This window comes from Trifolium pratense, linkage group LG2, assembly GCF_020283565.1.
Source record: "Trifolium pratense cultivar HEN17-A07 linkage group LG2, ARS_RC_1.1, whole genome shotgun sequence".
NCBI classification, from domain to species: domain Eukaryota; kingdom Viridiplantae; phylum Streptophyta; class Magnoliopsida; order Fabales; family Fabaceae; genus Trifolium; species Trifolium pratense.
In genome coordinates this window covers 49,414,579-49,486,667 of record NC_060060.1, presented here as the reverse complement: position 1 = coordinate 49,486,667, position 72,089 = coordinate 49,414,579, and the positions used below count along the sequence as shown (strand labels likewise).

General features: G+C 32.5%; 5 protein-coding genes and 1 long non-coding RNA gene across 8 annotated transcripts; 1 reads left to right on the top strand and 5 right to left on the bottom strand.

Moving 5' to 3' along the window:
- Positions 1–9,276: 9,276 nt before the first annotated feature.
- Positions 9,277–17,576, bottom strand: LOC123911500 (damage-control phosphatase At2g17340-like). The gene is made up of 12 exons (XM_045962929.1): positions 17,224–17,576; positions 15,133–15,198; positions 14,973–15,039; positions 14,769–14,837; positions 14,108–14,248; positions 13,593–13,721; positions 13,385–13,471; positions 12,804–12,878; positions 12,653–12,730; positions 12,453–12,530; positions 9,770–9,832; positions 9,277–9,660 (listed from the first exon to the last, which is right to left on the bottom strand). The coding sequence occupies exons 1-12, from the start codon at positions 17,391–17,393 to the stop codon at positions 9,577–9,579; spliced, it is 1,107 nt and encodes a 368-aa protein (XP_045818885.1). The 5' UTR covers positions 17,394–17,576; the 3' UTR covers positions 9,277–9,576.
- Positions 17,577–20,201: 2,625 nt separating this feature from the next.
- LOC123911499 (enolase) lies at positions 20,202–25,291 on the bottom strand. 2 transcript variants are annotated; one of them, XM_045962928.1, is made up of 18 exons: positions 25,069–25,291; positions 24,776–24,839; positions 23,735–23,799; positions 23,404–23,451; positions 23,201–23,287; positions 23,012–23,092; positions 22,824–22,925; positions 22,662–22,742; positions 22,479–22,553; positions 22,124–22,186; positions 21,965–22,045; positions 21,660–21,854; positions 21,514–21,564; positions 21,307–21,395; positions 21,149–21,200; positions 20,929–20,985; positions 20,463–20,629; positions 20,202–20,398 (listed from the first exon to the last, which is right to left on the bottom strand). In XM_045962928.1, exons 1-17 carry the CDS (start codon positions 25,135–25,137, stop codon positions 20,549–20,551), a joined length of 1,341 nt encoding a protein of 446 aa, XP_045818884.1. In that variant the 5' UTR covers positions 25,138–25,291; the 3' UTR covers positions 20,202–20,398; positions 20,463–20,548. The 2 variants fall into 2 exon arrangements, with proteins under 2 accessions (XP_045818884.1, XP_045818883.1); XM_045962927.1 differs by having other exon boundaries at positions 20,202–20,392.
- Positions 25,292–38,292: 13,001 nt separating this feature from the next.
- On the top strand, positions 38,293–38,977 carry LOC123911498 (nuclear polyadenylated RNA-binding protein 3-like). The gene has a single exon (XM_045962926.1). It carries the CDS (start codon positions 38,401–38,403, stop codon positions 38,893–38,895), a length of 495 nt encoding a protein of 164 aa, XP_045818882.1. The 5' UTR covers positions 38,293–38,400; the 3' UTR covers positions 38,896–38,977.
- A 1,246-nt stretch (positions 38,978–40,223) lies between these two features.
- Positions 40,224–55,752, bottom strand: LOC123911497. Its single transcript, XR_006810547.1, has 8 exons — positions 55,508–55,752; positions 50,259–50,387; positions 49,935–50,093; positions 49,640–49,778; positions 44,006–44,073; positions 42,150–42,278; positions 41,073–41,231; positions 40,224–40,614 (listed from the first exon to the last, which is right to left on the bottom strand). It is a non-coding gene; the product is annotated as an uncharacterized LOC123911497 (long non-coding RNA).
- A 2,541-nt stretch (positions 55,753–58,293) lies between these two features.
- Positions 58,294–63,265, bottom strand: LOC123911496 (AT-hook motif nuclear-localized protein 6). Of its 2 annotated transcripts, none has more exons than XM_045962925.1 (5): positions 62,321–63,265; positions 61,065–61,129; positions 60,190–60,321; positions 59,260–59,421; positions 58,294–58,812 (listed from the first exon to the last, which is right to left on the bottom strand). In XM_045962925.1, the coding sequence occupies exons 1-5, from the start codon at positions 62,655–62,657 to the stop codon at positions 58,588–58,590; spliced, it is 921 nt and encodes a 306-aa protein (XP_045818881.1). In that variant the 5' UTR covers positions 62,658–63,265; the 3' UTR covers positions 58,294–58,587. The 2 variants fall into 2 exon arrangements, with proteins under 2 accessions (XP_045818881.1, XP_045818880.1); XM_045962924.1 differs by having other exon boundaries at positions 62,306–63,089.
- A 1,269-nt stretch (positions 63,266–64,534) lies between these two features.
- On the bottom strand, positions 64,535–70,478 carry LOC123911495 (65-kDa microtubule-associated protein 3). Its single transcript, XM_045962923.1, has 13 exons — positions 70,264–70,478; positions 69,275–69,368; positions 68,967–69,173; positions 68,370–68,615; positions 68,045–68,254; positions 67,808–67,963; positions 67,567–67,726; positions 67,331–67,482; positions 67,009–67,096; positions 66,715–66,788; positions 66,507–66,581; positions 65,939–66,185; positions 64,535–65,173 (listed from the first exon to the last, which is right to left on the bottom strand). Exons 2-13 carry the CDS (start codon positions 69,347–69,349, stop codon positions 64,716–64,718), a joined length of 2,148 nt encoding a protein of 715 aa, XP_045818879.1. The 5' UTR covers positions 69,350–69,368; positions 70,264–70,478; the 3' UTR covers positions 64,535–64,715.
- Positions 70,479–72,089: the final 1,611 nt, after the last annotated feature.

Here is a 72,089-nt window from a genome sequence, read left to right as displayed (position 1 = left end):
GTACACTTGGACACACTGACACGTGTATAGTTCAAATGATATTAATGACAAAATTAACGGAAAGGATTAAATTGAAACTTAATGGAAACGTAAAGGATCAAATTGATACTTTTTAAACGCAAGTGACCAAATTAAAACCTAAAATAAACGTAAGGATCAAATGTGTAGTTAAACACGTTAAAATATGATAAGAGAAGCATATGGGCCATCTGTTTTGGATTTCAACAATACCACCCTCTAATCTATTCTCAAGAAAATAACTATACCACACACACTCCTCTAAATCTAAGTTTAAATCAATTAAATCATTTGAACAATGCATATCAATATACATTTTTTAACCTCTAAGCTACAATCAATGATTTCCAAAATTATGTCTCAGTTCACATTCTAAAATTAGTAAACACAATAATTGAATGTAATCTTTCATAAAGCATGATTTGGTAATAATTAATCAATATTACACATGATTTAAGAAGGGGGTGGGGTAAGTAATAATTTATGGTTAGGATGAAAAGTCAAATAAATACGTACATACATACACTATTTTGGTGGTAAGGAGGTGATGATGAATAATTTCACCTAAAGCATGTGGTTGTTAAACATAGACTTTACATGTATTATCAGTTGTAGTGTCTCATTCACCTTTAAAAAGAGAAAATAAATAAAAGGTTGTAATTGATTCTTTTTAATTATGTGAACTTTTATAAACTTGGACAGTATTTTATATTGTCATATAATGAATGATGTTTTGCAAATTATGCAGTGATGTACTCAAACAAGAGAACAACAAAGTAGTTGGATACCTTTTCATTTTATTTTTTCCCTTCAATTTAGGCTGATGTTCTCTATTCCTTTTTTGGACACTTATTATTAATTTAGTGGAGTAGAGTTTAAGACACTGAAATTTTTATATTCATATATTTCTTGCAAAGCTTAAAAAAAAAAGATTTTTATAGAAAAAAAAAACTATTATTTTTTATAATAAAAAAATAAATTAACGAACTAAATGAGGGGTGATAATATTGTTATAATCCGACACCAAAAGTGCATGCAGAAAATTACAATAATGAGTAACTAAATTGGAGAGAAAGTAGCATAAAATCCTTTTAGTGCTAATAAATCCACACATGAGTTGACCTTTCTGAAACAATGATGAATACATAGTGGTAAATCAATCTTAAAAGTGTAGTAAATTAAGAACCTATTCTAAGAGAGGTTTGAGATAAAAGATGGTACTAGAACAATCTTGATGATGAATTTAATATCTTAAAAAAATTTAAAAGTAAAAAGTTTAAGTTAGAAAAAATTAAATTATTTTGTAAAACGAGGATTAAACTTTAAAGATAATTATTTTGTCAGAGAATTTTAATTAATGTCATATCAACCCTCTGAATTATAGGAGAAAGGAGTTCCGGTAATTTAGAGTTCGGTCGCGAGAAAATAAGGGTAGTAAAAAATTGTTCCCACTAAAAATGAAACTCAAATTCTCGCGAACGATTCATCCTAAGTGAAACTTATTATTCACTTGAACTTAATTACTTGGTAAACAACTTGTGGAGAGTTTGTCTTGTGGTTCGGTGGAGGACAAAAAGATCTTTGGCCTCCAGTTTTTTTTTTTTTATAAGCAAAAATTGAATTATAAGGAGTATAAGATGTACTCAACCCTTACAATTCGATGTACCTCCATTATATACTATGGAGACAAGCTAATGGATCATTACACCAATCAAAGAACACATAAGAAGAATTGTTCCCTATACGACCTACAAACCAAAACCACAAAATAAAAGTTATCTAATCCACTATGACAGACACATCGTAGTGAGAAAGAGCAATTAAAAATGAATACAAGCCACTTTCATCCACTTAAAGTGTTGAAGTGGCTCCAAACCTCCTCAAAATGAATACAAGCCACTTTCATCCACTTAAAAATATTCTTTCACACTCGTAGTGAGAAAGAGCAATTAAAAAACAATTGATTAATGTCTTTCTCTTCTCTATAACAAAATGCGCAACACCATTCACGATGATTAACAATAATCCCTTTCTTTGCCAAAGCCATACAGGTCGGTAATCTTTCTAATAATAACCTCCATCCAAAAACATTTACTTTTGATGGAACATCGTTCACCCATAACTGATTCAAAGCATGAACAACATTTCTATCTACTATAGTTGATTCGACACTATTTAGTAGGAATTGATATGTCGAATTCACAGAAAAATTACCGCTATGATCCGAAATCCCTCAAACAGTCAGGTCCATACCACTTGTCTTTCCAAAAATGAATTGCATTCCCTTGTCCCAGCACGTTACTTATATTTGATCGGAACCAGTCTCCATTGTCTTCTCTCCCTATCAGGCCTCCAGTTTGTTTAGTCTCAGAAACAGTTTTAAAATCAAACATAATATAGTTGCAAATGTCCTGTCCAATCCATTATTTTTTAACAGATCAAATAATAAACTAATATTCTCGGTAAAAGAGAGTCAATTAATATTTTAAAAATCTAATGTATAAGTAAAATAATATTCTCGGTAAAAATAAGTTTGGTCTATATTCACCAAAAAAAGTTTGGCATCTGATCCTTTTTGGACCTAAGATTTGGATGATAAGACTTTATTAGGTCATTGATTCCGAATCATTGTATAGTGAACTCCGTTTAGGAGGGGGTGATATTTACACACACTCTTAGGATTAAGTCACTAAGCACCGATTTTGAGAAGTATTGGAATTTAAATGTTGCATACCTAGCCTAGCCCATTGGTTAGGTTTTTATTAACAAAAAATTAGGGTTTCAAGGACCTACAACCTTCTGGTGGTTTGCGTATCCCAAATGGATATAATTTGGTGCGCTTCTTGTGCGTGTTCATGATATGGGTCACATAACTTTGCATAGTCTGGGTGACTTGGTCTAGTTTGTGAATGAGCTTGTGCCTCAGTTCAGAACATATCTATATTAGAGGAATCAGATTTTCTGAAGTAAAAAAATCATGCATTTACATGCAATAATAGATATCGGCCGTTAAATTAATATCAGGCGGTTCAAACTACACAACATAAAATCAACATAAAACGATGTCAACCATTAATTTAAAATTAGACAACTGAAATTAAAAATGACATCCTACTTTTACTGCGTAAAATCCTTTTCCCTATATTAGATGCTCTTTAAATGAATGGTAAATTTTATGATTTGTTAAAAAAAAAAAAAACATTTTATAACATGTTTACATTTACTATTTCAATTTCACATTGATTTATTATAGTTTTACTTTTATTCTGCTTTCTTTATGATGTATAAATAAATTTTAACTTTTAAATTCTTTATTATAAGTTGGGTGTGATTTCAAAAGAAGGAAAAAAATTATATATAACTGCTGAAATTATTTCAGTTTTTTCATGCCAAATATCACCAAATTATATCTCTTGAGTTATTTTAAATTAAGGCTTTGTTTGGGAATCACAATAAGCTAGCTTATAGCTTATAAGTTAAAAGTTCTGTTTAGTAACCGTTTTTTAATTACAGAGTTTATAGCTTATTTTACTAGCTTATATAGGCCTTATTTTTCAAATTTTATTTCAAGTAGCTTATAGCTTATGAGATTTTACAAGACTTTTTTACAATTAAGATTTTTAACACATGATTTGAAAAGTCTTTAAAATTTCACAAAATCAATATAGTCCAACAAAATCTCATAAAATCACCAAGATTTTTTTTTTGCAAAAATTGTCTTCTTAAATCTCAATTCAATACACCCCTAAAGATAGAGCACATAAGACTATAAAATTCATCGTAATTAATAATTTATAGAATTATATACGTAATAAATAGTCTGATTTACGAAGTTAATTGTGCTCAATAACTTCTTAACTTCCTAATCTAGTTAACTAATTAGTTTATCCTAACAATAGCATTTTGTTTTAAGAATCATATGGCTAAAACTCGAAAATCTGAAAATGAATAAAGCAGCTTAAAAGTGCAAACATTTTTTCATATTCATCATTACATGATAGGAAATTTTTTTGTCTTTTGCGAATTTTGTGCTAGGTTTAGAGTTAAATAAAAAAGTTTACCAAATATATATATATATATATGTGTAAAAATTACTACCAAATGTAAACCAAGGTTTGAAACTATCATATTTCAACTTTTTGTCTACTTACCGAAACAGATTAATTAACATATTAACACAAATTCATTATTCATCCATGTGACCACAAAGATATAACTATATGGAGCTAATGTTATCATTAATTATCATGATGATTAATCATTGCATAATACATATTACCACATGTGTCATTTAAATATTGGCCTTATATTTGTTATCAACAAGTAAGGTACTGAAAAAGTTCAAACACAATCTTCGTTTTCTTTCTTGTCAATATATTCGTCTTTGCAATGTAATAATAAGTGTCTTTAATTCTAAGATAGCTTTATCAACGGACAAAACTATACCTTTGCAACCAATTCTTAATTGGTCCAGTGGTGATTGGTACTTGACCTGATAGGAAGGATCACGGTGTGATCACCCACAACTATGATTGGAAGAAGGCTGAAATCACTTGATGTTATAAACTTATAATTGATCCTTTAAATCAGAATAAGTGATCTATTGGACCGGATACGGATGATGAAAAAATAAACTTTGCATATATACCAATAATGAATTTAAAGTTTAATTTGTAATGTATAGATTAAAAATAAAAAATGTCAGATAATTAATATCATTTCATATCTCCATATGCATTGTGGCTATCATCATATTTGTCATAATTAATTTTATAAAATATCTGACCCCATAATGTTTTTAGTGATACTCCTTTTTCTTAAATCAAGATATACCAATCATGTTAAATTTTGATTTAAATATGAATGTGATGTATATATAGCGTAAATTTCGATTTAATTTTACGAATCATTTTAGATTACTTAATTTAAGATTCTTTTAGGTTATTTTTTATATTTGGTTTTTTTGTTAGGGTTAGGTTCGACTCTCTTTTTAAAGCCAAAGTTTTTTTTTTTTTTGTATGGTAGCCCATCGAAATTGGCACCAGTGAGAATCGAACCTGAGACCTTGAGAGGAGCATACTCCAATGGCCCAAGCCAACACCACTCGACCAACCCCAAGTGGGTTTAAAATTAACATTAGTTTAGTTACCCATATCTCTCAATTAAGTAGTTGATACACATACATTAGTTTACTTATTCATAGCACTTGAATGAAATGTTAAGTGATTTCTTCCAATATAATGTTGTTTATGTGCATTCTATATGTGAGAATGAATTAGATTTTAGTTTTAGCTTTCCATAAGTGTGACTACACTTTTGAATTTGGTAATTAATTAAAAAGTTGTTGTTAATTTGTTTTAATATGTTGTTGGCGATCAAATTAAACAATTGGGCCTCAAATCTTACTTCCATTATATATGCAACACTTTATAAAAAGAAAATTAGCACGTTAAAAGATTCATTTAATATTCTACTAATCATATATATTCATTTATACGAAATCCGTCCCTTGTATAATACGTCTCCTTCTATTATAATTTATTGAATACATAATATATTATATATGCAGCACTAACTTATGGTGTCAATGGAAACAACTCCTTCTATTTTAAATACACATGGTTTTAGTCACATGTTCATATCAATGAATCTCAATCGTTCCTTCACTCTTTAAGTCAATAACGAATGACTTAGTTCTAATCCCATATATAAGAAAAATAATAGAGTAACATTTAACCACAAATTTTATGAAACTGGCATATGCATAATAAAACTATATATTATATATCAATTACACGTTTAATTTTTGTATACTATATATTAGGGGACAACTATTAAAATCCTATTATTCTAACAAATCTCAGATTTCTAAAAAGTTTATTTGTGTCAGTAAAAATTGTTTGAACTGAACTTCAAGAAGACAAAAATTTATCTCTAAAATTATCATTTAGAGAGGTGAGTGTGTAGGCAGAAATGAGAGGTCTTAATAGTTTGTTCCAAAAGGTTTTTGTTCTATATGTTTTCTTTCTTAAAAAATGCTACTTGCATGTCATGAAAGAATAGCTATCTTATGTGTGCCTATTATATGTCAAGACTATGTCTATATTTTTTGCTCATGCATAATTTAAATATGAATAAATCATCTTTAATTACTTTGTGAAAATATTTCTATTAATTTTTTAAAATTTGTGAAAATATCCAGAGTGAAAATCCGTAGAGGGACACATTCGGTGTGCCATCTATTTTTTGTCAACGATTATTTTCTTTTTTGTATGCTTAATATTTTGGAGGATAATCATTTGATGTCGTTACTTGACATTAAGGTTGGGAATAGGTCAGACGGCCTACAGGAGCCTTCGGCCAGGCCTGTAAAAGTCTGGCCTGGCCTGGTTATTAAAAATGTCAGGCTTAGGCTTTGAAAACGGCTTGTTTACATAAATAGGTCAGGCTTAGGCTTCTAAAAAGGCCTACGAAGCCTGATAGGCCGGCCTGTTTATAATAATTATTATTTATATAATATTATTATTTATATCTTATAAAAAAATATTATTTATATAAACATTATTAGCTTTTAATTGTTGCGACTTTTCGTAATCGTATTTGTTATTTTATTAGTTTTTAATTATTGTGTTAATCATATTATTAGCTTTTTCTTAGTGTTGTAGAAATTATAAAAATTTAAATGTGAACTTTTTAAGGTCTGTTTAGCCTATTTAAAAAAACTATAGGAAAATGCTAAACAGTGCCCCCAGGGCACTAGTTAAGCATGTTAAAATAGAAATTTTGTCTCGAAATAGAGTAGCTTTAATGTAACACAGGCTTTTAAACAGGCTACAAGACCAGGCCAGGCTTTTAAAAGGCTCAGGCCAGGCAAAAAAAAATAACATTTGATAGGCCACAGGCCAGGCTCAGGCCTGGAAAAAAATCGTAGGCCAGGCTCAGGCCTGTCAAGTAGAGCTGTCAAAATGGGCTAGCCCGAATGGGCCGGCCCGTCAAGCCCGATTTTTCCCGGGCTCGGGCCTTGAAAATCCTAGCCCGAATTATTTCCGGGCTTTTTAGCCCGGCCCGACAAAGCCCGATTAAAATATGGGCTAGCCCGAATGGGCCGCGGGCGGCCTGCAAGCCCGAAAAAATTAAAATTAAAAATAAAATAAAATATAAATAATTTGTTTCGGATGATTTGAAATTAGTTTGTAATATAAATTATAAAATACCGTCCGCTACTTAAGTAGCAGGAGTAAAAATAGGGCACCCAAGAAACTCGTAGGTAGCGGATGAGTAAAAATAGGACGCGCGAGAAACTCGTACGTAGGGGATGAATAAAAATAGGGCGCACGAGAAACTCGTACGTAGCGGATGAGTAAAAATAGGGCGCGCGAGAAAGTCGTAGGTAGCGGATGAGTAAAAATATGACGCGCGAGAAACTCGTAAGTAGCGGATGCGTAAAAATAGGGCGCAAGAAACTCGTAGGTAGTGGATGAGTAAAAATATGGCGCGAGAACCTCGTACATAGTGGATGAATAAAAATAGGGCGCGCGAGAAACTCGTAGTAGCGGATGAGTAAAAATAGGGCACGCGAGAAAGTCCTAGGTAGCGGATGAGTAAAAATATGACGCGGGAGAAACTCGTAAGTAGCTGATGCGTAAAAATAGGGCACGAGAAACTCGTAGGTAGTGGATGAGTAAAAATATGGCGCGCGAATTATATAATATTTATAGCGGATGAGTAAAAAATAGGACGCGCGAGAATTATTAATGCTATTTATATAGTTGAGTTTGAGCACTAAAAATATTATTAAAAAAAAAAAAAAAAAAAAAAAAAAAAAAGATAAACCGGGCCGCCCGAAAGCCCGACTACCCGTACCGGGCCGGGCTCGGGCACTAATTTTGGTAGCCCGTTTTTTATCCGGGCTTTTTAGCCCGGCCCGACGAAGCTCGAAGCCCGACCGGGCCGGGCCGAAATTGGTCGGGCCGCCCGTTTTGACAGCTCTACTGTCAAGGCCTGGCCTGTTCCCAACCCTACTTGACACATATGAGGCTGCAAGTGATCAAGAGATTAATTTGGCTAGAACTTTTCTCTCCCGACCCTGCCCACATTTCTTTTATACCCCTAAAAATCTCGTGGTTTGAAAAAATTTTGCCAAAAAACTTCGGTTTATATTCACCGAAGCCGAACGTCAGCTTGTTCGGTATCTGCGAACCGAAATGTCCTAGATTTCGGTATGTTGATACCGAAAATTTCATTGTTTCGCTGGAATTAGCCAAATTCCTTCGGTTCGTATAAACCGCAGTACCCCCAAGGGCAAAAACGGAAATTTAGGGAGTAGAAAAAGAAATGAGGAGGTAGGGAAAGAAAAGTTCATTTGGCAAAATCGAAGGTAGTTTTTAGTCGAAATATGAGTAGAAACCCAAGAGGACTTGTCTGGCCTCATGGGAGAGAGTCGTGTGTTGGGTACCGGCACATATCTTGGTACTTTCAATTAATTGGAGAATTTGTTCATTTTTATGTTGACAATAAATTCAAATTCAAATTGGTTCTTATTCAAAAAATAAATAAAAAGTTCAAATTGGTTTGACTCACGTGGTCAACAATATTCGGACAAGCCCTTATATAAGTTTTTTTTTTTTGTTTTGAACAATTAATTGAATAATTATGCAAAATTACATTTTTTTCAATTCATTTATGTATTTGAATTATAATACAGATCAAATACATTTATTATTCAATAAATCAAAAAATGCACTTTTGCTTAAATATGTGACCGAAGGAAGTATTTTCCTTAAAATAATATATAAAATATTCAAAAAGTGAATTTTTAATCACTAGACTACTTGAAGAAGAAAAAAAAAAAACAACAAGTGCATGAAAGAGATACTTAGATACCCAAATTTAGATTTTAAAATAACATGAAATGCATCCGCACCGGTCTTTACATTAAATATAATGTATATTTTTTTTTATCCCCTATACATCCGCATAGAGGATTACTGTGGCTATAGCCACACTAGAATAGGGATGGCAATTTGACTCATACCCAGAGGGTACCCGCAAAAATTACCCACAACGGGTAGGATAAAAGCCCGTATTTTGGGTACGGGCACGGGTATGGGTAATTACCCTCATCAAATCTATTTTTTAGATACATTGAGAATTTAATGTATCTAGCCTATAATATATACCAAATACATTAGATTTTCAATGAATACCGGAATGAGTAATACCATATGAAACACACAACACCAAACACGACACTAAAAGTGATTGAATATAACCACATGTCAGGTCGGTATCCGACACTGAAATATGTCATCCGACACTGAAATATGTCAGGCAATAGACATTCATTCAATCTAAAGTATCAATGCTACACAGAACAAACCGTATGTAGAAAAAATATATTGTTACAAGTAAAATATCTCAAATTCATTGCCTTTTTTTAATACTAAAAAGGCATTCGAGAAAGCATCAGCTTTAGGCATATATTGGGAGTATTAAGTTGAAAGATTAACACTGAAAAACTCCTTATATGCAGAATATTAGTAGATAAAAGAATGAGCCTTATAAACTTGAAACTTCATTGTATTTGAATACGCAATCATATAGACGCCCCCCGAGAAACTGTGCAACCTCAGGATGTTTGACCTGAAAAAAAATACCAAGAAAGAAATGAGAAGAAAAATATTACGACCATTCGAGCTCAAGTTTTCATTGTTACAAGAAAGAAGTAAAATAATATGGTAAAATGCATTACCATTCCGATCTTAAGGGAATCACATTTAAATTGAGCATAGAGATTTGTTTCTATTCCACGACCCTGTCAAAACAAATAGATCATTAGCATTTAAATTTGACTTTCTAACTTCTAGTATTATGTTATAAATATTAACAATATTTTTACACTTTTCCTTCGTAGGGTGTCTTACGAGTTCTGTATTTACAAGTAATCTTTCGGATAGGACGTGTCCCGGTGTCAGACATGCGTCGCTGTCCAACATCATCACGACATGGACACATGATATCATTAAATGATGTCATTTTCTCAAATTATTATCAATGTCAATGTGTCAGTGTCATGCCCTGGTGTCCATGTATGTGTCCATCCAACAAGCAATATATTCCATTTAAGCATAACTTTTTTGATGAAACTTAGAGACAATATTTTCGCCAGTTTTTGTAACATTTACTCTATGGTAAAAGGTTCTAAGTCCTTGAAGGAATGAAACTTTGCTTCTTCAGATTGTGCAGTACAAATTCCAAGATGTTAGATGATTTTCATAGTGACTAAGTTTTTATAAACATTGTATTTTTCATGTTACAAGATTCATTCCAAAATATCCAAACTCCATCTTTCTAAATGTTTCCTCAACTGTGTAAAATTTTAAAGGTCATCATTATATGGTGTTTTAAACTTTTAACCTTCCATTGCCAAATTTTTATCCCCAATAACCACTAACCCTTTACATTCTATAGTAAGTTGATAGTTAATTAACCCACATGGGTTGGCTTGGTGGTGAAAGTTTTGGACCTTGGAGTGTGCTCTCAAGGTCCTAGGTTAAAATCCTCTAGGTGTCACTTCCTATATTGGGCCAGTCCATATAGAGCAAAGTTCTAGCTTCAAATCGGCCCCTCGCTAGTGGAAGGTGGGATTGGTGTCCCTCACATTAGTCGGTTCTTGGGCCGGATACCAAGTCTTAAGAAAAAAAAGTTGATAGTTAATTTGGATTCTAAAATATTAATATAGCCATAAACCTTTCCACTAAAACTATTGTTGGGGAGTCTAAAGAGAACTGGGAGCAACAATGGGTAAGAACCAGACGAAGACACATCTCCACCCAAAAATTGAGGCACAAAATACATGGGTCACCTCTATTATACATCATTTCTTAGCAAATGTAGAACTAACCACTTACTTGAGTTTTCTTCAAAAAAACCACTTACTTGAGTTTTAATGATCTCTCCCCAAGTGATTAGGGTTTCTTGGTTCTCACTTCCTCAATGGTTGTGAGCCGCCACTCCCACTCTTGTAGGGATCTCTCCTCTGCCATCAGAGCTCCTCCTCTCCGAAATGGAGTTTGTCCCCTCCCCTGTGGAGGTTCTTCTCCCATGAATGTGGGTTTTTCTTCTTTCTTCTTTATCCCTGTTAACTCTACATCTCCATTGTTTCCTTTTCATGTTCCACCACCAATTTCCATCGTGGTTTCTCTTCTCTCTGTCAACAAGCACGCTGTTGTGCTCTCAAATATGAATCTAACTTTCCTAACCAACCATTTTGAGCTCTATGGCCATGGAAGAAGACCCCCACCAGAGCCACCACCACCAGAAGATGCAGAAGGTCTGAGATTATGGGTTTGTGGGTCATTTATTTTTGTAGTGTTGTACTGTTTTTATGTGTTTTGTATTGTGTGTTTAAGTTTAGTTTATTTTAAGTATGCTCTCAAGGTGTTTGATGTAAGGCCCCAAAGATGTCTGGATGTTAAGGCAATTGTTTTGAGTAAGGATCTAATAGTGGTTGTTGCAAACAAGTCTCTCTTCTTCTTCACTCAACAGTTGGATCATTCATGTGTGGTGAGTTTACCTGATTTCGAGAACCCGTATAGTCGATCTGCGCGTCCACAAGCCAAAGAAATGATCCGTAATTGGATAGATTTAAAGACTGTGGTTCCTCAACCCACTTATCACTTGTGGAAGAAATTTGCTTGGGTGATTGGATTAAGTTATTTGTTTGGTCATGCATTGTTGGTTTCTATTTTCTCAAAGCTTTTTGATGCTCAAGTCTTGGTTGACTTAATTGTTTGTGTTGTTTTTCAATTGTGGTTGGGGAATGTCCTAACACAATGTGTCTCTCTTTGTTTGTATTTGATTTATCTTATCTAATGCAAATGTTTTTTTCTTGTCAAAAAAAAAAATGATCTCTCCCCAAGTGTGAGTCTCCCTAATTTGAAAGATTCACCAGGATCTACTCCTGCTCTCCCATCAAGTCAGGTTGTCAAATATCAGCCATGGCATATTGCTGTACAGATTATTTGACAACTGCCACAGCCAATATTTGAAGGATGGCAGCGTCATTGAATTTTATATCGGATATGGCGGCTTAATATGGAAGTTTTTTGGCTTTCCGCCATGGTCCGCCATCGATAACACTGCATCAAGTCGATATGTGGCTCTGGTACCACTTGTCAGTGAGACCAGGTGCAACAAGGACCAAAACATCTTATCTCCACCCAAAATCTTAAGACATTGGATGTATGAATCAGATTTTTTTATAAATCGTTCAATTAGCTCAATCCTAGCCAATGAGACTAACTGATCTAATGATCCCTTTAATTCCAACGATTATATATTTTTTCTTATCCTTACAATCTACTTCACTCCAAGTATCAAAACCCAACATAACTGTAGTAAAAATTTCCAATGATACCCAATGAAGAACTCACCATCCCTTCTAAGACGACAAGATCTGCATCATTGGCAAGGTAAGCAAGCTCCTGTGACACTCTTGTAAGATCAATAACCTGCAATCCATTGAATAAAGCAAGAAAGATGAATTCATCATACAATTAATATTGATTTGATGTCATAGATTCAAATAACATAATTTACATAATTAATAAAAAAACATTATTCATTTTCTTACAGGTAAATCATTGCCAGAGTTGGCAATTAAAAGATTTGATGAACTGACACCGACAAGATTTCCTCCTTCATCCTTTAACTGGAAACCAACCTGATAGAGTTAGCAAAGAATATGGTAACAGCGAAAGTTTACAAAAACCGTTTTTCATTACCTTTGATATAATTTCAACTAGCTCAGGATATGTCACATCATTGATGGAAGGTAAGTCATTTGCAGCCAATACAACCTGCATCCAAACATAATCGTATAAAATGTACTGAAGATGACATCTGTAAGAACAGAACATCAAAAGCAGTTCCAGTTTCAAACATGTTTATAAGTCATTACGGATTCTGCTAAACCAAATAAATACCTACAACAAGACAGTCAAAATAATCTCACTTGTGAGACTGTTTAGGAGAGCTTATGAAAACAGCTTATGACATGTTCATAAGCAGTTTACAACTTACTTCCATAAACTCTCCACCATAGCTTTTGAAAATAGCTTATATAAAAACAGTTTAACTTTATTTTATCTTGTTATACAAATAGTTGATACATAAACATTTATAGATAAAAGGTCCTTATGTTACAAGCGCTTAATTAAGTTTTTTATCGAAACATAGTCTTTCTCTTCTTTCTTTGTTGTCTTGTGTTTTATTTTAGTGTTTCAATCCTCCCATCTATTTGTAATTCCTTGTTTTTGTCTAAATGAATTTTTCTGTAAAATAAATAAATGAATTCTCGACAAACCTGACTCCCACGTCGAAGAAGCTCCCTTGCAAATGGTAAAATACCCAAAATAATATCAGCACCAGAGTTGTCTACAAATATGATAACCTGCGATAATGAAGGGAACACATTACAACAGCATCACTGCAGAAAATAAACCGGTAGACAAAAAATTCAACAATTCATTTTTAACTTCTTGCTTAATCGATTTATGCACACAAAAACTTGCCTTCTTCCATAACTTCTTGCTCCATTTCACTTTGAAAGCGTCAAGATCATCAATAACCCAAGGTCGAGGGACAAGATTTTGACAACTAGCTAAAAAGGACATTCCATCCTTAGAGAAAACCTCTGCAAGCTTCAAGGAATTGTGAAAAGAATACGTTAATACAAAAACTACACATAAATATGATTCTCTAAAGTCCTGCATATGATTTGTAATTGTAACTAATAGCAAAAAACAGTATGCACATACATTAAGAAAGACCTATGTAAGGTTATCGTTTATCTGGTTTATATCAAACAAAACTTTGAACCTATTGTTGCCAATACAATTGAGTCTTCATTTAATCAGTTTTGTCAATGAAATTACCAACAAAAAAACACACTCAGATGTTTTTGTAGTTTCAATACATTCATTGATGGACTATAATTAAACCGCCTTACAAATTTGGAACTAAAATAATGATTTACTTTAGTTTAGTTGCAGAATATATCAAAAGAATGCATAGAAAATCATTCTACCTGTGCAGAACCAAGATCAAATATGTTTCCTGCGAAAATTCCCCTAACAAGATTATCAATTCGCTTGCCTTCATCTTCAATGGCATCATTAACACGAACAACATTCTCAAACAGGGAGATGGCTTTTGCATTTTCTTCATCCTATAGAATTCAATCAGAAAAGTGATTAATATCATAACAAAAAGAAAGCTACATGTTCCATTGATGATGTTATTTTATAAAACATAGCTCTCTCTTATTGAAATTGATAACACCATATGTTGAATATCGCGCTACTTTGGCCGGTAAACATAGACATTCTCAGTCAACAAAATCTAAAAACAATCGCATGATATTTTCCTTCATATTCACGGAAGATGTAACACGCCTCAACCACTACAATCAGGTAGCCACACACTTTTCTTCAACATCAGTCTTTGTCGATCGCAGATCACGAAAAATAGCAGTTTGTTCAGATTCCGCTATCATACAGTGCTATATCGTTGTTATAGCCACTATTAGATAACACATTTTACTAAATAGAGTATCGCAAACAAAAGTGATTTATTCAAATTTTACTACGCTATATCCCCACTTGACAACACTGTTCAACATTTTATTATATATGACTGCATAGCAGTAACAAATAACAAATAGTATCCCAAATTGCAGATAAATTTACCTTGACTTTTTTGAAGATATCACTGAATCCCAATTCTCTAAGTATTAGCTCACGAAGTCTGCATAGAAGCTAGTAAATCGCCCCACCCAAAATGTTTAAAAGAAAAACAAAGATAATTAGACGCATCATAAAAGTACAAAAAAAAATTGTTCTGTTTACGTTGTTCAAATTAGGGTATAGTGTCGTAAATAGTATAGAACATACAATGCAATCAGGTGGTCCACCATGACTTTCGGGATCTTTCTTGAAATCTTCTAGTATATCAGCATATCTTTTCCAGGGAATGCAAAAACCAAATATGTGATTAGGAAATCCCACACTACAAACTAAAAATATAGAAGAAATAAAATAAGAATCATATTACCTTTGAGCAAATTTTTCAGCTTTACTTGCAGCATCAGGAACAGAAGTATCGCTCTCAGCACGCTTCCTGCCAAGTAAAAGTTACAAAATACATGTAAACAAGAAAATAACAACCACCACCACCACATTCACACAAGAATCTGGTAATAATGTAAACAAGAATAAGATCACACAAATACTATAATTCAGGTAATAATATAGAAATCACATATTTCGGAAAAATCAGTAAATGTTAGTTTAATATTGCGAACGATTAGTTACTTCTACTTATCTCATTAGAAAAGAAAGAACAACTCTTAATGCTTGTAAGTTGTTAAAAGATGATATCAAGATCTAGGTTAAAAGAAACAAGAGTACAAAAGGAACAACTGTAATCGCTTGGAGTTTCTTTGTTTTAACTTAGGCATGAAAAACTACAAAAGTAACTAGAGTCATAGATGAATTATTGAAACATGTATTTGTTATAAGCTATACTTTTTCATTGGACAAATTGGCCATTGGTCAATATTGACGAATCTTATGCCTTATAGTACAATTTACCACATGAAGTAGAAGAAGGTTTTCATAGAAAGTAGCTAGCAACCTATAAATTCAAGAATACTCAACTCACCCCCAAAAAGAAAAATATTTGTGACAAAACTCACCACAATCCAATGCTAAAGAAATGCGAGGAAAGTTTTCAAAAGGCTGATATGAGTAAAATCATGATGATCATGCAATAGGAAGCCTTACTGTACAACTATGGAAGTTACTGAGTTAGGATCCTCGCCATTTTCTCTCACTAGTACTAAGGTTTTTAAATGTTTTGGGGTGTATAAAAAGATTTGGACTCATTTAATGTCACACTTTTGTTATATTTCCAAAACTATAGTAATGGAGGAAATAGAAAGAATAGAAAATGGAGAGGATCCTAAGTTGCAGTTACTTCTTCCGTAAAATATAAATCTTACAAATATGTCAAGGTGATATTGTGAAAGATAACATGTTAATGGTAATGGCGATACCACACCTGAATATGTTATTCATCCTTCGCCAACATAATGCCATTACAAACAAAAGCATTGATTAAAACAAAAAACATATTTTGAAAAATAGATTATAAAAAGGAAATGAATGAATGAAATTAAATGTAAATTGTACTTCTAATATAGTGTTATTAATTAACAATTCAGATTATTATAACAAATATGTCAAAAAAAAGATTATCATAACAAAAGAACTGTGTTATTTTGACGCACTGGGAAAAAATTTCAACAAGCAATTTAGATGGTTAATTCAGTTCAAATATATGGTTAGTTACATTCAGTGGGTGATTGATCGATATATCAAGATGTCCCAACTCATTCATCATCCACTAAATATAACTAACCGCAACTTCGAACGTCATTAACCAAAATTTCAAGTGTATATCTGAACATTAATCGTGATAACTGAATATCATGTATATATTTCAACACCTTAACTTCATGTATATTTCAACACAATTTAAATAATATTAATGTATCTATTTATATTTGAACACCTAAAAACCATGATTAGTAACCTTCAAAACCATGGTTAGTTAGTTACACTATGAAGCAGGGATACAAACACAAACATTGAACACGACACAGATACTAACAAGTCAGACACTAATAATAATTTGAGAAAATGACATAATTCAATGTAATCATATGAGTTGGTGCTAACACCAACACATGTCCGACACTAGGATACGCCTAATCCATGGGGCATCTGTGCTTCATCAGTTACATTCACGATGAATAGTTAATGAGTTGCAACACTTGTTATATTCATTATTCACTCACCAAACATAATTAACCACATATTTAAATTATGTTAATCATCCAAATTGTTTGCAAAATTTCTTGTCAAAATTCTTATTTAACCATCAAAAACCCACAAGGAAAAGGAAAATACAACAACCCATAAAGCAGCAAAACCAGATATAACATACAACAACTATGAAAACAAGAAGCAAAAAACCCCAAATTTTACTGCCAAAAAAAAAAAACATTACAAATCAAAATAAACAAAAGGGTATACTAAAATCAATCAAAAAATCGAATCAAATACCAAAAAAAATACATACTTGAAAGAGGGTATAGAGTTAAGGAAGAGATCAATCCAAGAAATTTCGGTGGGAGTAGGCTTTCTGGGATTATCAGAAGGGAATCTGTAAGGAATAGTGCAAGCTCGATAGTGAGAATCAATTGGTGTTAATAGCAATGGAAATTCAACAAGCTCTGATGCGCTTTCCATTGATTATTACAAACAAGTACTGTAATAATCAGGTGAAAAATGGAAAATTGATTATTTTGTGAATTCAGATTTTTCAAGATGAGGCAAAGGGTTTTTTTTTAATCACTTTTACTCACTTTTTACGTATAAAACTGGAAAACTATTTTTTTAGTCAAAGTTATTCTTTCAATTATTTTTTGGCTTATTTAAAAGGTTATGTAATAACTAGATTTTGCTTTTTTATTTGGTAACTCCAATAGACTAGCGTATAGTTTATTGGATAAATTAAGTTTGTTTGATAAAAATTAATGTGTTTGATAATAAACTTAAGGAAAATGCTAACTAGTGTCCTCGGGGCACTAGTTAAGGATACTAATTATAGTAAAATTATATTGAAATTTGTGTAGTCAATGTTTGTAAAGTATAAAAAATGTCATTTCCAATATAAAAATTGCTTTTTTTGTATCCTTAACTAGTGCCACACTAGTTAGCATGACCCTAAACTTAATTAATTAGTTTATAAAAAAATTTGAGAATTGAGATGTTATTATGAGGTTATAAATTATAGTTTTTTACATTTTATCTCATTTTTATCCTTATTATTTTCAATTATTTTTTCTAAATATAATAACTACTCACTAACCATGTATTTTATATCATTTTGTACTTACAACAACTAAATTTGTCAAACACTTTAATTTTATTATACTAGCTTTTCAGGTATAAGCTATCAGTTATAAGCTAGTTTTTCAGCTATCAGTTAGCTTATAGCTTATTTTTACCAAACAGAGCCGTCTTTATAAATATTACGCTTTTTTATGCAGGTCTTTTTAGTAAAAAATAGCATATAGCTGATAAACTGGCTTGTAACGGATGAACTTATAGAGAATAAGTTAACTAATTGAATTTGTATTGTTTGGTAAAATTAGCGGTCGAAATAACTTATAAGTATGAAATGACAAAAAAAAAAGATATTTTTAATTAATGTTTAATTTTTTCAAGTATGAAATAGCGTTAGAAAAATAAGGTAGAAGCTAGTAAAATAAGTTATAAGCTCTTTCTGAAAAATGTTTATTAAACAGGATTTTTTGTCATATAAACTTATAAGCTATAAACTCAAAATAAAGTTTTACCAAACAGAACCGTAGAATAAGTTTTTAACTTTACAATAATTTAATTCTTTTAGTCAAATTTCTTTTTAATTGTTTGCATACTAACAGAGTTGCATACGCGGACAACTTAGGAGGATGTCAGTGAAAACTTTAGACAAAATTAACTCAAATTTGACGAAAAGAACAAACTTATATTGACATCAATAACATGATAGACCAACTTAAAAAATTTAAACATAGAGGACAAACTTAAAACTTAAGATAAACGTAAAAGACCACAATTAAACTGATTATATATTTTTTTTATACCACAATTAAAATTATTAAACTTATTTGAAATTTAGACCGTCCGATCTAACATGTAATTAATTGTATGCATCTAAAATCCTTAATAATACCTCAACACCAAAACATACCACTACATAACCACCAAAAAATTGAACTCAATGTGCTCCCCTTAAAATAATCGTTTGGGAGAAAAAACATACACTACATCAAAATTCCAAATACAACAAAATAAGGCATATGCGATAATTGATTCCCATAATATGCTCCAAGCCAAATTATTGTCAATTCATGTTAACTCCAAATTGTCAAGCATCAATCCTCTTGATAGATTATGAACTTGAGAACTTCATCACCACCCAACAAAACAAAGGCACTCCAACCTCCACAAAGACAATCACCAACCTCTACTAATTACTCATGAAAACATGTAAGCCTTCATGAAGGGAGGATAAAATTTTAAGAATGTAAATATTTTTCACTTATTATTATGAATAAAATAAATTTACAGAGATTTGAAATAAGAGTTAGATTGATTAAAATGTGAATTTTTATTGAAATCGAGTGTTGTTAAAAATTAGCACTTTGATAGTGATAACATTCAGAAGATTGCTATTATGATTATGAAGAAAGCTTCTCAAATCAGATCTGATAAATTGGAGACTTAAGTTTAATCAGACTTAAAAGTTGGAGAATCTTGGTATAAATTTGGAGATCAATGTCCTAGTATTTAAAACCTTCTAATGCACTAATGATATGTATGATATTTAATTGCATAATTCAAATATTCGTGAGCCAAGAATCGAATATCTGACCACATGCTTAAAGAAACTACGATCCTTACCCCCAAAAAAGTCATATGACTCATAGTAGAATAACGGAAACTACGATCCTTACTACAATCCTTACCCCCTCAAAATACCATCAACTTCATATGACTCATAGTAGAATAACGGAAACTGAAGTAGATTATAGTCTCTAATTTTTTCTGAGCGATGACTAATCTCCATAAAAAACTTGTAGGACAAACAAGAAAGATTCTCCTGTTTCAATTTCAACTAACCGAATTTTCTACATACATAAAATCAAGCAAACCAAGCTTCTGGGGGAGGGCATTGCATCATTATTACACAGCAAACTTCCTCCACCCACCAATGACTTTGAATGTAACTGTACACAGAAAAAACACAAATTTTGTAACATCTAAATGAAGTTTTAAACAAATTATACGAGGAGATCCTCTCTAGTGTAAATTTTCTCCAGTTTCATCTCACTCATTTTATTTTTTCGGTTTACTGTTCAAAACATTAAAAAAAAAGTTGATTGGTGTTGATCTAAACTGGACAGCCTGCGGTGAATTTCACTGCAGAGGATCCTTTCTCAAATTATACAGTCCAAAATTACCTTTCCAAAACATCTGGAACAGAAAATGTGATATGAAAAGTAGCAAACATACTCTAAGCTTTAGTTTCACAATTCATGATTCACATCAAAATCAAGTCAAATTCTATATATTCAACCTAGCATTTTTGCTATTTAACCAAACCATTAGACACATAAAAGTTCACTTCCCTATTGCCCATGTTCCAAAATTACGCACTCAACAAAACTATATATATATATATATATATATATATATATATATATATATATATATATATATATATATATATATATATATATATATATATATTCTCTTATAAGAGAGTTTAATAAGCACAGAAATATGTGATTGTGCTGTCAACAGAAACTTATTTCAACATTGCTTGCGTTAAAATATCAATAGGGCTCCACCGGGGCTCTGAATTTGGAACCAGCATAGACTGCTGCAGCACCAAGTTCCTCTTCAATCCTAAGAAGCTGCAACACATCAAAGAAGTATAAGTGTAGTCATAATAATGATCCAACTTATATCAAGAAAAAGTTATCTACATCGCAAATTTATTTTACATTATTCAGGCGCAATATTGTGTTGACCATCTTCCGAACTTATCCATAATTTACTGAGAGAAAATAACATAATAAAATAGAAGCACAACTGATTTTATCAAATGGACATGCCATTACAATTTACAAAGTATAGTTTTCAAACTTTTAACAAACAGTTGAATTGACCTAATTCAGCTCAATTAAAAAAGATAAGAGTTTTGCGGATTTACCTGGTTGTACTTAGCAAGCCTTTCAGATCTGCAGGGAGCTCCGGTCTTGATCTGACCCTGCGAAACAATGACATAACATGCCCAAATATTATTACAAGCTTAAAGAGCGAAGGTAAAAATAAACCAATTCAAAATCTTGACATGAATTGTTTGGCAAATGCACTACTACTGAGACGAAGATAAATAACATGACATGATTGGAAAAATGCAATTAACTTACTGTTGCTAACCCAACTGAGAGATCAGCAATGAAGGTATCCTCAGTTTCACCACTACAATAAACAAGATGTAACACATTAGTGTGAACATACAGAAGATGACATAAAAAAAACAGATCAAAATGGGAACAGATTGGGAAAACAACGGGGGATTCAATACCTTCGGTGACTAGCCATGACGCCCCAGCCAGCTTGCTTTGACATTTTCACAGCTTCAATACTTTCAGTTACACTACCAATTTGATTCACCTATTAAATAGATTGTAAAAAATATTCACGTCAGATTTGAAAGAGAATTAAAAGAATAGTTAATTAAGATGGAACTGTTGATCCTCTCTAAATAAAAATAAGGCAAATGCTAATTTACCTTCAACAAAAGGGCATTGCAAGACTTCTCCTTAATTGCTTTTTCCACACGCTAAAGAGCCAATAATGGACAGAACAGAATAATGTTAAAAACACAAGATACATGTTTGTTGAACAAAAAAAACATATGAAGTTAATAAAGCATACCTTTGGGTTTGTAACAAGGAGATCATCACCAACGATCTGTACTTGCTGACCAATTTCAGCTGTTAATTTTGAATAGTGCTCCCAGTCATCCTGATCAAATGGATCCTCAATAGACACAATTGGGTAATCTGACACAAAGGACTTGTACACATTCTTTAAACTGTCTCCTGAGATTTTCTCTGATCCATCATTATTCTGCAGTAAGGTGGTCAATTATCGAGTTAAAGCATTTGACAAAGAAATATACTCAATAGAGGAATTTAAATAAAGAAACTTTGGGGAAAAGTTTATAAGCTGTCCACCACCTCTTCCTTAAAATTTAAGTCATATGTTTTGCCTTTGTTATCGTAAAATTCTGAAGCAGCAACATCCATCCCAATTACAACCTATGCAGGTAGAAATCAATCAGTCATATATGGATTAATATGCTAAGTCAGATTCAGCAGATGAATATTAATTCAAACCTTTCCAGTATAACCAGCTTTTGCAATGGCAGTCTTAAGAAGCTCAAGTCCTTCTTTGTTTTCCTATAAATTTAACAGGAAACATAAAAAAAAAATTAAAACCTGTATTTTGGCAACATGAAAATGTAACAAAACAGAAAGTAGAGTCGAGATAGTTAATGTTTGTTATAGAATAAAGTGTAACAACATAAATTGTTATTTCTTATTTTTTATGCACGTTTGCATTATCACTCAAGAAAATATCCTAATATGCAAACAAAATAAATGAGTTCACTAATTGTAAGAAACCAAATCACAAACTACTTTTAGGTAATAACACCTTAGATCACAAAAAACAAAAGAAGCACGCAAGGACCTGAATATTAGGAGCAAAGCCACCTTCATCACCCACATTAGTAGCATCTTGTCCATACTTCTTTTTAATCACAGACTGTAAAGAAAACACAATATCTTAATTGATAACACTATATAAAAAAGATTCCTGTCATCCATTTTTGTTTTATTTTGCTAAAGCATGTTAGGAAAAAAGGATATTTACCTTCAGGTGATGGTATACTTCTACACCCATCTTCATTGCTTCTTTGAAAGAAGATGCCCCAACAGGGAGAATCATAAATTCCTATATAAGAGGCAGAAGGATAAATATTTTGATAAAAAAGCGACCCTATTCCATTGACATACAATATTAGAAAGATTTTACCTGCATTGCAAGCTTGTTTCCAGCATGTGAGCCTCCATTGATAACATTGAATGAAGGCACCGGCAATACCAGAGTCTTGTTCCCAGCTAGATTGGCAATATGCTGAAATGTTTTGATAATACACCATAGCAATCCATGAGAACACAAGCTAATGAGATAGAAACTATTGTTACTGAAACCTCACATACCTTGTACAGAGGAATTCTCTTTGTTGAAGCACCAGCTTTACAGACTGCAAGTGACACTGCTAAAATAGCATTTGCTCCAAGCTGAAAATATCAAGATTATCGAAACTCAATCAGCATAAAATGAATGGTCATTACAGTCTACAAAAACAAAACAACAGGAAATAAACCAAAGAAATCATAGTGATATACCTTCTGCTTGCACCATCCCCACTCATTAACAGTTCCATCAAGCTGCTGTACCATAAAATTGTCAATTTCAGTCTGCTTGGTTGGGTCCTGTAAACACAAATAACAAATGTATGTTAGAACATAATCAGGCACCAACTAAAACCGTGATTTAAAAAACAATACGACATAGGTTCACATGACCCAATGTTATGGTTGAAAAATACCTTGCCAAGCAGAGCAGGTGCTATAATCGTATTCACATTATCAACAGCCTAAAACAAGACAAATTTGGAATCTCATTATCAGCTTCTATTAATTCAGAAAAGGAAAAAACAAATAACAGAAAGAAAAAAAAAACTCCCTAAAACAAAAGTTAATGCTAAAGAGAAATACAATAAAAAGGGGTTGTAACTATGTAAGATAGTGACGAAATAAAACAGAATATCAAACAGACCGGTAGCGCATCAATTTTAACAGGAAAACCATCATTCGTCCCAAAAATAGCAAAGAACTTCAAAAATACATCATTGTGAAGGAATATCAAATATCAAATACCTTTAGAACACCTTTCCCAAGGTAGTCTGAGCCTCCATCCCTCAATTCCAGAGCTTCATAGACACCTTTTTCAAAACAATATATACAAGTTATAACTCATAAAACACACGACTTTCTTAACTACCAACCCAAGCTATAACCAATGAATTTTTACAGCCAATAAACATCCATAAAACACAAAAGCCATGAAGCTCAAACACCAGACACAACCCTGACGCGTAAACATCAATAATAATAATAATAATAATAATAATAATTTTGAGAAAATAAAAGTGATTAAATGTAACCACAAATGTCAGTGTTGCATCAGACACACGTTTGACGCGCATTCAACCTGAAGGCAGAAGTGTTAATGCTACATAGTACATAGTACACAAGACACATCCATATCCATTAACTTTCGAATAAGCATAGTTAAAAACCACAAAATAAACCAAAGACATTTGACACAAGTGGTTAATGAGTTCCCTGTTAGAAATAATATAAAACCATTGATGTGGCTCTATCCTACCAGCTTAAGCTTCTGCGATAATCGCTTATTTGACATGGTACCAGAGCCTCTATGACTAAGTGGTCTAGAGTTCGATCCCCACTCCCCTCACTTTCTAATTAAAAAGTGGAATTTAAGCATATGGCTCTTGCGTGAGGGGGCGTGTTAGAAATAATATAAAACCATTGATATGGCTCTATCCTAATAGCTTAAGCTTTTGGGATAATCGATTATTTGACATTACCCTAGGACGAATCGTTCGGGAGAACTCGAGTTCGATTCCTAGTGGGAACAATTCTTGGCCAGACTTTTGTATTACCAGGCCAGTTCCCTAGAAACTAGAGAGTTAATACCAAAAAAAAGAAAACCACAAAACATCAAATTCAACATTCCATTCTATTTTCACACAGCACAAACAATAAATTACTACAAAACTATACCAAATCCAAATATTCCTCGAACCATGCAAACTAATCAATAAAACCAACACAAACACACAAAATTAAATTAAATTTTCTCTTCTATATCTCAAACAAACATCAATCGTTTACCTGTTGAAGCACCACTAGGAACAGCAGCTCTAGCGAACGTTCCATCGCTAAGAGTAACATCAACCTAAAAATAACAAAACCAAAATCAGAAACCATAGCTTCTCATAAACATGTTCCTAAAATAAAACAAATAAAAAAAACACACAAAAACATAATAGTAATAATAATAATAATAATAATAACAATGAAAATTATGAAATGAAACATCGATTTTATTTTCCATCATTTTCCCGCTCATTTTCTCAGCTTCGAACCACAAAACGAAAAAGGAGAGAAACACGCGAGAGACTCACTTCGACGGTTGGATTTCCACGGCTATCGAAGATCTGACGAGCTTTAACGAACTTGATCGTTACTGCCATTGTTAAGCGTCGAAACTCGAAATGTAAGAATCAAACTCTCGATCGTTGTTTTCCTTTTTTGAAAATTTTCTCGGTATTTCTGTGATTTTCTCAGCTTTTTTCTCGAGAAAGTGACAATGAGATGAAAATGAAAACGATCGAGTGTGAGCGAGTGAGTGGGACTAGGATATATATATAGGTAGTTGGCACGTGGCGGTTAGTGAGGAGTGTTGAATCTGGAGCGTTGGTAGTGGGAAAAAAGAGGGATGAATGAACGGTTAAGATGCGTTTGTCTGTGGCATCATGAAGCACATAGAGAGAAGAATATGCTTATTGATTTTCTGGGTGCTACAAGTTCAGAACCCGTGTGTTTTAATTTTTATTTTTAAAAATTATATTTTTCAAGAAATACTTTGGTTTGAAAAGAAGAACAAGAGGTTTGGAAGTCATACAGTACATGCTTTGAAAAGAAGAATATGAAGGGGAAGTTGGCACTTAAGATTCACATATGTAAGGCCTATCAAGGTTTTAAATAGCGGTCGTAGTCGCGTCAAGGTTTTCACGATTTCGACTATAACAGATGCTGCGTTATATATTGTGATCGTCGCGGTGTGAATTAATTACAAAATTGCACAGATCTTATAAAAAATTGCACAAATCTTATTTAAACAAAGTGCATGCCAAATTTGCTACATTAAGTTAGAAGTTACAACATAAGAAACTACTAATACATTTAAAAAAGTTTATTGAAAACTTATTGATTACATTACTAGTCACCACATGGTAGAACGACGTGCAGGATTCTTAACTAAATCAAAATCTGATTTAATCTTTATTATCTTAAGATTCTTAACTCTATTTATCTATTGTGTAAAAAAAAAAACTTTATTTATCTATTCACTAATCACTATCACAGTATCACTATTGTAACAAAAAAAATCATTATCACTATTCACTACTCTTAAGTCAGTGTCTCACAACTCAACTCTCAACATTTTCACCCCCACAAACACACGCAGGATGCAGCAAGAACAATGAACAAGTGAACAAGCATGAAAATCCCCAATTTGTTTTATTCTCATCTCAAATCTCACTCTATGATTTTCATTTACAAACACCACCACAACACAATAGTTTACAAAAATACCAAGATAGAACTCATTAGTTACTTGTTGGTGGGAGGAACGGAGGAAGATACAATTGTAATCTGGATCTGGAGATGGAAAAACAAAAATTCTTTGAAACTTGAAGCAAGGACGGAGGAAAGAAAGAAGCAAGCAGCAGCAGATCTGACTTTCTGATAAGAAATGAAAGAGAAGAGAAGAACGAAGTAGACAAGACAAGAGAAATTAGAGGTACTGATTCATCTCCAGGTAAAAGTAAAAGCTAAAAGGTACTAAGATCCTGATTCTGATTCTCTTCAACCATTTTTCTGCTTTTTCGCGTCGGTAACGGCGTTTCGCGGCCGTAACGGCATTTCGTATCGTTCGTAACGACTTTTCAGTTGTGATTTTTTTCTCACATTTGAAACCTTAAAAAACAGCATAGGTCACTTGAGATAGCGTTTTGTAACGTCCGTTTTCACGGTACAGGACCGTTTTTTAAAACCTTGAGGCCTATCATAAGGTTGATTGGGATTTTTTGAGGGGCATATTACTTTGACTGGGATTTTCGGACCAATGGACTAAGCTGTTTTCCCCCGGTTCGCTTGCAGGATGGTTTTAAGCACTATCCGGACTAGGGACGGATCCAGGAATATATAAAACGGGGGCCCGAACAATTAAATAATAAATACTAAATAAATCATGATTATAATAGTACATGATTAAATAATAAATTCTATATAAATCATGATTATAAAAATTATATTTTTCAAGAAATACTTTGGTTTGAAAAGAAGAACAAGAGCTTTGGAAGTCATACAGTACATGCTTTGAAAAGAAGAATATGAAGAGGAAGTTGGCACTTAAGATTGACATATGTAAGACCTATCATAAGGTTGATAGGGATTTTTTGAGGGGCATGTTACTTCGACTTGGATTTTCGGACCAATGGACTAAGCGGTTTACCCCCGGTTCGCTTGCAGGACGGTTTTAAGCACTATCCGGACCGGATGGAGGTCCGATTCCCGATTAGACCGGTCGACCCACTAGTCCGATCCGGTTTTGACAACCTTGATTAGCTCCATGGATTATTTGGTGTTAATGAACTTTCACAAGGTCGGACCCTATCCATCTTCTAAGAGGTCTCACACAAGGCAATTTGTTGTCTCCATATCTCTTCATTTTGGCAACTGAAGGCTTAATAGCTCATATAAAACATTCCTTAGAGACAGAGCCGTATTTGAGGGAGCCATATTTTTTATTTTTTTTTATATTATTAGTGTTTTATAAAAGAATAACTTTTTTTTTACTAAAGAATAACTTATTTTTCGACTTATATAAATAAATAAGTTTTTATGTATTATTATAAAGTTTTCAAAGTAGTTTGTGAAAAAATAGCTTATAAAAATAAAAATTTTGCTGGTGGGAACTTATAAATTAACATAAAAATTTATTTATTTGCATAAATTATTTTGTATGCTCATAAATTATTCCAACGAGCGCTATATACCAAAAAATTTAAGTGTTAAAAATAATATGTTGACTGTTGCATCTGCTGAAAGATGTTCTTCGAAGTTGAAATTATTAAAAATTAACTTAGCTTGTCAATGTCATAAGAAAGATTGAATGATCTAGCTATTTTATATATTGATTAAGATATGATAGAACCTATTTATATAGAAACAATTGTTATTGAATTTGCAACTAAAACTGCTCGTATGAAGTATTTTGTATGAATATTTATATATTAAATAAAAGATTCAATGTTCAATTTTTTTATACCTTTATGGTGGGAAGGAGTAAAAGGCTACATTTGGTTATATCAAAGATAAAATGTGGAGAAAAATTAACTAATGGTGTGGGAGAGCACTATTAAAAATGTTATGATAAAATCAGTTTTACGATATATCTCATCTTATATTATGAGTGTATTTTTTATCCCGGATTCTAAATCAATGATATTGTTGAATTCTTTTAGGTGGGGTGGGGGTACTGATAATAAAGGGATTTAGTGATTAGCATGAGATAAAGTGGCTAGGCCAAAATTTGATGGTGGTTTGGGTTTTCGAAATTTTCATGCTTTTAATATGACAATTGTTGCTAAATAAGCATGGAACTTCGTGTCAAAACCAAACACGTTGGTGTCTAGAATTTATAAGGCTGGGTACGTTCCTCGGTCCTCTTTATTTGATGCAAAGATTGGTGTTAATTCTAGCTTCGCTATGCGTAGTATTTGAAAATTTCGTGATGTTCTTATTAATGGATGTAAGTGGAAGATTGGAGATGAGAGTAAAATCAATATCATGTCCAAACCTTGGCTGCGGGGGGAGGATAATATTTGGATGCAAGCTCCTCAAATCCATAGTCTGTATGATTTATGTCAATGGTTTATTATTATAAGAAGTTAAAAGATGGGATACTCAGAAAATACATACAATCTCTTTTTTCAACATTAGTGGCGGAAAGTATAATTAGGATACCTTTATTTAAGGAGGTGAGGGAAGATTGTTTGGTGTGGCAACTTGAGAATAATGGAAATTATACAGTAAAATCCAATTACAGACATTATATCAAGATTGGAGCAATTGATCAAAACTACACACTAGAAAGAGAGTGGGATTTATTATGGCGCATCAAAGCAGACCCTAAAACTAAACATCTAATGTGGAGGGTGTGCCGTGGTGTTTTACCGTCTCGATCTCATTTACATAAGCGTCATGTGATGTAACCAGCTGAATGTCCTTTATGTGATGGTAGTGAGGAGGAGGATGATTGACATATTTTCTTTGCTTATAGGGAGGAGAGCAAGAGCATGTGGATCGAAGTCGGATTGAGCGGTGTCATTGAACCGAGAACGCACAAGATAATAACGTGAAAACTGTATTTTTTGATATTTGCAGGAATGAGAATTATAATGTTTCAGGCAGGGGCAAATATGTCGTCCGACACGTAGATTTTGATCATTTAGAATACGACACATGTGATTTAAAGAGCATTCATACAATTATTCATTTTCTTACTAATTAGTAGAATTGTCAAATTGGTATGTACCAAAAAAAAATCGTCAAATGGGTCGGTCCGACCCATCTCGGTTTGGTGGGCCACACTATATATATGGGCCAGACTAGTCCGACCCAATTATAATTATTAATGAGCCTAGCCTGACTTCATATAGGTCAAGTGGGCTAATGGGCCAACCCGACCCATTTCATTATATATATATTTTTCCGTTTACTCAATCTTTTTTATGTCACTTTGATGTATTAGTTCATCGTAATTATCAACTTTATTGAGATATGATTGTATGCAAGTGTAAATATTTTTTACATCAGCACTAAATACAATTAACTCTAGTTTGATTCCTATTAAAAAAATTAAATCAAATTAATAAATTATAAACTTTTTTTTTTAAGTTTTAGGTAAATATAACTTTTTTTATTAAGCTTACACATTTAACTATATATTTTTTATAATAATTTTTCAATTACAAGATAATTTTTTATGTTTTTATTGATATTATTTTTACAAAAATGAAATAATTTTTTATAATGGGTCGGTCCAATCCTAATGGGTTAGGCCGACCCAATCCAATTTTCATATGGGCCGCATGGGCTTGGGCCAAAAAGGACCGATTGCATTTGGACTAGGTTTTTAAGGCCTTGTGTGTCCAACACCGTGGACTAATGGGTCAGCCTATTAGTCTAGCCCAATTATGACAGCTCTACTAATCTATTATTACTAATATATTAAAATCGATTACCACCAAAGTTATTAATTTATCCTTATTACTTTTAATCACGTTGCAAATTTTATATACTTCATTGTAATTTCACTCAAAAGAAATATAGAAAGATGATATGCTTAAATATAGGAACAAAACAAATATAGGACAAAACAAACTATAGATAAAAACAAAAACAAAACAATGTATACATAAAAATAGAATGAAAAAAAACAATAAAAATAGTATTATAGAAAGTTTAGTCAATAAAAATATTATAGAAAGAATATAGAAAAATAAGAAGAAACCGTATAAAAATAGAAATATAAAAAAAAACAATACTCTATAAAAAAAGAAACATAAACAATATTTTCATAAAAAAAAAAACAAACAATTTTTTTATATTTTATAAACGAAACATAAACAATATATTTACTACAAAGTTTACTAAATTATAAAATTTCTAATTTTTGATTAAAAATATACACTGGACCATTATTTATCACTTAAACATAAAAATTGAATAAATACGTTTACAAGAAATAATTAACACAATAATTCCACTTATATTTTAACAATGTTATATAACAAATTTTTAAATATTTAATTTTAAATAAATTTTAACATTAATATACTGACAAACTCAAATATCGAATCACACGGGTCTTTAAACTAGTTAGTACAAAAATCTACTATCCAAGCACATGATAATGTCTAACATCAAAGAGTATGGTTCAAGTAGTGTATTGTGCACAAGTCATGAATAACATTATAACGAATATGAATTTTTCAAAATCCATCATTGGATTGAAAGTTTATATCATATAGATCATCTGTAATTTTTTTTCAAAGAAATTGAAATTTATTTGATATGTTATTGAGATCCATCAAAATTAACGGTATTCAATAAAAACTCATAAACCGTTAATTTTGATGGGTCTCAATAACGTATTAAATGATATTCAAAAAAATTATGGATGATCTAAGTCATTATAGTGGCTAGTGGGAATTTATAAGCATGTTAGTGGGAATTTTCTAAGTCCTATGGTGAATGTATGGTAGTGGACAATAAATCCTACTATGTAAGGATATGCTATAAATAGGACTATCATGTACTTTTCAAACAACTTGGAATATAATCTAATTTGAGAGAGTTTCTCTTGTGAGAACTTTTGTTTTGTTCTTGTGATAAGAACATTGTTCTTGAGATAAGAACTTTATAGTGTTGGTTCTGCCGGCAGGTCGCGGTTAGGGTCGCACTTTCTTTGATAACTTTGGTTCTACCGGCAGGTCGCGGTTAGGGTCAAGTTCCTCTATATCTTGATAACTTTGGTTCTACCGGCAGGTCGCGGTTAGGGTCAAGTTCCTCTTTTACCTGTTTTCAAGACGATCCTAAGCAGTCGCTTATCACTTCAACTCACCTTTACGCACTTGTTATTGACCTCATCAAGAGAAGGCAATAGTTGTCAAATTTATAAAAAATAAATTTATTCCCACGTTTTCTCTCTTGTCTTTCCATCATTCCTTGAGGGAAGGCAATAGTCGTGCAGACTGGTTAGCTAAACATGGATTAGGATTTGAGGGGGACATGATCTCTTGGAGGTAGTGCCCAACTTCTCTTTCTATTATCTATCTTCTTGCTGGTTCAATGGGGATTTCTTTCCCCCGAAGTTAATTTACTTGTTTTGTTGTTGTTTCTTTCTATTGCAAAAACAATGGACACTTCAATCGAAAGATAAGGGTGAAGATATAATTGTAGGTGTATTGGGTAAAATTTTCCCAATATTTATATGTTTGGGTCTATAAGTCCATCACAAAATACCCAAACTACCAGTAGCCAAGAGAGTTCTACTTCTGGCACCCTTGACATACATGCGCATCTCCTGGTATTCCTAATTTATCCTCCACACTACTTAGGAAGCAAGTGTATAAAATTGTAAGTGGAACACCACAGTTCGCATGCTAACCCACGAATGTGTATAACTGCAAAAATTGAAAATCCACAGTTCGCATTCTAGGATGCGAACTAGTTCACCATATAAAAATTAATTTTTTTGTCTCCTTCATCTTATAAGACAGTAATACCATGAATTAAACTGTATTAATATTGAGAGATTACATAGAATATTTATAATTAATATTTGTAAGTATATTTGTATCTTTTCCATTCATAGAAAATTCTATACCTTCCAAATCTATTTTAAACAAATCATTGATGTAAAGAGATTACACGTTTCTTTATCTCCCCACTGATCATGTTAATCTCAATAAAACTGATATACCAAATAAGGAAGTAAATTATACAAATAAAGACAAATATAAATTCACATTAAATAGCAAACTGTATTTTAGTTCGCATTCTAGGTAGCAAACTATATTTTAGTTCGCACTCTAAGTAGCGAGTCACAATATTCTATACTAAAACACAACGTATGCGTCCTCATAAATGAAAAAATTATGAAACAAAAAGTTCGCTTCCTAGAATGCAAACAGAGTTCGCATCCTAGAATGCAAACTCTTTTTTTTCATAATTTTTTCATTAATGAGGGTTGCAGACGTTGGATTTGAGTATAAAACATTGTCACTCGCTATTTAAAGTGCGAAAAGTGCCCGCATCCTAGAAAGCGATAGGGTTAGTTTGGTCATTTCATAGGGTGGCCGAGGAATGACAGGGGGTGCGAAAAGATGGATTCTAGCCAAGGTATGAGGCCCAACTTAGATTTCTCCCTAGTGGACCCAATACTTAGGAAACATTATATAAATTAGATTCAAACAAGATTAATTAATTACTAAATCATAAAATTAATCTAGGATGCTCTTAAATATGTCTTTAATAATATGAATATTTTTTTAAAAAGGCTAAATTGTAGTTTTGGTCCCCACGTTTCCTAATTGTGTGATTTTGGTCCTCTTAGTTTCAAACGAGCGATTTTTGTTCCACACGTTTCATAATTGTGTGATTTTGGTTCCCTTAGTTTCAAATGAGCGATTTTAGTCGCCCAAATTTGACCCCTTTTGCATTTTTTGGTCCATGTTAACTATTTTGACCAAAAACTGTTGACATGGAATTTTTTGACACGTGTCTAAATTATATTGGACAACAAAAAAAACCAAGAAAGGGCCATGTGAGTTTTTTTTTTTTTAAATGTCATCATCTTTGAGTGCTTGCTCTAATCTCTCAATTGCAGAAGCTTCAACGAAAGCTTCTTGCGCTGCACTGGGTTGAGATGCTGATGACAGTCAATTATATGATGTTTTTAGTACTATTTTAGAGTAGTTTTAGTAGCAATTGAAGACCAAATACAAGCAAATACCTAAAGTTACGAAGTTACTTGTCCAAGAATCAAGAAAAGTGGAAAATGCATAAAAAAGGGCAAAAAAGGAAGGAATTGAAGAATCCATCGTACCCACGATGGATGGCCATCGTAGAACGATGAATAAATACCACATCGTATCAAAAACGCCATAACTTGAGCTACGATTGGCGGATCGAGACCCGTGACCATGCGTTGCAAAGCTAAGACAAAGAGCTACAACTTTCGTGTTGAAGCAAAAATTTAATTATGGACTCTATAGTGGCTACGATGGATTACATCGTGGCCACGATGAGAAGAACAAACTTGATTCCATCGTACCACGATGAGATTGATCGCAACACGATGAAAGGCGATTTAACAATAAAGAATATCTGAAGCAAATCTTTCATCGTGCCATGATAAGATCCATCGTGGCCACGATGAGGCGAATTTGAACGCCATCGTGGCTACGATGGATACGATGGGTCGCAGGAAAAAGCTCAAACACAGCTGAAAAACTATAAATAGAGCTTTCATCCTTCACAATTATTCATTCAGAAGTTTAGAAAACTATAAGCTCTCTAAGGAGCAAAGGAGGAGGAGCAAGGAGGGCCAATGAGCTCTCAAGAGAGGGAGACTCTCCCCCACCATAGGGAGACGAAACTCCCTCCGCAAGGAATCGAGGTTATTTTTATGCATGTTTTCTTTATTGTTCAATATGCTTAATAATAGCTAAGTTCATTTAGGTTAAGCCAAATAGATGAACTCCCCTAGGAATGCTTGAGAACATGTAATCTGGTTTCCAAGACTATATACAAATTGCTATTTATTTATTTATTTATTTATTATTTGTCAGTATTTTTATTTATCGTTTTATACACTAGCATATATGAACGTACGCATATTCTGTTAGTAACTAGGGTCGAAGTGGATACCGTGAAACATCTAAGACTTCGGAAACAAAGAGATACTATAACCCACTTACATGAGACCATTAAATTTAGTATCTGCGATGAGGTTAGAGATTAAGAATTACACATAGCTAAATTCTGTATTGATATTAGGGAACCAGTTACGCTAGAGAACTTGTTAAATTAGGAACCTATAAAGGTAAGGATGCCCATTAAAGGCTGAACTCGTTAAGGTAAGGACAAGAAATAACGAAGGCTAAACCTAGTTTGATTGATTCACCCTAAATAGATTACAATAGAAGTAAGTATAGTTATACTAAGCTTACTTTAATAGAAATTAATCTTCAGATAATACGTCAGTAGTAAACACAATAAAGCGCCAGTTACCAAGCAGGAATAGGAGAGGAATTCGAAAAATTTGTTATGTACTTTTACCGTTTGAAAATCAGCCAACCATATCGATTAAGTATTGTAGCCTTGCAGTGAGGCAGGGCATTCATTACTCAATTTGCTATACAGTGTATCTCCTTTTCAAATCTCTTCACACCAACAATAATTAATTACGGATTTAATTGTATTTTGATCTCTTATTTTATTTTATTTTAAAATCTACGTTGCCTAAATACGAGTATGGTACCAATATTCGATATGGGTACTGATACGGAATACACCATTTCTAAAAAAACTAAAATGCGGGTATGTCTCTGTAATTTTTTTAAAATATAATTATATAAATAAAATTACATTATTAAAACAAATAATTTAACATAGAGGAAAAATCACCATTTTAGAGGAAAAAAATGAATTTAGACCAAAATTACAATAAATATGAAAATAGAGGATAAAAAATTTGATTTTAAAATAGAGGGACTGCTATCGTAAGTTTGATAAATAGAAAAACCAAAAAGTGTAATTAAGTTTTAATTGTAATAACCAACTCTTACAATGTATACATAATTATAAAATTATAAAGGACAAAACTTACATGCATTTCTTACTTTTCCACTCACAAAGATGTGGTTATTTGTGTTTTTTCATTTTGAAAAAATAAAAGAAAATTATTTTTAATAAAAAAAACTACCTCTTTGTGAGAGGAAAAGTAAGAAATGCATGTATGGAAATGCATGTATAAAATGATTCTAAGTCAAGGAGGAAGAAGAGAAAAATATTTTAATGAAACCATTGAAATTAAACGAACACTTATCATGTATTTAGGAAAACTATAAAAAAGAGTTAGTTAGTTAGTTAGTTAAGAAGTGTGAAAGCAATGAAAATTTGACACATAGATCACAATGCAACTGAAAGTCGACTAAGGTGGATATAGAAAATAATTGTTGGTGGGAACACTTCAATTGTCAATCTTAATTTTTTTTTAATGATTTAACCGATTATATGTTTGTAATAATCATGAAAATCACCAAGAACTTGCAGCATCTTTAATTTTTTATTTTAAGAAACTTCAATACATTGACTGTTCACACTGAATTTCGTAGCTGGTTCGTTCAAATACTAATTCTGGATACTTTATTACCTATCTATACATTAAAATTAATGAAACTTTGAGCCTGAATTAGCATTTTCTAAGTCTCCTTTTCTTGGTATATATCAAGTACAAGTCAGTCCACAAATGTTAATTTATTTATTGAGAAAATATAGAGAATGATACCAACAAGTCTCCTCTTACGTGTTTGGAATAAGTTTATTTAAATTTATCTTATGAGTAGGACATTAACACCATTGTTAGTATTTTAAATAATTTATAGAATTAATTATATTAAGTGTGACACAGTGGTAGATACTTTGACCCTTAACTATTTGGTCTTGCGTTCGAATTCAAGTGGTAGATACTAACTGAGATATACTCAAAAAGACAATATTTTTAACTTATTTTCATAAACTCTTCAAAATAGCATATACCTAAGTTATACATATTTCTTTTGACATGAAATTATACATATTGTTACCTCATACTCTTAGTAGAAAGGGTTTATATATACCAACAATGAAATGATTTAAGCAATTAGTCTATGATAAAGATTAATCACTCTTAAATAAACATAAATTTCGTACTTATACATAAATAAAAAACATGAAGAAAGAGTTTATATATGCAATTTTAACAACAAATAAATGCTTATTAAATAAACGCTTAACTAATTTGTTTTTTTGCGTAAAAAAAACTAATTTGTTTTTTCCTTTTTTGTTAAAAAGTTTAGTGACTAAAAATTCATCAAGATTAAACTTTAATCTCCGCATATATAATGTGATATCCCTACCTATTAAGTTATGTTTGGAGAAACAACTAATTTATTTTTCAATCCTTATAGTGCAACGTAACGTTAACAACCCTTGCAAAACTAAGAAAAGAAAATGGGTTGACATTATATAATTGCAATTATATGTATATGTATATTCTATTATCTATACAGAGTTTTTGAATTAAGTGAGATTATTCTATCAAAAAAGAAAAATTAAGTGAGTTTAGACCAAGTCTAATTGATTGAATTTCAGCATCATCAAAAGGAAAAGGAATAAGTGTACTCTATTTTTTATTTATTTTTTAACAAAAGGGTACTCTATTTGTACCCTGTAGATGGGACATTGAAAAATTCATTGATGATTTTCATCTAAAATAGACATAGACTTGGTCATCTTCACTACTTATCATTACATTCTATTAAGCACTTATTTTCTTCCCACTTTTGGGTCAATATCACATAAATATAAGTAGTTGAATACCGTGACATTTTCAAAGCAACATAAAAACAACACAACTATCTAACATGCAACAATGCTTGCCAACAAAATTAGGTCCTTGGTCCCTTTCAATGGACCATAGTTTAAAATCTCATGATCTTCAACCCCATCACAAAATCTCATTTATTCTATGTTTTTTTCCTTCTTCAAATTTCCTTTTTCTTAAACATCAAAATTTGAACAATATAAACAAGTACGTATGAGATTTTACACATACGTAGGCATGGCAATGGGGTGGGGCGAGGATGGGTTTTGCCCTCCCCAAACCCATAAAGTTCGGGTTTCCCCAAACCCATCCCAAATTCGAGCGGGGATAAAAATGATAACCCCAAACCCATACCCAACGGGGATCGGGTATCTTCATCGGGTTTCGGGTATCTCCATTACGCCTCTTTCCACATGAATTTAGATTATATTTTAGTATTTTTTTATTAAAAAAAAAGTTAAATGTGCAAAATTATATTCTCTCAACAATTTTTTTAAATAAAGAAAAAAAAATAGAGAAAATGGTTTGTTTAATACTCAAATTAAAATAAAAAATAAATATATGAACGTAATTTAAGAGATTGTTTAAACATTTCTAATTTAAAAGAGGTGAAATCTAATTTTTAGTATAAGCGGGGCGGGTTCGGGGACGGGTTCGGGGTGGGTATCAATGTACCCATTACCCGCCCCAAACCCATCTTTTGAAATCGGGGAAAACCCAAACCCGAACCCAAATCCAGTCAACTCGGGTTTTCTCCGTCAAAGCGGGTATGGTTTGGGTGGCTACTCGCTGGTATGAGTTTTATTGTCATGCCTACACATACGTGACACAAATATTGAAATGATCGTTCGATCTCAATCAAATCGATAATAAAATTATTTAAAAATAATTTGATAAAAATTATAAGTTGAACCAATTAATCCGATAAATATTAATTAATACGTGTAACTGTGCGGTTAATATATATTATTATACATGATGACATGGTTGATAGAATTGTGATTAGGAAAAGTAAAAAAGTTTGGTAGGTGATGTCAACTAATGACATAGAAGGTTGAGTCCGTGAATGGCCAAGAAAGCTCCATGTGATGTTCTATGCATAGTACAAATGGTCTTTTGATTAATTAACTAAATTAAAAAAATACCCCACATACAGTTGTAAGAAACTTCTCACATACATTATTCAATATATATATCAACAAAAAAAAACCAAGAAACTTCTCACATACATTATTCATATATGCATCAATATATTATTATTATCAGTTATATAATATTCTAATAGCTTTCACATTACACCTCACTAGCAACTCCTTAAATTTTCCACACAAAAATTTAAAGGTACTTTACACGTTTGCATCTATCTCTACAAGGCTTTAAATAGACCATAAAATCCTCAAATTGCATAAACAGTTATACTCTATAGTTCTAACTCATCCTTGATCTTTTTCCTCTCACTCTTTGGTACCTTTTTTTTTGTGTTTTGTTTTTCTTCTAATTGCTTACAAACATGTTGGATTCTATACTGGAGATGATTACTCAAGCTGCTTCTAGCTCAACATTCATTTTTTGCTTTTGCAATTTGATCATAGTAATTATTTTAATGGATTTGAAGCCAAGAATAAGTGTTCATCAAAGAAGTGAATTCCCTCTTTCAATATATGAAATTCAAAAGCAAGAAATCAACACCAAGTTTTCATTTGAAAAAAGTATAGAATCAATGACACAAGAGAAAGAAGTCTCGCATGTCATCGAAGCGGAAGCAAATGAAGATGAAGACGAAGAAAACAAGATTGAAATTGGAGCCAATGATGATATTGATTGTAACAATGAAGAGGGAAAAGAAGAAAATGAAAAGGAGCATGAGGAAGAGAAAGATGATGATGAGTTGAGGAAAAGAGTGGAAGAATTTATAGAGAAAGTTAACAAAAAATGGAAAGAAGAATTGTTAAGCACATCTAGCTTGGTATATGAAAGAAAAAATAATGAAATTTTGGCAATTTGAGACATGTTTTTAGATTTTGTTGTATTGAATCATATTTAAGAAATATCATAAAGTTAGTTAGTTGTTCATAAGTGCTAGATAATTTCTATGGTTTTGTTATTGACTAAAAATTAATCCCTCTTGATTAATTATGTATTTTTTGGAGGTAAATGTTTCCAATATTGCAAAACATAGTGCTTTAGTGAAATAAACTTAATTGGATGAATGAGTTTCTAAGAGAAAAGAAGATGAGAATTTTCAATTAAGAGCTTTATTCTTGCATACATCACATGGATAAGGAGAAAAGTAAAAAGGCATAAAGAGCATGCTTGGAATAAGAATATGTAGGGATTCCTTTCATCCTTTTATTTTTACTATTTCTTTTCGTGTAAAGAAATATTTTGTGGGATTTTCTTTATTCCAAAAACCTTCTTTTTCTTTATCCTTATATTGGATTGGATTGGATGCACTAGCTAAGAAAGGACATCCATTTTTCTTTTGGGGCATTTGGATGAAGATAAATACCAAGAGAATCTCTAGAGTATGCTCTCTCTCTCTTTTCATTATTACTCTTCATTGATTAGAATTATATTCTACCAAAATAAGTGTTTGTTGATTGAATCAATTTTGAGCCAAAAATTTTAAAAGGAAAAAGGTTTATTTAGTTTTGTAATTGTAATCAACAATGTTAAATGTGTCAAAAAAATCAACAATGTAAAAAGCTAACTATAAAAAATATATAAAAAAAAAAAATGATGCTGCATTTACTAATTATAAAAAAACAATGTTAAAAGCTTCATAGTCCAATTATGTCACCATGATGCTGCACTTACTATACTAAATCTAGGTTGTAATAAAGCAACTAAGATAATGTCTTCTTGAGAGAAAAAAAAAAAAAACCTTTGAGACAATTTAATAAGCTCTCGTAATATTTTTTTTAATACTAAATCAGTACTGTTATTCATTATGTTATAATAATGAAAACCCTTCGAGACATTTATATTTTATAATAACAATTATATTAGCTATTATATCTTAATTGTGATTTTTTCCTGGTTGGTTGTTGTAGTGACTATCAGTTTTTTAGGCTGATATTGGCAATCAAATTCACGACAAGAAAATAACAATGAACGATATGAAAGGAAGTGGATCTTATAATTGATTTTGGAGTGGCCACCAAAATTAATTAAATTGAGAAACTTGTATATTGGCCAAGTTAGATTTGTACTCCAATTATGTATAGAGAAGGACATAAGAGTACTTATATATTGGCCAAGTCTCAATAATTGTAAGTGAAGCCTAAACATCGGTGACTCAACACAATACCAAACACTAATAGAAGAAAGGAATAGAATAAGGCATTTACCTTGATTTGGAGGAACATTGAATGTTTAATATATAGTATAGTATGCAACAACCCCAGCTTCTAAATGATTGGGGTTAGACTGGCTCAACATTGAGTATTGATAAAAAAACCAATATCATTCATTCACTTGAAAACCAATGTCATGATAGGTTTCATTCCACAAAACATGATCATTAATATTGTTTTAAGTTTAAAGATATTATTGTTAAACTTTAAAACCAAACAACTCAAATCTATTTAATTCTCACATAACCCAACCTAAATGTTTATGCAGGGGGGACACTTGATGAAATATCATCTGCAATCTCCTCCTTGTCTTTCTTCTGCTCCCGCAGCTTACGAGGCATCTTTGGACGAAAACTGCATACCACAACCTGATGCATAAAACAGAAAGAGGAAAATGTTCACTCAAAAGTTCCTCATTCAGTAGTAATTGATATACAAGGAGTCCTAGGAACACACTAACACTCATTCTCTTATTGGATGAAATTTATGTGGGCACTACCATTTTATATGGGACCCATTCCCAAAGTTTGGGACCCACAAAGATTTCAACCAATAAGAGATTGCTGAAAAGATAATGTTTCTAGCACTCCGCATTGATATATAGCAATAAAATAGTGCATCATCCGGATTCTAATAAACAAGTAGTTGGACAATGAAATGATGATATGATTTATACAAAGGTGAATTAAACACTGCTACAAACGAATTTGCTGAAAAGTTGATGTTATTATCTATAACAAAGGTAAATTAAACACTACTACAAACGACGTGATTTGACAAGTTTTTGAATATTCTATCAGATATCCTATTAAACAACAAAAGTTACCTGCACAGGACCTGCAGCTACCAATGGACCAGCCAGTTGACCCCCAATAGTTCGACCATCTGGAAAAGCCAAAGAGACAGCCACCGTACCAGCTCTTCTATAGATGCCAGCATTACATGGCAAAAAGTTGCCTGTCAAAGAAAGCAGTTCAAAAATTCCCTGTAAAACCACAAAATACGTGTCAGCGTGTTCCTTTAAAGTGTTCATCTAGTGCCATCACTAAGTAAAAAAGAAGAGAGTATTGCCAAAGAGCCGTTATTTATTTGACACTTTTTTTAATGGCAAAATTATATTAAATTGGAACAGAGTACAAGAACCCCAAATATGGGACTGAGTACAAGTGGTACTTCATCCGCAACCAAAACAACATGCTTAAATATAGCTCCTACCTAATCATACAATCAATCGGGTCTACCACCCACTCATAACACCTGGGGCCACTCTCAATTAGTTTGGCCAGCATGAGATTTCATCCAATGATACAATGTGTTGGAAACAGAATGTAAGAGACGGTGTTAGTGTTTCTTAATGCGATTTGATCCAATGATACAGTGTTTCTTGATAGGAACATAACAGTAAATCAACTCATTGGAAAGTTATAGTGAATTAATGGCAAAGATATACATGGGAAATCACTAATACACCCAATTTTTCTAAGAAGTGATTCATGCGAGGAGAGTGGAGACATGACTTGAGAAGAACAAAAAAACAATGTCATAAGCCATATTTACAAGAGATAATCATAGGAAGTTTGGAAACTAGGGAAGTTTAGTTATGATGTTCAAAAATGAAAGGTATGGAGTGCTATTAAAACATAGAGCATTGTAGCACAACTTCAAAATAAACACATGATTTACACCCAAAACACACTGGAAAAAATAGAAATCACATGCATTGTTGTAGTCAAATACTAGGCAACCAGGTAAATGGTAAATGTTACAAAGAAATCAGCGGAGAGAGATATATAGGATTATGACTGAACTAACCGCATATATCACAGTACATATGAATCAGCTGAAAGAGATATATAGGACTGAACTTCTTTTATCTGTGCTAATGAAATAGGACTGCACTAACCTCATATTTAGAAGTCTCGCCAGAAGAACCCGACGGACGAAGTGTGCAGCTTGAAATAGTGCCATGTCCAGAGATAATGCATACCGCGCGGAATTGTAGCGCAAGAAAGACAATTTTGCTGGCAATATCCTAAAACAGGTCATAGAAAAATTACAAATACGATTAATAAATGAACACATTGTATTGCCATACAGAAAAGAAGAAAAAAGGAAGTGTGAGTGATAGATTATTTCCAATAATAATCATACTGTACGCAACTTGAAGTTAACATTCATGTAACAATACTGTAACACAAGTTGTACTATTTCATATTGCTACTATTAAATGCTATTTCTTCATTAGCATAAAAATACTAACTTGGCAATGCTATTTGTATATTATCTATTACACAATTATACTTATAGATCAATAAATATTTAAATATTTAAGATTGCCATTGCTACTTATTATATGCTAGAATTGGAAACCATGTCTTCACCTCTATGAAGATACATATTAATTTATTACAGTATGAAGACAGCAAATACTACGCCGCCAAATAAAGAAAAAATAACATTGTATGTGTTAAACCTAAAAAAGGTATTTACAGTTAAAAGGTGAGGTGACATTGCATTTAATAAAACAATGATGCTATATGGTACGACAAGTTTGTCGTGCATATTGGACGACTACCTTAAAAACACACGCTTGATGAGTTTTATTTGTTTAACTAGTGCATTTAACTAGTGTGTTTTTAAAATATAAGTTAAAAATCAAAATATCACACAAACTGAAAACTGGATATATCATATATATGTTTTTTTTTTAAGAAGCTAAATTAGACCACCCAAATTGGCGCCAAAGAGAATCGAACCTCAGACCTCAAGAGGAGCACACTCCTAGGTCCCAAGCCAATACCAATGCACCAACCCAAGTGGGTTTCATATATATGTTGTCAAAGCGGAAAATTGACGCGACGCGGACAACCCCAAATTGACGCGACGCGGTAACGCAGAGAATCGCGTACGCTATTTTAGTGACACGACAAGGACAATAAAAATAAATAAAATACCAATCATCCAAATCCAAATACTTACTACACACAGTGACCTCGATTTTTTGTCGCGTCGCGCCGCTATAGCGGTTGTAGCGGCCGCTATTGACAACAGAGTCATATTGTCCATAACAATCTGCCTATTTTGCTCACTATTAAGTTCACATTTGCAAGTTGCAACAATAAGTAATTTTTTTTAGGGAAAATGCATTTAGATATCTTTTAAGTTTTGGCGAACATTCCGGTACATATATTATGTGGATATGTACCGATACACGGTTTAGGTGGATATTTTGATTGGTCCAAAAATAATATTAATATAAAAAAATCAATAAATATTATTTGTAAACCAATCAGAATCATCTAACTCAACGAATACACAGGTACATATCGACATAATATGCGTTTCAAAAAATTCACGTTAAGTGGATATGTACCGGTACACATATTATCACTTCGGCTATGAAAGTAAAATATTAATAAAATTCATATTGGCAATGGCAACATAATCATGGCAAAATGAAATTCACCGTTTGTGTTAAAGTGATGGAGCAGTCTGTATTGGTAACTTTTGTCAAATGAAATTTATAAAAGATTGAAAATATATAAGTATTGAGTAATTAGCGAGTTCAGTTAATCGCGCGTTCAAGACGACAGAATTGTGTCGTACATGCTAGCATTTTCCTTAATAAAATGCATTAGTTTTCAATGAGTAAACTAAATGAAGCCTTTGCGTTTATTCTGAATAAGGCATTCAGAAAAAATTGGTGGGAAAATCTAACAATTTTCAGTATATAGGCCTAAAATGGAATGAGAAGAATACCTCGCCAGAATTCACTGTAAAGTTCCGATGTGTTAAAGGGGAACCACGGGAACTTGAAATTCCATCATCTGTAAAATAGGTATAGATAGGCAGATTATTATAAGTGATAGAATAAAATAACCATAAGGTCAGAGAGGAAGTTATTATCTAATTAACAAATAAACTGCAAATTTATTTCATCGTGTAAAAACATAGTTACCAGACCCTAATTCAATATGCATATATCATGAGGTCACAAATACCCACTGTGATATACAAAATACCATATTATCCTGATTCCAAATATATCAGTAAAATAGATTCACACAGCATATGCATATACAATCAACTATGTGCTCCTTTAGACAGCAATGGAAGTCTCGGAAAAAAGCATCAACTACTGGGATTATCTTTGGATATAGAAGTAAGAATGTCGATACAAAAAGAAATCTCAATGTGGCAAGAGGCCCTAAGACGGATTACACATTAGGCGGGGGGATGAATTTCTATACAACCACTTCATAATGGAGATAAGTATCCATAAAGTGAAGACCACAAAACTACTCCATAAACATGAAGAGCCATTGTACATTTGAATGACCATATAAAATTATAAATTAAAACTATCATTTCACGAAATCATTTTCTACAGTCTGCACTGAAGAATTGATTTAAAGATTTAACATGCTACCTACCTCATATAAGCAGAGGGAATCTAAGCAAAGTGTCCACTCATGCTACTACATATTAATCTCACATCTAAAGCATGAATCAAATAAAAACACAAACACCTAAATTCAAAAGATTAAATTAACTACAACCAAAAAAAATAATTCCTGCTTCACATCGAACATATTTTGGAAAAACGATGGTTATCTATATAACAAAGCAGTAACTAAAAAGATTAAAAAAATGCAAGAATCAAAAAACAATCTGTTAATTTCTACATGGTCTTGTACTTTTAAAATCATACAACCCTCGACCCCTTTTTGAGGCTGGAAAATCTTCAGTCAATAGAGTTCCTGACAAAATCGGCATAGACGACGGCATTGCCTTACTGCCTGATTCATACCGCCCAGCTCTATACCTCTTTTTCTGTCCCTCTGTACTATCACACGTCGCCGACGCAGAACTCACTGGAGATGGCATCAGCAACTCCTCTGCAGGCCCAATAAGGGGCACAGAATTATGAACCACATTGAAACTCTGTGGTGCCTCATTATCCTTAAAAATCCCTCTTCCATTTTTTTGTAAATCGAAGAACAAAGAAACCCTAAAACCTAAAATAACATTTTGGAACAAAATGAAACTAAGGCTAAATTAGGTATTTAGTCCCTTAACTTATTCATTAGTTTCATTTTGGACCAAAATGAAACTACTAAATAAGTTCAGGAACTAAATATCTAATTTAGCCTACAATTAAAGTTAACAACAAATAAGAGTTTCACAAGAATTCTTTTTTTAATTAAATTAAAGTTGATCATAAATTAGTGTTTCACGAAAAATATGAAAATGAATTGAAATCCCTGCCTGGTTTGGTAAATCTACTCTAAAATGCAAGCACTACCCTCCCTTTTTTTCTTTCACTGTATTCATTGTATTTGGGCTGATGTTTATGTTTTTTCCCCCTTTTTGGAAAATCAGGAAGATACCTATTTTATTTTAAATTGATATTTATTTTATTACAACTTTAAAAAGAAAATTACGAAACAGTAAAATCAGTCAATGAGCCATTGAATTTTGCCAACTACTGCCAAGTTCTTATTCTTTTTAATTAAAATTAAAGTTAGCCATAAATTGCAGGTTCACAAGAAAATAGAAAATGGGTTAAAATGCCCTTTTGGTTGTGAATCTACTCTAAAATGCCATTATTATACCCGATGCACCACCCTCCCTCTTTTTCTTCGTTATTTTAGGCCTGAAGTTCATTCTTTTTTTTTTTTCAGTTTGTGTTGACCAAAAAGGCCCTTTACTTAATTCCAATTTTTTTTTATAAGAGCAAAAGCAATATCCCCTGCATTTCAAAATGAGTGTCAATTTCAATTTTCAATGTAAAATTTTCCAATTGTACCCCTCTAATTATTACTGTATACATACACTATTCTCAAAACATTATATTTCACTTTTCATTTATGATGGTGAGAAACAAACCAATAATTATTAGGGTTAGTTTAGTAAAAGTGGTATATCTTTTGACAACATAAATGCATTTCTTTATCTCGTGTAAAAACCTTGAACGACACTTATTTTGAAACGGAAAGGGTAATAAGAAAGTAAAAGAAAAATGTAAAGAAAAGAAGCCATTGTGTGCTAAATATTTGATCCATGTATTTGCTTGGGACACAGGGGCGGGGCTATCTTTATATAGGGAAAAAGTGTATTTCCTTGTTTATAATCGAAATTTACAAAAATACCATCCCCTACTTCTGTTTCACAAAAATACCATCACCTATTTCTCTTTCACGCGACCTCTTACCATCATTTTTGTTTCATCTTTCACGCAACCCTTGGTCTCTTCTCCCTGTCAATCGCCCACCATTGTTCTCCCATCCAACGGCAACCACCGCTAGATTTGCACCGGCCCTCTCTCTCTCTCGAAGGTCTCTCCTCTCCCTCTTTTGATTTTTCATTTGATTTGCGGTTTTAATTTCTGAAATTCTCATTTAGGAGATGTGGTTTTGTTGGTTTTGATTTATGGTTTGAATTTGGTTTTCATTTATTGATTTATTGATTTTTTTGTTGATGTGTGGTTTTATTAACTTGTTACAAAAAAAATTGTTATGGATTTATGGTTTTGATTTATGAAATTCTCATTTGTGGTTCTGTTGGTTTTGATGATGGTTCTCATTTGTTGATTTATAATCTTGTTAACTTTTGACAAAAATAACTTGTTATTGATTGATGGTTTTGATTTTTAAATGTGTTGTTATTGATTTATGGTTCTCTCCCTCTTTTATTGTTGAATGAACAAGTATGTGTTTATTTGGTTAATAAGTTTTAATTTGTTTTGACGGCCCACCCAAATATTTTAGTCTAGCTCTACCACTATTGGGTCATGCGTGACCTGATTTGCAACTCAGTTCCATACGAACAAAAACATAACCTAATTTTATTATATTTTCTGATTCAGATCAAATTGTCTCCCTCAAAACAGGTCGTGGCTCCCGCGCTCCCTCTGTAAGTGATTCAACGTTTTCATCCTCTAGAGTCGTGTGGTGGTGCGACTGCTACCTGACCTTCCAAAGCAACTGCTCGGGCTCTCAATCTCGCACTCTCAGTCCCGCGTAGTAAGTCTCTCTGATTCTGTTGCTTTTTTAAATTTGCTCTATTTTTTGTTTTCTGAATCAATGTTGCCTTCTCTGGGCTTTTTTGCCTTTTTTTTTTGGGTATTTTGATTTTTTATCTCTATTTTTCACTTTTGCTTGTCTCTATTTTTCATTTTGGGATAGATGGCAGATATTGATCAAGTTAGAGATAAGAATAATGAAGGTGAAGCCATATCTAGTCAACATGGTGCACTGATGGTTTTGAGGGAGCACATGACGAAAACTAAGAAGAAAGGGAAAGGTAAGCTAGCATGTAAAGGAAAGGATGCACGAACTTATTTCGTATATCTGGGAAGAGTTGGTTAGAGATTGGATGCTCTTGGATATTCTTTTATATTAGTGCAGAGAGTAGATTTTCTGAGTTAGTGAGCATAGCTCTCAGGAGTAGAAGGAAGAGTTGCTTTCTCTACTCAGTTCTAATTTCCATCAATAAAATACAATTTGATTTGTTCATTTACATCTCTATTACACTCATATTTGTTGTTGTGATTATGGGTACTATCAGGTAGACATGATGTGGGATGGCAACACGGTATTGCTGTAGATGGTAAAGCAAGTAAAGTTAAATGCAACTATTGCAATGAGGAGTATTCCGGCGGTGTTTTTCGATTTAAGCACCATTTAGCGGGAACACATAAATATGTTGCACCGTGTAGAGCTGTTCCGAATGATGTTCGTCAACAAATGTTGGACGTTGTTAATAAATTGCAAAGCAATCGCATTGAGAAGAGGAAGAGGACTCCAAGTGAAGATGTACAAGACAATGAATCAAACAAGAAATTGATGAACTGTATACAAATCCTTGACGGACTTGAAGGCATTGGTGGTGGTCCTTTTACAAAAGCATTAAAGATATTGAAAGAAGACCCTCTATGGAGGGATGTGTTTTTGGCATTATCTGACGATAGGAAGAAAGATTTTGTGCTTAATCTTTAAATATTTATCTTTATGCGTGTTTGGATAAAGACATCAAGATGTACTTATGTTTGGATATTTCAATTTAGTATCAATATAAACTTGTAATTTGGAAACCTAATGGTATGAATTGTTTGGATTAAGACATGTTTATGATGAATACTTAGTTTTATGTTAATGTTTGAAACTGGTTTAGGATTTTGAAAATTTCAAAACTCAACTGACAATGGTTTCAGTTTTAAAAAATTATCAAAAACTCAAAACTGAAACTGGTTTTCGTTTTTATAAATTTCAAAACAGTAAACCACCCCAAACAGGACTTAAGTTGCTTGTGTCTATTTTTCATTTTGGGATATATGGCTAGTACTAGCAATATGACATTGTTCATAAATTGCAAGGACATCTCATCAAGAAGAGAACTCCAAGTGAGGATGCAGAGATTAATGTGAAAGATGAAAAAAGAAAAAAGATAGAACTTCTGAGTCCTACAAAGCATCATGATAGCAATCAAAGTTACAAAACTTGGACCAGTCGTCAACTAAGTCAAAGAGTCGGTGTTCAAATATGTGGGTCACTAGCAATATTGTCAATCACGTAAAATAGATGAGAACTCCAAGTGAGGATGTGGAGATTAATGTGAAAGATGAAAAAAAAAATGATAGAATTTCTGAGTCCTACATATATTTTCAAGAGGGGATAAAGTTCCAAGTCCTAGAAAAAGATAGAACTACCGACAGAGCATCATGGTAGCAATCAAAGTTACAAAACTTGGACCAGTCGTCAACTAAGTCAAAGAGTCGGTGTTCAAATATGTGGGTCACTAGCAATATTGTCAATCACGGAAAATAGATGCATGTTCAAATCCCGCTACCTTATAGTGGTATACCACAACAAATAGTATACTTTGTACTAAATAGTTCTTTTTTTTTTAAACTCGGTGTCTGGCCTAAGGACCAACTAATTTGAGGGGTTCAATCCGACTAAATAGTGTATAGCAGAACAAAATGATTTGCTCAAATTTCTCTACGCTATAGCCGCTATTTGACAACAATTGATCACTAATTAAACCACATGACCTAGACTTTATAAAAAAACAATCTACACGAAAATTTCACATTGAAAAATATAAGTTGCATTGCATCCAGCAAAGAAAATCACATAGGAAAGAAAATAATTAAAATTAAACAACCTCACATTACATTACATTAAATTACATTACATAAATTCATAACCTATTCAATTAAATTGATTGATTTATCTCTTCATATATATAGTAAGTTTCATTTAATTTTTAATATTCATAATAAATTGGTATTAGATCAGAAAGTTAAGAACAGCACATAGAAGAATGAATCTATGAATGGAAAGGGGAAAAAGCAAAAGCATGAGTTTTTGAATATGAAATATGGTGAACCTGAATTGAGATGCGGTGATGGTGTGAGAGAGCGGTGGTGCAGTGGTCGGGGAGCGACTCCGTGAGATGGCGGTGCGGCGATCGGCTATTGAAACGGAGGAGACATTTCTTGTGATTGATTGATTTCTGAGGTTCGTCTCTGTGATCATTATTTATATATTTAGAGACATATTGGAATTACGCTACGGTGTCGTTTATTTATAACAAAGGCAAATTAAACACTGCTACAAAACGAAATGATTTGACAATTTATTGAATAATCTATCAGATATCCTGTTTACACGATAGAAGTTACCTGCACAGGACCTGCAGCTACCAGTGGACCAGCCAGTTGACCCCAAATAGTACGACCATCTGGAAAAGCCAAAGAGACAGTCACCGCACCAGATCTTCTATAAATGCCAGCATTACTTGGCAAAAAGTAGCCCGTCAAAGAAAGCAGTTCGAAAATTGCCTGTAAAACCGGGTAAATGGTAAATGTTACACAGAAATCAGCAGAGAGAGATATAGGATTAGGACTGAACTAACCGCATATATCACAGTACATATGAATCAGCTGAAAGAGATATATAGGACTGGACTTCTTTTATCTGTGCTAATTAAATAGGACTGCACTAACCTCATGTTTAGAATTCTCGCCAGGAGAACCCGACCGACGAAGTGTGCAGCTTGAAATAGTGCCATGTCCAGAGATAATGCATACCGCGCAGAATTGTAGCGCAAGAAAGAAAATTTTGCTGGCAATATCCTAAAACAGGTCATAGAAAAATTACAAATACGATTAATAAATGAACACATTGTATTGCCATACAGAAAAGAAGAAAAAAGGAAGTGTGAGTGATAGATTATTTTCAATAATAATCATATTTTCATTAGCATAAAAATACTAACTTGGAAATGCTATTTGTATATTATCCATTACACAATTATACTTATAGATCAATAAATATTTAAATATTTAAGATTGCCATTGCTAGTTATTATATGCTAGAATTGGAAACCATGTTATCACCTCTATGAAGATACATATTAATTTATTACAGTATGAAGACAGCAAATACTACGCCGCCAAATAAAGAAAAAATAACATTGTATGTGTTAAACCTAAAAAAGGTATTTACAGTTTTTTTTGGGTTTATAACCCTCTGGTTCCTAGGGGAAAGGGGCCCTAGTAGTCCAGAGTTCGGCCGCGAGGTATGTAAAGCCTGGCCAAGAAATTGTTCCACCCAGGAATCGAACCCGGGTTCTCCCGAAATCCGTCCTTTTTGGTGAAGCTCATTAACCACTTGAGCTCAATGACTTGGTTAAAGGTATTTACAGTTAAAAGGTGAAATGACATTGCATTTAATAAAATGCATTAGTTTTCAATGAGTAATAATTTTTTTTACTCTATAATTTGATTACATTAAAATAATAATAGGGATATATTTGGAAAAACAAAATGCTTTTTTTAATATATATTATTATTATTTTTATTTAATTTCAACTATTAAAAAAATAAAAAATTGTAAGGTGGAGTGGAGCCAACGAGCATCCCCCTAATTTCTACAAAATAAGTTAAGGAACTAAATATCTAATTTAGCCTAAAATTAAACTTCACAAAAAATAAGAGTTTCACAAGAAAAATAATTTTTTTCAATTAGTAAATTAAAGTTGCCCATGAATTAGAGTTTCAAGAGAAATATGAAAATTAATTAAAATGCATGCACTACCCTCCCTTTTTATCTTTCATTGTATTTGGGCTAATGTTTATCTTTTTTTCCCCCTTTAGGAAAATAAGGAAAATACCTATTTTATTTTAAATTGATAAAATTTTATTTCAACTTTAAAAAGAAAATTTCAAAACAGTAAAGTGAGTCACTGAGCCATTGAATTTTGCTCACTACTGACAAGTTCTTATTCTTTTTAATTAAAATTAAAGTTAGCCATAAATTGCAGGTTCACAAGAAAATAAAAAATAGATTAAAATGCCCTTTAAAATGCCACTATTATAACCGATGCACCACCCTCCTCTTTTTCTTCGTTATTTTAGGCCTGAATTTCATTCTTTTATATTTTTTTTACAGTTTGTGTTGACCAAAAAGGCCCCTTACTTAATTCCAATTCGTTTTTATAAGAGGAAAAGCAATATTCCCTCCGTTTCAAAATGAGTGTCATTCTCACTTTTCAATGTAAAATTTTCCAATTGTGCCCCTCTAATTATTACTATATACACTATTCTCAAAACATTATATTTCACTTTTCATTTATGATGGTGAGAAACAAACCAATAATTAATAGGGTTAGTTTAGTAAAAGTGACATCTTTTGACAACATAATTGCATTTCTTAATCTCGTGTAAAAACCTTGAACGACACTTATTTTGAAACGGAAGGGGTAAAATAAGAAAGTAAAAGCATAACATAAAGAAAAGAAACTATTGAGTGCTAAATATTTGATCCATGTATTTGCTTGGGACACAGGGGCGGAGCTATCTTAGGGCCCAAAAAGGCCGAAGCCCTCCCCAGTAAAAAAAAAAAACCTTATTATATAGGGAAAAGGTGTATACCCTTGTTTATAATTGAAATTTACAAATATACCATCCCCTACTTCTCTTTCACAAAAATACCATCACCTATTTCTCTTTCACGCGACCTCTTACCATCATTTTTGTTTCATCTTTCACGCAACCCTAGCTCTCTTCTCCTTGTCAATCGCCCACCGTTGTTCTCCCATCCAACGACCACCACCGCTCAGTTTGCACCGGCCCACTCTCTCGAAGGTCTCTCCTCTCCCTCTTTTGATTTGTCATTTGATTTGTGGTTTTAATTTCTAAAATTCTCATTTAGGAGATGTGGTTTTGTTGGTTTAGATTTATGGTTTTGAATTTGTGATGTGTGGTTTTATTAACTTGTTACAAAAAAAAATTGTTATTGATTTATGGTTTTCATTTCTGAAATTCTCATTTGTGGTTCTGTTGGTTTTGATTATGGTTCTCATTTGTTGATTATGATATAGTTAACTTTTGACAAAAATAACGTGTTATTGATTTATGGTTTTGATTTTTGAATGTGTTGTTATTGATTTATGGTTCTCTCCCTCTGTAATTGTTGAATGATTTATGGTTTTCATTTCTGAAATTCTCATTTGTGGTTCTGTTGGTTTTGATTATGGTTCTCATTTGTTGATTATGATATAGTTAACTTTTGACAAAAATAACGTGTTATTGATTTATGGTTTTGATTTTTGAATGTGTTGTTATTGATTTATGGTTCTCTCCCACTGTAATTGTTGAATGAACAAGTATGTGCTTATTTGGTTAATAAATTTAAACTTGTTTTGACGGCCCACCCTAATATTTTAGTCTAGCTCTGCCACTGTTGGGTCATGTGTGACCTGATTTGCAACTCAGTTCCATACGAACAAAAACAGCACCTAATTTTTTTTTTATATTTTCTCATTCAGATCAAATTGTCACCCTCAAAACAGGCTGTGCCTCCTGCGCTCCCTCTGTAAGTGTTTCAACCTTCTCATCCTCTAGAGTCGTGTGGTGGTGTGACAGCTACCTGACCTTCCAAAGCAACCGCTTGGGCTCTCAATCTCGCACTCTCAGTCGCGCGCAGTAAGCCTCTCTGATTCTGTTGCCTTTTTATTTTTGCTCTATTTTTGGTTTTCTGAATCAATGTTGCCTTCTCTGGGCTTTTTTGCCTCTTTTTTGGGGTATTTTGATTTCTTATCTGTTTTTCGCTTTTGCTTGTCTCTATTTTTCATTTTGGGATAGATGGCAGATATTGATCAAGTCAGAGATAAGAATCATGAGGGTGACAACATGGCAAATCAACATGGTGCAATTATAGTTTTCACGGAGCACATGACTGAAACTAAGAAGAAAGGCAAAGGTAAGCTGGCATGTGAAGGAAAGAATGCATGAACTTAATCCGTATATCTGGGAAGAGTTGGCCAGAGATTGCATGCTCTCCGATATTCTTTTATATTAATGCAGAGAGTAGATTCTCTGAGAGTCTGAGTTAGTGAGCATAGCTCGCAGGAGTAGAAGGAAGAGTTGCTTTCTCTACTCAGTTTTAATTGCCATCAATAAAATACAATTTGATTTGTTCATTTACATTTCTATTACACTCATATTTGTTATGATTATGGGTACTATCAGGTAGACGTGACGTGGGATGGCAACATGGCGTTGCTATAGATGGTAAAGCAAGTAAAGTTAAATGCAATTATTGCCATGAGGAGTATTCCTCCGGCGGTGTTTTTCGATTTAAGCACCATTTAGCGGGAACACGCAAAAATGTTGCACCATGTAGAGCTGTTCCGAATGACGTTCGTCTACAAATGTTGGACAAAGTTAATAAATCGCAAAGCAATCTCATTGAGAAGAGGAAGAGGACTCCAAGTGAAGATGTACAAGATAACGAAGCCAAGAAGAAATTGATGCGTTGTGTACGGATCCTTGACGGACTTGAAGGCATTGGTGGTGGTCCTTTTACAAAAGCATTAAAAATATTGAAAGAAGACCCTCTATGGAGGGATGTGTTTTTGGCATTATCTGATGATAGGAAGAAAGATTTTGTGCTCAATCTTTAAATGTTTATGTTTACGCGTGTTTGGATAAAGACATCGAGATGTACTTATGTTTGGATAAGACATGTTTATGATGTATGTTTATGGCTATTTTTATGTTTGAATATTTCAATTTAGTATCAATATAAACTTGTACTTTGGAAACCTAATGGTATGAATTCTTTGGATTAAGACATGTTTATGATGAATATTTATTTTTATGTTAATGTCTGAAACTAGTTTAGGATTTTGAAAACTTCTAAACTCAATTGGCATTGGTTTCAGTTTTTAAAAATTATCAAAAACTCAAAACCGAAACTGGTTTTGGTTTTTTAAATTTTCAAAACAGTAAACCACCCCCAAACAGGACCTAAGTTGCTTGTCTCTATCTTTCATTTTGGGATATATGGCTAGTACTAGCAGTGTGCCTCCTTCTTCAGTAGGAGAATCAAACACAAGTGTGGGGACATTGTTCATTAATTTGCAAGGCAATCTCATCAAGAAGAGAACTCGAAGTGAGGATGTAGAGATTAATGTGAAAGATGAAAAATGAAAAACGACCTACATATATTTTCAAGAGGGGATAAAGTTCCAAGTCCTGGAAAAAGGTAGAACTACAGACAAAGCATCACGGTAGCAAGCAAAGTTACAAAACTTGGACCAGTCGTCGACTCAGTCATAGAGTCGGTGTCCAAATATTTGGGTCACAAGCAATATTGTCAATCACGGAAAATCAATGTATGTTCAAATCCTGCTACCCTATAGTGGTATACCACAACAATAGTCTCTATTTGACAACACTTTGTTGTACTAAATAGTTTTTATTTATTTTTAAAACATGGTATCAGGCCTAAAGACCTACTAAGCCGAGGGGTTGCATCCGACTAAATGGTGTATAGCACAACAAAATGATTTGCTCAAATTTCTCTACGGTATAGCCGCTATTTGACAACAAATTATCACTAATTAATCCACATGACCTAGTCTTTATAAAAAAAACAATCTACACGAAAATTTCACATTGAAAAATATAAATTGCATTGCATCCATCAAACAAAATCACATAGGAAACAACATAATTAAAATTAAATAACCTCACATTGCATTACATAAATTCATAACCTATTCGATTAAATTGATTGATTCTGCTATCTCTTCATATATATTAATATAGTAAATTTCATTTAATTTTAATATTAAACTAAATTAGCATTAGATAAGAAAGTTAAGAACAGCGCATAGAAAGAATGAATCTATGATGAAAGGGGAAAAAGCAAAAGCGTGAGTTTGTGAATATGAAATATGTTGAACCTGAATGGAGATGCCGTGATGGTCGGCGAGCGTGGTGGTGCTATTAAGGTCGGGGAGCGACTCCGTAAGGCGGCGGTGCGACGATCGGCGACTGAAGCGGGCGGAGACATTTCTGTGAGTATTTGATTGATATCTCAGGTTCCTCTCTGAAATCCTTATTTCTATATTTGGAGAAGAAGTATTGGAATTACCGAATTACGTTACGGCGTCGTTTTGCTGAAGTTTTTCCAAACAAAAGAATAACCGCTAAAACAAACACCATTTTGCTCTTTGTAACTTTATTTTTATATCATTGATTCTTTTTTTATCATGCGGTTCACCAATTGAAGTTATAGCATTAAGTAGTTTCAGTCTTCTTTCAATTGTAGTTATGAAAATTAAATTATGGACCTTCGTATTAAGTTCAGCGTCAATTATTATTGAATTAACTAAAGATTGATTTATGACATTGATCTTTAAATATTAGTTATTTTGGCATTTAAAATTCAGTTTTAGGCTGTCAAAATAAAATTTCAATTTTTAAGCCGTTATTTATATATGTTTTAAGTAATGTTTAGCTTAGCCCATAAATTATTATTTTTGGGTAATTTAGTGGTTAAAAAAATATTCCTTATAATAAATAAGTGGGATGTTCGAACCCCGACCCATGCATATACGAGCTTAGCCCATAAAATTTCTATTAAAAGAGATTAATGTATCAGCAAATTAGAAGTACATTTTGAATTAAAAAAAAAAAAAAACCAAATAAAATTACATGCATGTTGTCTTTACCAATTGTCAACCTTTTTTTTTTCTTTCCATCGAGCAATAATCATTTGTCTTATCAATGTGACTTATTTTGTTATTATATTCAAAATAGATGTGAATATTTCAAAAATGCAAGTAATTTTTCTCTTTTGTAGTTAAATCTATTTTACCTATTAATACAGTTCAATTGATATGAATATTACAATAATACACTATATAAAGGTTGAGGCTCAAAACCAAAATATTATTGGTTATTATTTTTTTTTTTTTTTATAATTTCAGTTATTCATTTTAAAGGATAAAATTTGATCACAAAATTACTTGACAAGAAAAATAGCTATCGTAACTTTTTGTTGTCTTGCATTTCACGTGTGAGCCTATAGTCGTAGACCACCAAGTTGTTAAACATTTCCCTCCCATGGTTTCAAGAGAAATACCTCAAATGGGCACCGCACAAACCCAAATAATACTCTTTAGGCACACTCACTAGAAATGAAAAAAAAAAAAAAAAAAGCAAAAATGATTAAAATAATATAAATTGATGTGACAATTTTATTTTTTCTTTAAATATTTTAATATGTGTGTGTGCATATCTTGTGCTTAAATGCTTGTGTCCAAGTAAGTGTTACTCTGGTTTCAAATGTGTCAACTTAACTTTATATAGATGACCATTTACATGAAATCTGAACCGAACCAAACCAAATCAAACCGATACATAACACGTCTAACACTCATGAGCTCTTCTAATGTTTGCCGACTTAAAAGCAAGACTATGTTTGGTACAACTGAAAATAAAATCAGGTCTCTAAACACAACTTCAAAGCCACTAAGGAAAGCTAAGTTTGTGTTTGGTTTGATGGCAACTAGAATTAACTTTGAGAGAATTGAGTTTGATATAATTGAGTTTAGTTAAAAGTAAGTTGAACATATTTGATTTAGGTTTCGGTAGACTCATATAAAAGTGGTTCTTATGAGTACAATATTGTTTGGATAGTTTGAATTAAAATTGGTTTTAAAAGTATAATGACCAAATTTTTTTTTTGAAGAAGCTAAAATGAGATATATTAACAAACAACCTTATCAGCACAAGGTGTGTCAAAGTAGACTACAAAAGTTTACAATAAGTCACAGAAAGAAAAGCCAATCACATCATACAAGGCCCAGACATAATAAAGGACTAGACCATCATCTATGGTAGTTTGAGACTAAAGTAAAACTCGTCGTCTTCAACCACCGATAAGAAAAAAGCTTGATCTTGTCCAACATCTGATGCAAGGTACTAGATGAGCCTCTGAACACTCTATGGTTTCTTTCTGTCCACACTACCGAAACACTAGTATCTCCTTGTGTAAAAAAAAAATAATAGTATTATTTTATAAGAGTAATTTTTAATTCAAGCATCATTTTAAAATAATGTCACCTTGTACCAAAAAAATAAAATAATATCTCCAATAGCTATTCCACCTAATGGAATGAGTCTCCTCCTACTAGCTAATGCTAGTGGGACTTTATTTTCTAGATAATTTGTTTATTGTGTTCTTTTCCCTTTTATTTCCCTCCTTGCACCAAAAATAAAAAATAAAATAATATGTCACCAACTACCCAAATATCTTTTTACTCAAAAAAAAAAAAACCCCAAATCTCTCATCACACAAAACCACCGTCAAACAGATCCAGGACACCCCCGTCATGCAAGCAACAATTTTTCACCGCAAACTCTTCCCTCCTTGTTCTCTTGTTTTGACTTCTTCCTCTTGAAATAACAACCAAAAATCATCGGAATCACGTTTGGAGATGTGAGACTCGCGTTTGGGGTTGTGAAACTCCAAACCAAACAGACGCTAAGCAATTAACATTCTTTGGTAAGCCAAAGTATCCTTTATATGCAACTATAGAGACCGATCTCTGGGCGTTGCCTTAAGTATCTACCTCAAGTATCTAAAAACCAATTAGTACTAACATTATGTTAAATTTGTCAAATAAAAAAACATTGTTATTAAAAAATAAATAAAACTATAAAAGTAAAGACCAACATCTAATTTCCTCTTTCAAAACAAAAAGTGATATAATAATGTTAGGTTACAATTTAGAAACATTCCACACACTCAAATTTCAAAATTCAAACATTCTTGTAAAATCTAAAGATGGACATAACATGTTATCCTAAATCTAATAGCTACAACAATATTAGATAGCTACATTTTTAACCAATACCTACAAGTCCCAAATATAACAATTTCTTATAGTAAAAACTTTAATCTCCTTCAATCAATAACTGTAAGAATCAATGAGTTAAACATGAGTATGCAACTCCAGCATTTGAACGGCTAGGGTTAGACATGCTCATCATCATCTGCGGATGATGATGAGTTGCCAGAGCCTTGGCCATTGCCGAAAGAAGCAAAGTTAAAGCCGGCCGGTGACATGATAGGTTTCAATTGTTCAGCAGAAACATGATTATTAATATGAGATGATGTAGGAGGGGCAGGTGGTGACGTATAATCGGTCCTTTGCTTCTTTGGTTTCTGCTGCTCTGGTTGAAAACTCGCAACCACAACCTGATGCATAAAACAGACAGAAAGAGCTCAGTCAAATGTAAAATTAAGAAGAGGTCGTTTACATCTGGTGTTTCCTTTTTTCATTTCCATTGATGAAAATAAACATTAGAAATTAATCTTTTTTGAAAATACATTTTAAAAAATAGATTGAATATTTTTGAAAGTTCTGAAAAATCTCAAAACATCGTTTTCTGTGTTAATGAAAATGCATTCTCTCTAATTATAACATAAAAATATTGCATCAACCAAATTCTAGTTTAGGAGCAGTGATCTTTAACCAACTAAATTTATAAACTAGTAATTTGACAGCCATTGTTGACACCAATAACAGTGTTATTTCCTTTCATAACAAAGGTTAATTAAAGTACCTCTCTAAGAGATTTTTCACGAGTTCTTTGAATATTCGATCATATATAATATAATATTCTAAAATAAAACAAAAGCTACCTGCACAGAACCAGCAGCTACAAGCAAACCAGCCAGTGCACCCCCAAAAACACGACCATTAGGACCTGCCAATGAGACACTCATTCTACCAGCTCTGCTCTTTGTCAGTCCATTCTCGGTTGGCACAAATGAGCCGCTCAAGGAAAGAATCTCAAACATTCCCTGTAAAAGCACAACATATGTTTCACCATATTCATTTAATGTTTTCATGATCTAGTGCTATAATCAAGAAAAAAAGACGAGTACAATACAATGTACAACTGGCACATTTCAGATCGAAGGCATGTCCGGCGTCCAGACAATACCGATACACGTGGTTACATTCAATTCAATCACTTTCATTTTCTTAGATTATACACGTGGTCATAAACCATATTTACAAGGGACAATCATAGAAAGTTACGAAACTAGGGAAATTCTTTCCATGAAATGGATGAAGCTATGTCAAAACAATACAGCATAAAAGACCACTTAGAACATCTTCAATGCAAGAAAATTAAGAATACTAAATAGGTGGGTCCCACCTTACCACATTGGATTAAAACACTCAACTCCAATGGTATAAAGTTAAGAACAACTTTTACAGCAAAATATGTGATAGTTGCGGAGGAGAGAGATAGACACAACAACATTAAGAACATGTTCTACTAACAGATACTGTTCTTACATGCGGCACATACTTTAACATAAAAACTCGGTATTATATCTAAGAACCTTATTTAGAACATGACAACAAACATCCAAATTAATGTTATGTTTTTTTTTTTTTACTAAAACATCCAAATTAATGTTAAATTCTAAACAGCAATAAGCTTCGTTATCTGTGCTAATAAAACGACTGAACAAACCTCATAGCAAACAATGCACATAAGTGATATATATAGGACTAAACTTGTTTTATCTATGCTAATGAAATATGACTGAACTAACCTCATACGTCGAAGTACCGCCACTAGCATCCGACTGGCGAAGTGTGACATTGGAAATTGTGCCAGTCGCAGATAGAATGGATATAGTATGATATTCTTGTTGAGAGAGAGACATGATTTTCATCGAGACATCCTAAAACAGACCATTGGAAAATCACAAATAAAATTAACTAATATGCATAGGTCATAGTATTGTTTTCAATAATTCATATTTTATGCATACATTATCTATTACACAATTATACTTGCTAATTTTTAAATAATTAAAAACTTAAGATTGCCTTTCCTACTTATCTTCATAAAAAATCGGAAACTATGTTTTCGCCTCAATGCAAGTACATGAAACCTTTCAATTTAGCTGTAAACTTTAAATTGAAAATTTTCACTGAAAGCCATTATATGTCGGCATATCTAACTCAAACCAATAAACAAATTTCAGGCTTTCTTTCAACAAGCATTGACTTCAAAAAGTGAACACTTATTCCATTCAGATAACCCTAGTTTTCCAACATGTGAAATTTTATAGAACCGAAAAAGAAAAATGACTATGTATTGTTCTTTGTTTTTAACGGAAATATCCCATCATAATCCTGACATTCGTAATTAAACAAATATGTTTAGCTATTGGATTGTACGCATTAATATTTATTCATTATAGTTTAAAGAAAGTGAATATAGCATCAAATAATGAAAGGGAAATCTCACATATGTTAAAAAGTGATTTATATTAGATAGTAAGATGACATCGCATTTAACAAATTGTAAACAGAAATGATTATTCGTCAAGTTTCTTCGGAATATGGCATTCAAACAAGTTTGTAAGATAGAATCTAACTATATTCAGAATATAGACCTAAAGGGAAATGAGAATAATACCTCTCCGGAATTTACTGTAAGCACGTGAGTTTTGAAATTGGAACCAGGGGAAGCTGTTCCATCATCTACAAAATAGGTAGGTACATAATTAGATAAACAAGCTATAAAATAAGATAACAAGTTATTATCTAATTTACGAATAAATTGCACATTGATTTCATTACGTAAAAGGAAGATTAACAGACCCGTAATTCCAAATGTATAAATCATTAGGTCGTGAATAGCCTTGTGTTACACTAAATCCAAATACATCAATAAAATAGATTTACACTACTTCACTAAATCATATGAATTAAACAAAAACCATAGAACTCAGCGATGAACTTGAAAAGTTTTCATGCATTTAATTGACCATATAAATCAAAACTGTCATTTTATAAAGCCATTATTACATTCTGCAATGAAGACTTCATTTAAAGATCTAAAATATAAAATTTCGAACAACTCTGATATAATTAAAACTACCAAATTTTAAAATAAGCATATTCAACCATCATTCTTTTCACATCACAGATTATACACTTTTGAGTCTTTATTTAGCAACATGCCATAATCCAAAGTCCAAACCACTATCCTGCAGGTCAATTATCACCAATGAAACACTAACACAAACACAGACACACGACACTAACACGTCGACACTTGTAAAAATTTGAAAAAGTGAAATAATTGAATGTAATTACATGTGTCATTTATCCTGGTGATCATGATAATGTGGTCCCTTCAATTTACTCGATTTCCGAGATCAAATAATGTCATTTAACCACTCATAAAGGGGAAAAAACAAGTATCAAATATACCATGTTTTATATGATTTGAAAAACGACCTCACATTACTATGACCACAAAACATCCTCTTCCAATACCACACATCTTCAATTTATGATCTGAAAGGGAATCTATATTAAGGGTCCATCATACCACCACATATAAATTCCACATCTAAAACATGAATCGAATCCAAAACGAAATCATGAACAAAAAAACAAAAACACATAAGTTCAAGATTAGATCAACATACAAACAAATATCAAAAAAAAAAAAAATTGCACATAGTAATTAACAATTAACAACCCTGCAAAATTTTAAAACAAAAACTGATCGTCATTTACAACAATTGTAACAGTAAAACTAAAAACATTACATAAAAAACATAATGCAAAGTAAACTAATCAGATCAAAGGCTAAAAATAGCAAGAGGATCAAAAGAATAATCATTTTCTTTTTACAATTTTTTGTACCTTGATCAAAATTACCTTCATCAAAATCATTTAACTTCAAAGGCTTTTTTATTGATTCAAAAGGCTTCCCTCCACCACTTTTCCAACCAGAGAAATCTCCAGTCAAAGGAATGGAGGCCGAAATCGGCATAGGCGACAACGCCGGTTTACTTCCAGATTCAGACTTCCTAGGCCTACCCCTCTTCTTCTTTACCTCCATACCGCCAACAGCCGCAGCCGGTGCACTCGCCGGAGTCGGCAACTCTCCTGTGGGCCCAGAAAAATTCAATGAATTTTGAGCTAAGTTGAAGCTCTGTGGGGCCTGATTAACATTAACAGCATGCCCAGAACCAAAAATCTCTCTTTCTTCCATTTTTTTGAGAATCAAAGAAAAACTAAGACACCCCAAAAGCTCAAAAGTTTGAAAAATTAAATCTTTGTTCAGAAACTATATACTTCAATGTAAAACTAAGATACCCAGAAACAGCACAATCAAATTTGAACTCAGTAAAATTTGTAACAACACAAAAACTACAACTCTAGCTTTAAAAACACAAACTTTTTCAGAAATGATGAAAACCCAGAAGCAGATTTTTCAATTTTGAAGATAAAATCCGAAAAAAACGTAACACTGTAGCTTAAACCTTCACCATTTCAGAGAAAGATAAAAAGCTTCAAAATTTAAACTTTTTTTTTTTCACAAACAAAAAATTCAACTATTACAGAGAAAAACTACAACTCTAGTTCACAGATTCTACAGACTGATTTATGAAAATTAGGGTTTGTAGGAAAAAAGGCGGAGTAAATAAATAAAGTAGAAAAACTATACATATAATAAAATTTATTATATTGAAAAGTTTTTGTTTAAATTTTTTTAATGAAAAAGTAATTAAAAAATGGGAATTTAATTATTAAATCATATATTTTAATTGTTAAATTAAAATATAAATTTTGGTTAAGAAATTGGTTCACGTCCGTCTTGAAAATTCAATAAAGGCATTTTATTTTAATTTAATAAATTAATGAATGTGAATATAGTCTATAGTAGTACTACTTGATTTGAATACATTATTAAAATAACAGGGATAGTTTTGTAAAAGAAAGAGAAATGCTTTTTTTAAATATAAATTGCTACTTGTTTATTTATTTTAATTTTAACTTTTTAAAAAAAAATTCAAAATTGTAAAGTGAAGTGGAGCCAATTAGCACAATATTCCAAATTCTGACAAGTTTTGTTTTTTCAACTAAATTAAAGATGACAATAAATGAGAGTTTGACAAGGAAAATAACTTTTTTAAATTAAATTAAAGTTGACCATAAATAGGTTTATTTTCTTTCTTTTTTTATTCTTTTCTAAGTTAGGATTTTCTCTACTTTTTATTTTATTTTAATTTATTTTTAAGTTTATAGAATAGAAAAGAATAATGAAATAAAATAAAAAAGAGTTTTACAAAAAGAAAATATTAAAAATGGATTGAAATGTCTTCCAAGTTTGGCAAATCTACTCAAAAATGCCACTATAATGCATGCCTCCCTTTTTGTTCTCCCATTGTTTTAGGCATGATGTTTTTCTTTTACCCTCTTTGCATTTTTTCTTTTCATTGTGTTGACCACAAGGCATCTTACTTAGTACCTACTCTTTCTTTTATGAGGAAAAAAAAAGATTATTTAAAAAATAAAGCAATATGATTTAAACAAAAGAAGTTATTATGGGTTGTTAAACTTATTTTAAACTGATTTAAATCATTAACCTATCCTTTGTTTTAGAGTTTGAAAACTTATTTATAAAAAGGTCTCGTTAACGTGTTTCCCGAGACATTCTTTAAGCATTCCATTAAAAAAAAAATTATTCAAAAAGTGAGACATTTCAATTTCCAATATTGACTTCAAACATTTTCACAAAAAATTCACAAAAATTTATTATTTAAAATGCTTAATGCCAACCTTCAATGTTGATTGAATTTAGATTTTAATCCTTCTATTTTAAGTGGATGTCAAATAAGACTTAAAAACCAACATTACATTAATTTGAGTATAAATACACTTGGATCCTTGAAGTAAGGTCTCATGTTCGAGGATAAATGATGGGAAAAGGTGGTGGTTGGGAGGGAAGATTCCACCAAAATTAAGTGATCAACCAAATTTTCCTGTGGAATTTAGAAATTGGCAAAAAAATCAACGGATACTTCGCACCAATAACATGATTACAAAAATAAAATAGAATGAGAGCTGTGAGAAAACAGTAATGACTCATGACAAAAAAATCTTTTTTCAGATGAAATTTCTATTTAGTTTGCAAAATTTAAAGGCTCTTCAAACACCCTAGTCCAAGTCTACTTCTGGTAAACTATGTATATACACAATCTGGAAGCTAATTACAATTAACTTGTGATTACCATCACTATAACAAACTGAAAACCAAATCAAAATGTCATACTAATACAAAACCAAGCCTTCTTTCCTCAAAGGAATATTCAATTTCTTGAACAAAATTACTTCCAAAAGGAGCTGGAGTAATGGCCATATTCATAGGTATTGACACTGTCCTTGGTGTAGTAGTGGAGGCAGGAATAGGCATTGCCTTTGGAGTTCTATTCTCTTCATCTACAACTTTCTCTGCTTTTGAGGTAGTAGTAGTAGTAGTAGTAGTATTAGTAGTAGTGGTGGTGGTGAATGGAAAATTGTTAATTGCTAATGTTTTCTGCAACTTTTGCTTCTGCAAATTCGATTCAGCTGTCACATTTTTCACATTCTCTTGTGATGATATTGTCGAAGAGATGATCGTAAAAGGTTGTCGTGTCAAAGGAGATTTGATATCCCGAACAACTCCAGCACCCAATGAGTATTTCCTCATAGGAATATCAGCAATATTATCAAGTCCTCTTCCAGCTGCATGAACACAAACATAAGAAAATGCTAGATCTAGATATACCAGAAAGAAATTATGGGAAAATCTACCAGCTGAGATGTGGCTTTGACCTCCACCTCCAACATCAAACAAAAAAAAATGCCTAAACCGATCCATGGTGCCACATACAGCCTTAGAACAAAACCACCATCAAGAGAACTTGGGAGAATCCGGTGGAGAATCGTCTTCTAAAACAAAAGAAAACATAAACATGTATCCAGAAATCTGAGGTTGTATTTAAATGACACAAGTTGAAGCATAACTGTGGGAGAATCTTCTAATCCAAGGAAATCATAAAACAGGTATTCAACAGTTAGAGGTTGTCGTTAGGTGGAAATTCAACACACATTGATGAAGGTTGCTTATGTCATTTATTTTGAGAGGAAAAAAATTTCAGAATCAAAATGCTATGCAATTGGAATCTGACAATAATGAAATAGCCTTTTCCCCAAACAAATTAAGAGATAGACATTGAAAAATACCACCGGAGGAGACAAGAAAAATACATGTACATTTTTTAATAAAAGATCTGTACCTAGATAAACCTATCACATCCAAAACCCCCTTTACCAATTGAGCCAAAACAACCCCCCTTTCCAATTATGCAAAACTAAAGGCAACATATTTTTAAGAGATTTGCCAGATCCCTACACTTTCTTTTAAACCCTTACCAAGTGAGATATCTGCAAGGAAGAGATGCAAATAGAAAACAGAACAAAATGGGAGTGAAGTATAAAGAAAACTACCTGATGATAAACATGAAATGCCATCGTCCTCAATTTGGTGCACTCTGTCAGTCTTCCTTGTGGAGCTTGAGCGAGTAAGCTTTGAATCAGGTTTTAGCATTGATCCTCCAAAGGCACCTCTTCTACTACCTGCGCTTCCACTTGGCGTCCTAGGTGCCTTTCTTGCACTCTGGGGCTTTGAAGGGCTTTTTGACCCATACAATACTTCCTGCTCTGCTACCAGTTGTCCCTGAAGTTTCTTCATGTCCTGAAATAGAGGTGAAATACTTTAACAAGTTGTGGAGAAAAAAATACTTACATTATTTTTTTGGAATCACGTATCAATGAAATGTTGCCGGCTGGACTTCAATACTTTCATATAAAACTCGAGGTTTTCTTTTAACTATAGGGAAACGTGGTGCCATTAAGGATATGCCATGGAAGTATAGGTGAATTTATTATAGGAAGCCTTTACATAGCAGCAAACCCCAAGTATTGTGCTAAGGGTCCCCTTTTTATGGTTTTCTTATATTTAGACAACTAACAACTAATTTTGGAGAAACATTTAAATGCAATGAGTGATTCCTACCCGCTGTCTACGGCGTTCTTGCTCCTTCTCTTGCCGTAATAAGTTGTAGTCTTCAAGCATAGAAAGCAGGCGGACCTAGAAAGCCACATAACAAAATTTAGTTTAACGCAGACTTACTTGAGCAAGCAATAGATGCTAAGGTGAAATCCAATAACTTCTAATGAGGCTAGCTCATTGCATGTATCTCATAGAGTTAGAGGGTACTTACACTATCATATATGAACTCAGTGCCATTATCCTTTTCCCATGCTACTGTTTTTGAAATCAAGTTTTCTGTCATTGCTATAAGCAAACAAAAGAAAATTATAAGACATTCTGAACTAATAAAGATAAAGGCTATCTAGAAACATAAAACCTGATGAAAAAGACATTCTACACTAAACAACCACTGAGACACACAGAAAAGCAAATTTTTGTTAATAATAATATCATTGAGCCATAATAATATTAACCAAGACAACAAAACAACAAATTGCAGGTAACAATTAAGTTCTAAAAGTACCTGGAATTTTATTCACCAAGACACGGGCTTTCTCAGCTCGTTTGAGATTAAGATGAGTACCTCTACCAGCATTGTATCGATTTTCATCCTAGAAGAAACAAGTGGGCAACAGCATTAATAAATTGTCAGATGATAACTACGGGAGTGGTGATCCACTCACATTGTACAATAACATAAACTGTTAAAAGTCGGTGTGTTTTTACTGTTCCTTGACTTTACAGCATCCTAGCCTATTTGTTAATAACGAGTGTTCAAGAATTGGCATAGGTTACTGAAAAAAAGATACAAAGGACATTATGAAGAAGAAAAAGAAAAAACTAACCCTGCTGTACTCCTCAAGCCAAGATTCTTCATCACACGCCGACAACCATTTATCAACCTTTTCAAGTATTTCTATTCTACTAAAAGCTTGCTCTTTGACTTGGGCAACCTGAAGTTCAATTTGTTCAAGTACAGAAGCAGGATCTACAGATCCTGCATGAGAAAGGAAGATGCAAGCTCAGTAGTTTAAAGAAGAAAGCATGACACTCATCCATCGGTATTTCGCTTAAAATTTACCAGCCTCTATAGCTTCAATAGTATATTCGACCGCACCATCAAATTCTGGAATCAAATGAGTCTTTCTACAAATCTCCTCTAGCTCTGATCTTTTCTTGAAAACAAGTTCTTTCATTTTGCTTGATTTTAAGTCCTCTAATCTTGATACTTCTTCCTCCACCTGCATGAAATTATTACTTGTACATGAATTTTGAGCTACATAAAGAAAACTACTCCTTTTCGCAACTAGCTTATAACTCACATTATTAATGAAGTCCTCAGACAAGGCGTTTGGTTCAGTTACTTCATCTTCTGAAGCTGCAATGTTACAAGTAACATTCTGAAATACCTGTTGCTCTTCAATAGGTGTATCCATCAAATTCCAGAGCTCCAACATTGACGTTGCTAGATCTTGAAGCTGCCAGACCATAATCAATTTGAGTTTCAACCAGAGGAAAAATCACAAAATGAAATTACAAAACAAAGTTATGTTCCATACCTTTTGCATTCTCTGCAATTTCACTCCTCGTAATTCTTGTATAGCTAAAGCCAATTGGCTGATGGTATCATTATTTACACTCCTAGATCCTTCTGAGTTTCCTAAACTAGGATGGACTTCACTGACTGTCTGCTTAAAGTCCAATCCAAGTACTGAACAGAGAGAACTTAAACTGTGCAGGTTATCTTGGACCTTCTTGAGACGATCACTCTGCATTAATTAAAAATAAAATAATAGCATTCAGTAATAGAGAGAGAGAGAGAGAGAGAGAGAGAAAGAGAGAGAGAGGGAGAGAGAGAGAGAGAGAGAAAAATAAGTCATTAACCTTCTCCTTTTGAAGTGTGTGAAGTTGCCTGTGCAATTCTTCAAGTTTCCTCAATGATAAATCAGTATCATCTACAATGAACGGGATAATTTCTCTTGGACAATGGATCTCATTTGAGATACTTTGAATCTGCTCTTGAACTTCTATGAATTGATTTCTACGATCATGCTTTCGTTTTTGCATTTCCTCCAGCTCCGGGACAATCATTTCTAGCTCTTCCTTCAAGCTTCTAGCTTTTTGACCAGACTATAAAAATGAGAGAGACATGAAAGAACCAATTTTTTTCTTAGTAGATCAACTGAATAACAAATGATCTTGACTACATAATTTGACAGTAACAACAAACAGAAACATAAATAAACTTTTATTAGGTACATAGTAATCACTGAGAACAATTTAGACGCAAGTTTGTATCTAACCTTTTATTAATGCTAAGAATATTATATAATCATTCAAAATTATTGTCACACAAATATGACATTAAACACTGTTTTATTAAACTTGACCTATTTTCTCAATCCTGCTGATTGAGCAATATCAATGCATGCATGCCCTAAAAGAGTAATCGGAAAACTAGTAATACATAACATATCCAACCTGTCTACTATGTACTGGTCGCTCTCCCATTGCTGAACAGATAGCTGTAAGTTCTGCCTCGGAATCAGCAATTTCCTGCCTTATTTGAGCTCTAGAGCAATTAGCTTTATCTATCTTTCTTCTGTATACTTCTAGAAACTCTTGTTCGATCTCAAACAACATCCTATCTTTATCAGACTCAGACTCCCCAACTTCATGCCATATTATCTTGTTTTGAAAAATAAACCAAGACAACAATAAGAGTTTATCAATAGTTTACAAATATTCATTAGGTATGAAATATGATTGCAGAAAAAGTTGATTTCTACCTGAAGTTCTTGAAGAAGTGATCCACATGTTGTTTCCGCTTGCGGAAGAGGATGATCACTCAGAGGTTTAGACATTTTGGAGCACCTTTATCAACTAAAAAAGAAAGTTCTCTTAGAACATTCCTAAAAAACTATCAAAGTAAGTGACTAGAAATTGATGTATCTCAAAAACCAACATTCCTAGAAAGTTCGCTGAGATGCATCAATTTCTAGTCACTTTCTTCGATAGTTTCTCATAAACCAACCTAAATGTTGATTAATCTTTGAAAGATTAACACCAGCAAAAGAAATTCATTCAACATTCCACATAACTCCTTGGTGATTAATCTTTCAATGTTTTACCTTTTTATTGAAATTTTGAATTTTTTTTTGTCAACGAAAAATTTAGGTTAGTTGGGTTCCGAGGGTTCACCGAGGTCAGGGAAAACTAAGCATACATATGTACTTACTTATATATTACCCACCAACAAGGTCCTCGCAATGGCAAACCCACGTCCTTGCTTGCGAGGTAAGGAATTAATATTTTCCAAAAAGACCAACCTTTGTTGGTTGGAATTTTGATTTTTAAGAATTCAATTGTGTAATTTGGTCCATGTAACAATAACCTAAGACCACCTCTATAACAAGTGCAATGTCATTTTTCCTAATCCAATAATAAAGATAACCAAACACAAACAAAATCAAAATTAAACCTCAAACAATTAAACACTAAGCATCATAATTGACAAGTTTCTAAACAATGTAAAAAAATGCACAATTGAATATAATAACGAGGAATAAACTCAAACACAAACAAGGCATTATCAATGTTGAAAAGAATGTGAAAAAAACAGAAACTACATTATGAAGATATATATGTTAAATTTACATTGATGTTTTTTTTATCTTTCTTGAAGAAATTTTGGAACCTGAATTAGAAACTTTTGTGTTACAGTTTTTTCCGTTATGTTCCTCAGAAAACGAAGAAGAATGAAAGATGAGAAATTTACCAATTTTTTCCTAGAAAATGAGAACGGGTTTTCCAGGAAAATGTAGTTTTGTGAATTTGGAAGATTTTGAAATGGAAATTGGTAGAGAGAGAGAGAGAGAGAGAGAGAGAGAGAGAGAGAATTTTTCTGGACGGAAGAGAAAGAGCGTTTTGAGAAATGAAACCGTCGAAAGAACTTTTGAAGAGAGCTTTGGAGAATTTTTATTTTTTGAATAAGTGGAATTTTGTTTTTTGGACAACCTCATATTTGGGGAATATTTGAAAGAATTTTTTATATATTTTTTTTTATCTTTTTCTAAAATAAATTATTCTCTTTTTTTTTACACAAAATAAATAAAGATATATTTACTTCCTTTTAAGATTACTAGCATGACTCGAATCTAGAATCTCCAAATTCAAAATCTGTCGTAATTTTTTTTTTTTGTGTGTGGTCAAAAAGCCTAGTGGTTAATAAATGGAGTATCGGGATTCAAATTCAGCTCCTGTACATATAGTATAATGTCCATACCAACTGAGCTCTCATGCAACATAAAAACATCAAATTTATCATTTTGAAATTCCACCTAAAAATCTGTCGTATATTGTGCCATCTAAAGTTTATTTTGGATAGCTTGGATCTAAAGTTTTCGTATCAAAATAATGAGTTATACTAACAAGTGATCTAAAGACAATGTTGTAAAATTGACTTAACCCGAAACCAAAATTCTAAAACTTCACTAATTAATAGCTATCATATACATAGATGCAAATTGTTTTGTAAAAATAAGAGAAGCAAATTTTTTTCTTCTTCAACTAGTCTAGTGACTAGTGTTGATTTAAATCAGTTGCAAGTGAAATCTTTCTTCTCCTTTTCTTCATAGCCGCCGCCCCCACCTTAACCTAGTTTTTTTTCTTGATCTACCAAGGAGGGGTGGTTTTAGGGTCAATTTTTGACCCAAAATCACCCCTCATAATTGTTTTTCCTTTTCTTTTTTATTTAAATAAGTGATCTTCACATTGATCAAGTTTTTCTTTTGTGTTTTCTTTTTTGTGATTTCGTCGTCTGAGTGCGGTGTTGTGTTGTTCGTCGTCTTGTGCGACGTTTTTGTTGTCCCGTATTGTTGCGGTGTTCATTTGATTTCTATTGAAAAGATCGGCTTCAGTTAATTACAGATTCAACCAATGATTTGGGCTTCAACGCTGCAGATTTGAAGGCATGGATACTTCGGTAACTTTAACTTTATCATATTATTTGTTGTAGGCATTTTGCCGTTGTATGCTATTAACTCGGATGCTGTGAGTTTTGTTCGCAGATTCATCCTTTATGTTTTTAGCGATGTTGATTATGTGGTTGTATTTGATGTAATCTATCAATTTGAATGAATAAATATCATTTTGTTATTGTAAAAGAAAAAACTAATCTAGTGACTAGACTCACACATCAAGTGGGAAAAAGTGAGAAATTCAATCTTTCAATATCGACCCCTTTAATAATATCTCAAGTAGCTACCAATCGAGCTACTTACAAGCTGGACATCAATAATGAATATCTATCGATCAATATACAAAAGCAACAACAAATTATTAGATCCATAATTAATAGCTAGCATATATAGAACCAAAAATTATTATCACAAGGCTTGTTCACACCATACACATATGTTAAAGTTTTGACATCTATTATCATTTGTTTCTGTCCATATCTGCATGGATGAATGCCAAAATCCACTTAGTTAAAGAGTGACACTTATTATATACAGCTCAGTTACTCCATTCAATCACTTCTAGTACACATTAAATTTCATCAATCTAACCATCAATTTAAAAAAATAATAATAATAATTATTG

Coding starts and splice junctions, on each gene's coding strand:
- LOC123911499 (XM_045962928.1), bottom strand. CDS start 25,137: ATGGCAGTAACGATCAAGTTCGTTAAAGCTCGTCAGATCTTCGATAGC. Junction 23,288..23,403: donor CACCTGCTCTGCTTGGCAAG/GTATTTTTCAAC, acceptor TTGTGTTTACAG/GACCCAACCAAGCAGACTGA. Junction 21,201..21,306: donor GTCATGGCTAGTCACCGAAG/GTATTGAATCCC, acceptor TGTTTATTGTAG/TGGTGAAACTGAGGATACCT.
- LOC123911498 (XM_045962926.1), top strand. CDS start 38,401: ATGTTGGATTCTATACTGGAGATGATTACTCAAGCTGCTTCTAGCTCA.
- LOC123911496 (XM_045962924.1), bottom strand. CDS start 62,657: ATGGAAGAAAGAGAGATTTTTGGTTCTGGGCATGCTGTTAATGTTAAT. Junction 61,130..62,305: donor TGAAGGTAATTTTGATCAAG/GTACAAAAAATT, acceptor CCTATTTTGTAG/ATGATGGAACAGCTTCCCCT. Junction 58,813..59,259: donor TAGCTGCTGGTTCTGTGCAG/GTAGCTTTTGTT, acceptor TTTATGCATCAG/GTTGTGGTTGCGAGTTTTCA.
- LOC123911500 (XM_045962929.1), bottom strand. CDS start 17,393: ATGGAAAGCGCATCAGAGCTTGTTGAATTTCCATTGCTATTAACACCA. Junction 15,040..15,132: donor GCTGAAAAATTTGCTCAAAG/GTAATATGATTC, acceptor TCCCTGGAAAAG/ATATGCTGATATACTAGAAG. Junction 12,731..12,803: donor TAGTTGAAATTATATCAAAG/GTAATGAAAAAC, acceptor GTTGGTTTCCAG/TTAAAGGATGAAGGAGGAAA.
- LOC123911495 (XM_045962923.1), bottom strand. CDS start 69,349: ATGTCTAAACCTCTGAGTGATCATCCTCTTCCGCAAGCGGAAACAACA. Junction 68,616..68,966: donor GACCAGTACATAGTAGACAG/GTTGGATATGTT, acceptor TCATTTTTATAG/TCTGGTCAAAAAGCTAGAAG. Junction 66,582..66,714: donor CTGAGTTCATATATGATAGT/GTAAGTACCCTC, acceptor GTGGCTTTCTAG/GTCCGCCTGCTTTCTATGCT.